The sequence below is a fragment of the Silurus meridionalis genome, chromosome 10, assembly GCF_014805685.1.
Source record: "Silurus meridionalis isolate SWU-2019-XX chromosome 10, ASM1480568v1, whole genome shotgun sequence".
NCBI classification, from domain to species: Eukaryota; Metazoa; Chordata; class Actinopteri; order Siluriformes; family Siluridae; genus Silurus; species Silurus meridionalis.
The window spans coordinates 3,088,314-3,160,402 of NC_060893.1; the positions used below are offsets into that span (position 1 = coordinate 3,088,314).

The 72,089-nt window shown below is 38.9% G+C and overlaps 2 protein-coding genes across 5 annotated transcripts in view; both read left to right on the forward strand.

Annotated features, from left to right (window-relative positions):
• The first annotated feature begins 503 nt into the window (after positions 1 to 503).
• mybpc1 (myosin binding protein C1) lies at positions 504 to 45,336 on the forward strand. 4 transcript variants are annotated; one of them, XM_046859923.1, is made up of 34 exons: positions 504 to 746; positions 4,842 to 4,859; positions 5,715 to 5,768; positions 8,060 to 8,320; positions 12,640 to 12,687; positions 15,141 to 15,182; positions 15,517 to 15,558; positions 17,676 to 17,786; positions 19,370 to 19,518; positions 19,613 to 19,730; positions 19,832 to 19,880; positions 20,601 to 20,657; positions 21,559 to 21,567; positions 23,370 to 23,533; positions 23,616 to 23,748; positions 24,474 to 24,482; positions 25,085 to 25,209; positions 25,305 to 25,410; positions 25,488 to 25,654; positions 25,766 to 25,931; positions 26,027 to 26,133; positions 26,313 to 26,449; positions 28,956 to 29,115; positions 30,862 to 30,966; positions 31,116 to 31,304; positions 32,252 to 32,386; positions 33,173 to 33,340; positions 34,616 to 34,704; positions 34,785 to 34,980; positions 35,092 to 35,231; positions 35,339 to 35,498; positions 36,505 to 36,641; positions 38,378 to 38,564; positions 44,608 to 45,336. In XM_046859923.1, the coding sequence occupies exons 1-34, from the start codon at positions 725 to 727 to the stop codon at positions 44,715 to 44,717; spliced, it is 3,870 nt and encodes a 1,289-aa protein (XP_046715879.1). In that variant the 5' UTR covers positions 504 to 724; the 3' UTR covers positions 44,718 to 45,336. The 4 variants fall into 4 exon arrangements, with proteins under 4 accessions (XP_046715879.1, XP_046715880.1, XP_046715881.1 ...); XM_046859924.1 differs by lacking the exon at positions 8,060 to 8,320 and having other exon boundaries at positions 509 to 746; XM_046859925.1 differs by lacking the exons at positions 5,715 to 5,768; positions 8,060 to 8,320 and having other exon boundaries at positions 509 to 746.
• Positions 45,337 to 62,006: 16,670 nt separating this feature from the next.
• The window catches only part of chpt1 (choline phosphotransferase 1), a 13,527-nt gene continuing 3,444 nt past the window's right edge, over positions 62,007 to 72,089 (forward strand). The window contains exons 1-5 of the mRNA XM_046858989.1: positions 62,007 to 62,438; positions 67,796 to 67,943; positions 69,637 to 69,778; positions 69,873 to 69,957; positions 70,602 to 70,733. Of these exons, the coding sequence (XP_046714945.1) occupies positions 62,199 to 62,438; positions 67,796 to 67,943; positions 69,637 to 69,778; positions 69,873 to 69,957; positions 70,602 to 70,733 (747 nt within the window). The 5' untranslated portion in view covers positions 62,007 to 62,198. The remainder of the gene's footprint in view (positions 62,439 to 67,795; positions 67,944 to 69,636; positions 69,779 to 69,872; positions 69,958 to 70,601; positions 70,734 to 72,089) is intronic.

Consider the following 72,089-nt stretch of genomic DNA (forward strand, 5'->3'; position numbering starts at 1 on the left):
CAATGAAACTGACCTCTGATCTTTGAGCAAATCCTGTGCATGGAATATCCACAGCATTGTTTTTTTTTATTATCAGGAATATTAAGTGTAGAGTATAAAGGACTGAGTGGGTGAACGTAGGGATTCTAGACTGGCATGAATATTTAGTCTGGGCAACAAGAAGCGTTCTAATTCAGCACTGAGCAATTCCAACAAGAGCAACTTGTTAGATTATATTTATAAATATGAGATTTTATTTCTAATGAGTCTCAATTAAAAATGTCACCAAAAATTCCATCTGCTCTTCTTCTTTTTTTATTGCAGTCCAAACCTCAGCTCTGTCATGCTCCTGTCATTCCCCAACAACAGCACGAAGGGAATAGGACTAAAAGCCACCCCTAATCCCCTAAACTGTTGTAAAGAGGGATGGGTGGGGGTAAGAGAGGGGACTCAGATCTTTTGGGCATAATGATCAAACTGATAGAGGAGTGTCCCTGGCTGGTGCTATATAAACCCATTTAGTCTGTCTCCATCAGTTCCTCTGTTTTTGTTACCAAGGGACTTTCATCTCTTCTCATCTTTCTGCTTTCTCCTGAGACATTCTTCTTCTTTTTTTTATTTTCTTTCTTTGTTCCTCATAACAGTCTGCAGGGTGAAGGACGTGGGTGGTATCTCCAAACCTAGACATTAATTTGGGGCAGTAGGGCTCTCATCTGGGGACACATCTAGTGGAACACAGCTCAAGATGCCTGAGCCCACAAAGAAAGGTAATAACACAAACACACACACACACACACACACACACATACGATTATCAAGAAGATATATGAATCAGAGTTTAGTATCACTTTGTCTCTAAAGAGTTCTGGTTTCTGGGTTAGATATAGTAGAAGAGTCAAGAAATATTGTATCAGCGTACGTTACATCGTGTCTGTTTTTTCCTTTTTACCTTTGTTTCAAATGATTAGTTTCAAATAAGCGCCATCCAATCCACAGCTTTTCTGTTCAGCGCTGCAGAATTCAGAAATTAACTTTGTGTGATTGTATCACTCCGAGTAAGAGAGGAGGAGACTCGGAGTGTTCATCATATAAAAACACGCTATTGTTTGCGGTTGATGGATAGACTGCACTCAAGGTTATTATCGGAGGAGAGGAGGGTGCAGGCGGTCCTGGAATGGTGGTGAGTCCCGAGCTCGTGAAAGGAGGCAGGGGGTCTGTCATTTTTCCTCCGTGATGGATGATGCCATGCTGGCAGGTTTACAAAATGGCCAAGCAGGTGTTCTGGAGTAGAATGGATATGTCAAGGGTGATTATGTGGACCGTTGTTGGGGAGAAAGTAAACATCAGGTGAAATAAATCGAGGATTCATACAGAAGCGACTTTTTTTTTTTTTTTTTTTAATCTGTGCACTATTTACACAAGTCTGTGTGACCTCTATGTGTGAAATCTCTCACGAATAAAACAACCATTGGTCCGGATTATTTCATTTGCTCTTGCATCTGTACCAAATGCTTTTCTTACTCTAGTTTGTAATTATCCCTTTTCTGTCTTAGGGATGGAAAAGGATTGACAACACAGGAATCACAGTCAGATATTTTCTTTGATGTATATATACATATAACATGTGACCTCGAATCGGGATTGTGATGAATAAAGGTTTCCAAATCACATGCTCGACATGCTGAGGTTGGATGTCTTTGCAAAATGGCATCCTGCATAAATAGCTGCTGTGGACACTGTGTGAAAGGAAAGGCAAAGGTTGTTTATATATAATAAAATACAAATCTATATATAAAACTTACATACAGTATATATTAGTTTTGGTCTCTCAAATATAGAGGGGAGCTGAAGGAGAGAACATTATTTAAGTGGTGGGATGAGGGTCGAGTTGAGCACAGGACCCTCGGGAACTGGATTCCTAGTCCCGGGAATAGTTCAGAATGGCCAGACTTTTAATCCCTATTCCTCTCTCTCTCTATCTCTTCTCTCTCCATTTCAAACACATACATTATCTCTCTCTCTCTCTCTCTCTCTCTCTCTCTCTCTCTCTCTCGCTCTTGCTCTCGCTCTCTTTAGATCTTTTTACTCTTCTTCAATTACTCTATGCCTGGACCATGCTAGGAATCCTGAGCTCTTGTCTATTTGAAATTTGACTTTCCTGAGATGGATCACAGGTCTGCATCACATGCATATTAGAGACCTAGAAAAAACTTATAGCAAAAGAGTCAATGTTTATGGACAGTCATGGTTATGTGGCCAGGTCTCGTTGTGGCGTTCTGGCACATTGTCTTAACCTCTGAGACCTCGCAGATCAGGAAAAGCCCGTGTCTACACCTCACTTAATTTACAGTCAGCCCTCACTCGCGCTGCCAATGATGGCATCACCCATCCCATGCTGTACTTCAACACGACATAAATCGTACGAGCACAGGCCGCATTTCCACACGTCCGCCTCAGAGGACTCTTTTCGGACCGTTTACCTATAGGATTTGTGCTATCGATGATCCTCACAGATTTGCCCTGGAATATAAACAGTGTGTGGATGGAAATGCTGGTTAGTAAATAGGATCCTGTGGTTGATATAAAAGTGGTGAGACAGGGACAGCAGTTTGGCTCCATGTGCATTAGTATGAGCCTGTCTGTCCACACAACAAGGGGCAGGGACAGCTGAGAATACCTGCCCCATCACTTACATTCTTGGTGTGAAGAGAAGAGACAAGAGCGAGTCTGGGCAGTAAGCCAGATCATAATCAAAGATGAACTTTGAAAAGAGATGTGAGGGGAATATGTTTATCATCATGTGGGAGGAAAAGCTTTCTAGAAATTTGAGAAACACTGAAAAGCTGCAAAAAGTATATATATAAAAATATCCGCCGGCCAAAGGAGGGAACGAAGCACAGGTGTCTCTCCTGGCTCGTTCTCAGCGGTGGTTTTCACATGGCCTTTAAGTCAACAAGGAGACAAAAATGGAACAGCTTGTCTCTATGGTTCCTCCAGGCCCCTGCGATCGCCTGGCATTGTCCCAGTATTCGGGGGGAGTAAAGGGGGAGCAAAGGGAGGGGAGAACTGTATAATGGTGGCTCAGAAGTCAATATTGACATCATGAGATATATATGTTTCATGCATACCGCTTCCTACTGTCTATAAACAAGCACCTGTGCTCACAGATGAGGCCAGAGCTTAGCACAAACACCGGACATGGAAAAATGTTACTCCGAACCATAAATAGTAACATGAATACTATTTAAACCTGCATAAGTAGATTGTTAGTGGAAGTCTCCTGTGGTCCTCAGCACCACCTTCAACATTATGGTGTTTGAGATGTACAATACATGCGTAGTTTTGTGTATCTTAGCAGTTTGGAATGCAAGGTGGCATCAAAACATTTTGTAGCACACCAACAGATGGCAGCACAAGGCTGCACACACAGTCACAGGGAGCACCTACCTTCATAAGTCAGTGTGTCAAAAGACATTGTCCTGTGTACATCGGGAGCTGGAACTATTCTGACCACGTGACCACAGTGTAGTGTAGAACATGGAACGTGAGGATGAACCCTCACCTCATTTTCACCTCATCTTTACCTTTTTTTTTTTACTTTTAAGAAGGTGTGAACTCATTTTAATGTGGAAATAAACACTGTGGTAGCTACAGTCAACCCCCGATAATTCCCAGTTTGGAACTCGAGGCTTGAAAAATTTGCAGGTTCTCATTTGGAACCTCAATAACAGCAAGTTGCGGATTATCCTAAAATTCACGGTAATCCGCATCTGTAACCGAATGTTCAGGAACGTTAGGAATAACTTTTTAAACTATGTTTTCACTAACAAATTCCATAAATTTTTTCAAAATACATTATTGTATTAAAGTGACATAATGTCTAGATTAATTTGTAGGTTGTGTCTGAAGAAAGTTGTGTGAATTACAGTATAAAACCATAGTACATCTCTTTTCCGGTTTAGAAGAAGTCACATGGATTTGCTCGATCGCATGACCCGTTCTGATTTACAAACATCTCGATGGTAAAATTGTGCAAAATTATTGGGACACCTGACATTTTCACCCACACAGATTGGAGGCACACTATTGTATCGGATGTCTCTGTATGTGCTAGCATGACATCTCCCCCTTTTTTGAACTAGGAGATCCAAACCTGTTCCAGATATGGTTTGGAATGGAAGATCTTAAGTCACACAATGTAGAGCTCTGTCCACAAACCTATTGCAAACCTTTGGGATGAATATGAACGCTGGCTGAACCCCGGGCCTCCTCACCTAAACTACATCAGTACCTCACTTTACTAAATCATTGGTGTTAAATAAAATCTAGTGTAACATCTTCCCAGAAGAGTGGAGGTTAAGTATAACAGCAAATGGAGTGTTCTTGCAGGGCAAATTCTCAAATCCATCACCTGGTTTGGAGAAATGCTACTGTAGCTTTACTTTGCAATCAGAACTGGGGTGAAGATAGTATTTAAATGATATGGTTTTGGGAATCTTCTTAAGTAGACCATGTAATTCAGAAAGAATAGAAAGAAAGGTTCTGTATACTTCTCATATGTATTTTACAGCACAGCCAAATTCTTCTTTGCATATCCCAGTGACATTAGGAAGCTGTGGTCAGGTAGAACACAGCACCCCTAGAGCACAAAGGGTTAAGGACCTAGCTCAAGGGCCCCAGAAGAGGCTAAACCAGGGCTTGAAATCTTCTTTTCGAAGCGTTGGTGTTCCCTGTGATTGTGCGTGCAGCTTTGTGCTGCCATCTGTTGGCGTGTTACAAAACTAGTATCATAATAATATAAAATTTAATAGATTTATTTCATAGAAATGAGTCTTCATTAATGTTATTTTTTTCTTTCACAGAAAATGGTCAGCCTGAAGGTGAGTAATAAATGTTTTATGGTGGTTTTAGAGGGTAAAAGACAAAATCTTTTTCAATACTCTTTTGCCACGGGGATTTCAGTTCCTTTTATGGATTTTTAGGGTTTAAGGGTTTGTTTTGCTTCAAGATCTGCTCTGTTTTTATGAATTGAGAGAAAATGTAGTGGTTTTTTTGCAAAATCTTTGATGGTTTCAGTCTGGCATTGCTGTTCTGATTTTAAATATGATGATAATGAGGATGGTGATGATGAGGATGGTGATGATGTCACCCCAGTGCTGGTATCTGGTGGCGAATCCGAAACCCACCAGAGCGTGTGCTGATGCTGAGCAAGTCAGAAGTAGCATCTCAGGACTAGTGTCGGTGAATCCAGTGACTTAACACACTTTGTCCTTCAGCTTGAGGACAGAATACTGGTCAGCTGATGAAATTTCAGATGCTGCAGTCAACAAAATGTTTTAAATCACTTGGTGTGTGTGGGGGCATCGTGACACGAGTGTAGCTGTCTCACAGAAAATCTATCTAGACTTCGACCTTGGTGACCTTTCCATTGAATGTTTTAATGAGGTCATTGCAAATGGAGATCTTACTTGACTGACAGAAAAAAGTGTCTCATTCCTTTACTGTACTGTGTGTGTATGTGTGTGTGTGTATGTGTGTGTGTGTTGTACTGCAAGCCTTTTTGTCTTGCTTATATCTGTATATCCTGTGTATACTCGCGTAAGTGTCAGTATGTCTGAAGTATTGCATTTTGCATCAGTGTGTGTCTATGTTTGTGAGTGTGTGAAATGTTTTGATGCTTCATTGCTGTGAAAGTGGTGCTTGCATTTGCGCTGTGTTTGTCACACACACCGCAGGCACTGGGGAGGCTGTGCTTCCGGCTGAGATTTCCCTCGAGGTGTCTCCACCAGGTAGGTCATGTGTGCCCTTTTTTCCTTTCCTTTCCTTTCCTTTCCTTTCCTTTCCTGTCCTGTCCTGTCCTGTCCTTTCCTTTCCTTTGCTTTCCTTTCCTTTCCTTTCTTTCCTTTCTTTTCCTGTCCTTTCCTTTCCTTTTCTTTCCTTTCCTTTCCTTTCCTTTCCTTTCCTTTCCTTTCCTTTCCTTTCCTTTCCTTTCCTTTCCTTAGTTTTTTCCCGATCTGGTCTTTAATTCTCACCCAGAGCACGTTCACTTTCACGTGTGAGAAAGGGGTGAGTTTTTCACAAATGTCTGATCACTCAAACTGATCATAGAAATGTGGCCCTCCTTTCACAAAGTGCATGCACTCACTACACACGCGCACACACACACACACACACACACACACACACACATTACTGCACACTTTCCCCGGGCACTACACACTAACGCTTGCTTTGCTCCATGAATGTGTCCTTACTTCTGCTTTTGGTCTCAATGTGTGAGACGTTGTACTTTATGATATAAGATGGGATTTTTCTTTAAGCTACACTATAAACCAGTAAGCACAATATTTCCAAACTCACACAAAACACAACAATTATAAAGAAATTAAATGATCACTGGCCAACACTGGGGAAATTCCATATATGCGATATCACCCTTGTGTGAGCGTGTGTTATTTTGCTTATTGGTGGTTTGTCATCGATGCACAGTGGTAAGAATTTGTGATTATTGGAATAATAGTAAAAATTATTTTAATAATTATTATTATTATTATTATTATAAGAATGTGGGAGAATTTGATTTATTCATTTATTTTAAAACAAAAATCCAGAACCATAATTTATATGAATATTCTAAATCTGGAAAAGCTTATTCTTGGAAATTATTCCCTTTTTATTTTTTTTAAATATATTTTATTATAAACTACTTTTGATAATTATCCATACTATATTTTTATCATTATTTTTTAATAATTTAATGATTTACAAATTATATCTTTATATCTATATATTTATAGATATATATTGCATAGTTTCTATGCAACAAACTCAGTGAAGGGCAAAAAAAAAAAAAGAAGAATTGGACAATCATTGACTGGTGAGTCCAAATGGGACAATTCTGACTCTACCAGAAGAACTTGTGTAAGATGAAGAACAGAAGAGAAGATGTGATCAGACTGCCTCACCCCCACAGTCACACATGGAGGTGAAAGCTTAATGCTTTTAGGTTTTTTGGAGCAGGGAAGGTTCCGGAACATGAAAGGAATCCTGAACCAACATGGCTCCCATTCCATACATCAACACTGTTAATTCTATCTGGACTGCGGTTTATTGGATCAGACTTCACCATATAACAACCTGATGATCCTGTAAGCTCTGTAAGCATTATTTAGAGAGCAAACAGTCGTGATATCTATCATGCAGTGACCTGCCCAGTCACCACACCTAAATCCTAATGAACTGCTCTGGGATGAACAAGAAATCTCCAACTAGTGAAGAACATATTTGAGGCATTCCAAAGTCTGGTGAAACTAACTGTCTGGATGCTGAGAGTGTGTAAAGCTGTTCATGCTAAGAAAGGAGTTTCACAGAGAATAAAGAGTAATTACGGAGTAAGAACGGGGGCTTTGAGGATGGATTTGGACTGTAGTTAATGTTTACAATCTGCTACACTGACTCAGGAATACAGTTCACTTCTGAACATCATCACTGTACCCCACAACCACGTTTATCTGTAATAAATGGACATTCGGTGCAACCCAGATGAGGATGGGTTTCCCTCTTGAGTCTGGTTCCTCTTAAGGTTTCTTCCTTATGCCATCTCAGAGAGTTTTTCCTCACCACAGTCGCCACCGGCTCACTCTTCAGGGACAAACTTACACTTATAAAGAACATCTTATTCATTCTTATCACCACATTATCTGTGTAAAGCTGCTTTGAGACAATCTTCATTGTTGAAAGTGCTATACAAATAAAAATGAATTTAATTGAATTAAAGAAAATCTGGACATTTATAGATATGTTTGTTGAAAGGAAATTTTCATACAATTGCATTACCGAGCATAGAAACAAAAGGAACATGCATGCGCCTCTCAAAAACAATGAAAGTCTCGTCACACCACACAAATTCACAATCTAATGAACTGGATAGGTCCAATGAAATCAGTGAGGGGAAAACATTTTCAGACAACAGATTCTAATCAGTGTGCATCTATGCGTAGCATGTTTTATCCAGCTGTATTGCTCGGCTGCAGATGTTTGCTTGCTGCTCCAGCTGGATGTGTTTGCTGTGCCTGTGCAGAGGCTGCAGCAGTGGTCAAAGCCCCAGAGCACGAACTGACTCTACCAGAGCGAGAGCCAATAACACCTGCAGCTGTAGAGCCACAGCCAATATTGGCTGAGGTTGCTGAGCAACAGCCAATAGTGAGTGAGATCTCACAGCCACAGCCAATAGTGACAGAGCCTGTAGTGCATGAACAGGAGAAGCCAGAGTCCACACGACCCGTTAAGACGGTGCAATTATGTGAGCTTGAGGAGGCTTCTGAACTCCCTCCATCCACAGGTGAGGATCGCCGTCTTTAATCTATAAACCCATAACCAGCATGGTGCATTAGAACTGCTGTCACTAATGAAAAAGCACTTTTTTCTGAAAGTTTTTGTGCAATTTCACCTTCTTCAGCATAATATTTAACAGTGTATATCACATGTATGTGTCACACTCTGGGGAAAAACACACACACACACACACACACACACACACACACACACACATATACATATATATATATATATATATATATATATATATATATATATATATATATATATATATATATATATATATATATATATTTATTTATTTATTTATTTATTTCACACACATGGAAAATTTGCATTAGCAGCATTTTACTGCTAAACAAAAAACATAGATGTAAGATGTAATTTTTTAGCACATACGTAATTGTAAGTTTTGACCAGTAGGTGATTTGTCTCATGTCCAAAAATGTCTACCAAATGTTGTGTCAGTCAAAAAAGTTGTTGCTGAGATAATGCCATGCAATTACTAGCAGGGGGGGTGGGGGTTCTGTGGAAGGGTAGCTCAGTGTTTAAAATATTGGAGAAGGTCGTGAGATCAAATCCCAGCACCACTAAGTTGCCACTGCTGGGCTCTTGAGCAAAGCATTAACCTTCAACTGTTCAATTGTATAAAATGACATAAATGTAGGTTGCTGTGGATAAGGGCATCTGCCAAATGCCATAAATGTACAGACAAACCGTTTGGAGTGTTCTTTATCAAATAACTTTTGAACTCGAATTTGGTCAAGATTGAGCCAGATGTGTAGGAGGAGTAACAAAAGAGAACATTTCTTGCCAAAAAATCCAAGATGATGGAAAATCGATTGGATGGCTTTTAAACTTTGGACACAACTTTAAACATAAGTGCTTGCAAATTGGCAGCATTTGGCCCAGATTTGGTCTTTAATGTTCCCCAGACCCTCCTCAATCAGTGTGTGAAATTTAACAACCTTTTACAATCGTTTCTATGGACTGAATTGGACACCCTGAACAGGAGAAGAAGAAGAAAAAATTACAATAGAGTGCCAATGCACAAACCATCGGTGCTTGGCCCCCTTATATTAAGAAAATGTATATTAATAAGTCTCATAAATAGAGTGAAAGAGAGAGTGTGTGTGTGTTGACAGAGCAAAGATGTACTCAATCAGTAACAGGGTGACTAAATATGGGAAAGTATCTGGGTATCATGGGTGTCATCTGAGGCCATAGTGACTGATAGGAGAGCTCTGGGATAACTGGCTTATATGAAAAACCCACTGGTATGGTAGTGCACAATAGTTTACAACTTTAATAACAGTGGTGTGATGACTTTCCCAGACTGCCACACGTATACTGACTGGTTTAATCATCAGACTTGCTCATGAACATGATATTAACCTTGTGTAGTCACTAATCCATGACATCTGAAAGTCCTTCTTATTTATATCACTGTTAATGGATCATGTAAGTACTGTGACTGTGTTTTTAAATCAGAGAATCATAAAGTTATGGTCTTTATAAATGTCGCCATGCTACACGTTCTGTTCCTCTGAAAACTAACTTTGCGCCAGTGGAGAGCTGCTTTTCAACGCATGAGACTTGAGTTTGGTGTCAGTGAGCTGAAGCAGATGCCATTGCCTTTAGGCTCCAAGTCCAGCTTGGGAACGAGCATTTGAATCGGACACATTGCGTTTAGCCTGCAACTAATCCTCCATACATTTTGGGCAACTTCAGCAGAGGTTCATGTGTGGTCAGATCACAGATACATAATACAAAATATAAGAGATAAAAGAGAAAGGAGTGTGCGCTTACACAACATCAAAAGGTTTGTGAACACCTGACACTAGTCCCTGTTTGCTCTTATAATAAGCTCCACTCTTCTGGGAAGATGTTCCACTAAATTTTGTTGAAATCTTTGGAGATTCATTCTGCCACAAGAGTGTTAGTAAAGTCAGGTACTGATGTAGAGAAGGTTATGTTCAATAGGGTTGGAGCTCTATAACGGTGGATTTTCCACATCTTCCAACCCATGGAAAGCAGATCTTCACGGAGCTGGCTTTGTGCACTGTGTATCATGCTGGAACGGGTTTGGGTCTGAAGAGAATTTAAATTTGAGAAAATATTTTGGAGACAAAGTTGGAGACACACAATTGTATTTGAATGCATTTGGCAGCAGGATATTTTCAAAACCTGTTCCAGCATGTGCACAAAGCCAGTGCCATGAAGATTTACATGTGTGATGTGAAATATCTGCTATAGAGGTCCAACCCTATTAAACCTGTGAACGCTGAATGCACCCCAGGCCTCCTCACCTCACCTCCACCAGCACCAGACTTTACAAACACTCTGGTGGATGAATCTAGTGGAACATCTTTCCACACAAGTGAAGCTTAGTATAACAGTAAATGGGACATAAATGTGGAATGGGATGTTGATGCTCAGGTTTCCACAAACCTTTGACTCCATAATGTATATCAGGATCTTGTTTTTTCTAAATGATGTACAAGTGTATGTGTATGTGTGTGAGAGAAAGCGAATTCGAGAACACTAACATGCCCTAGCCTTGTCCCAATCAGCAGCAGCACCTGAGAATGATGCCGTGAAGGCTGCTGCTACGGTGCCGATAGTCACGGTGGTTCCCCCTCCTTCCCCCAACCTCAAAGGTCTGACGCTGCATCGAAACACTTCCACGAGTGTGTTTGTGTGTTTCTACGATTGTATTTTGCAGTTTTCTACATGCTGTCTATATTTATCATATCAGCCAAAGCTACACTGGTTTATGCTGTGAACGTGCTTCAATGCCACCTATTTATCCGCGGTGTGCGTGTGTGTGTGTGTGTGCTGGGGGGCACCTGTAAACATCTGACAAATTGTTGCTATAGCAATGTTTATGTTTGCATGAGAGAAGTGGAGGAAACTATGTTTGATAGAAAATGCACTGCAAAAAAATTACATAACAAAATATAAATATAAAACTATCCAAAACTACAATAACCCAGATATAAGATTCAGTAACCTTTTTCAGGAACTTATCTCATTTTAAGTATCAAGGAAAGTATTTGGACATCTGACTCTTCCACCCATACAGTATGTAGAGAAACATACATTTTCTGGAATGTCTCAGCATTAAATTCTCTCCTTCACTTCAACAAGAAGTTCCAAACCTGTTCCTGCATGACATTGCACAAAACAAGCTCCATAAAGATCTGCTTTCCATGGGTCAAAAGATGTGGAAGATCTCCTGCTATATAAAACTCCAACCCTAGGCACCCCAGGCCTCCTCATCTTCTCACCTACACCTCACTTTGCTAACACCTTTGTGGATGAATGAATTCTCCACAAATCTCCTTAAAATCTAGTGAGACATCTTCCCAGAAGATTGGAGCTTAATTTAAAGGTAAATGGACATTGTTCCAAAGCAGCTTTACAGAGATAAATAGGTTATAAAATGTCAATTTATATGCTAGTGCCTATACCCAATGAGCAAGTGGCTGATATGAGGAAAAGATGGAAGCAGACGTCCTTATCTAGGTGCCACTTTATGTCCATACATTACAGTTTTATCATTGGTTAGATCTGCTGTTCAGTGAATTGTTCCATAATAGATGCTTTATTGCAGAACTGTTTATGCAGATAGTAGTTTTAAGCCATTGTAACAGATTAAATACAGTCCAAATCCATCCTGATTATTCCTGAGTTGCTTTTCAAGAAACCTTAAGCTGCTCACTTATATTCGCTTTAATGTGATCTTAGAGGAAAACGTCAACATTCCAGATATTTCGACTTGCTGAAATGTCGTTTCTTTGCAGTGCAATTAGAAAAGAAAGGACAAATGAGAAAGTAATAACGATATAATGGCTTTGCTTGTTCGTGCTGGACGCAATGCTGCTGCTGCTGTATGAACCCGGCTGCACAATTTTCCGAAAGTTCACGCAAAGTCACGTTTGTATGCGATGGCGCGAAGGTTTTCTCACCGCTTTATTCACACATCCGATGAAATTGTTGGCTTGTTAAAACCTCTGACTTTATTTTTTTTGGCTGCATCACACCATTTCATTCTTTAATCTGAAGTCAAACACACACACACAGACACACATATACACACACACACACACACACGCACACACAAGTACACTCATTTTATTCCATTCCATTTTGTACGGTCATGTCTGTACCTGGGCCGCGCTTTTCCCATTTCACATCATGTTGTCATGTGACCCAGTTCGGCGTCTGGTGAACACACTTTGCCTGCATGCTGTGCTGACATGTGAATGGACGTGGAACTTATTGACAGGTGGGTGTGTGTCGATTTCACTTTCGTTGCAGATAACGATGAAGTGACTGCCAGCAGTCCGTCTCCTCCACCCCCATCAGGTTGGTGGCCATGACAGCACCTTTCCCCATGTTCCCCATTTCCTTTTTTTTCCACTGTAGACATGTTAGTGTAGATCTGACTTGCCACTGCACATCAGCACACAACTTAGATTAAACAGAAAAAAATATACTGTATACTAATAAATGTTAACAATAGATTTATAATGAATAACACACTTCAGAACCAGCAGTTATATGAAAATAATCCATGCTGGAATTGTGTGTTGGAGCATAACTAAGAAGCAGAGTGGATTTTCCATAAACCCATAAACTCTGAAGTCTTATTCCCCCTTATATCACAGCAATTACAATGTTTCAGTTATTAATCAAGGACATTGGATTTAGAGATAAAAAAGATGATATGGTAAATGTCCATGAGAGACAAATAAGGTCCTGTTATGACTTACATAATAATAGTCATGATAAAAAAATCAATCAAACAAACAAAACTGCAGTCAGATCTTGAAGTTGATGTGTTGGAAGCAGAAAAAATGGGCAAGTGTAAAAATCTGAGCAACTTTCAAAAAGCCCAAATCTACAAAACAACAGGTGGGGATTTATCCTGGTATTTATCCAAACGTAGTCCAAGGAAGAACAACCAGTGAGCCAGTGACAGGTATTGACTCAGCCTCGTTAGACTGTTTGGTCTGCATGAAGACTCCCCAAACAAATCTGATCCATGATTGCTTTCTCAAATAAGGCTGATGCATGAAGTCTTCCCCAAACAAGTCTAATGCATGAAGTCTTTCTCAAAAAGGTCTGATGCATCGAAGGCTTCCCCAAACAATTCTGATCCATGAAGGCTCCACCAAACAAATCTTCTCTTTCTTCAAACAAGTGTGATCCATAAAGGCTTCCTCAAACAACTCCGTTCCATGAAGTCCTCCTCAAACAAGTCTGATCCATGGATGCTTCCCCAAACAAGTGTGATCCATAAAGGCTTCCTCAAACAAGTCTGGTCCATGAAGTCCTCCTCAAACAAGTCTGTTCAATGGAGACTTCCTCATAGAAGTCTGATCCATGGAGTCTTCCTTATAGAAGTGTAATTCATGTTGGTTTCCCCAAACAAGTCTGATTATTCCCCAAACATGGCTTTTCCAAGAATTGTAGGATTTGAAGTATCTACTGCTAACATCTTGGTGCCAGATAGCACACTTTTGGATGTCTTGTGGAGTGTGTATATATATATGTATATATTTATATATCGCATCAGTATAGCAAACGAAGAGATTCAGTGGTATTGCTAACATTAGGTATGTTAGCTAGCTGACCTTCAGTGAGAATAAGAACCCCTGATAGTGTGGTTGCTGTTCTCTTTTTAATATGAGAAGTACTCATATTCACTCTAAAGCATCCTGGGCACGATGCAACACTCACAATAAAAACATTCTTTTTATAAGACCTGCCAAAGGTAGATTTAACATTGTTTATCAAGAATTACAACTGAACTAAGTCACTGAATTTATTGTTTAATCACTGACCGGTAATCTTGTGTAAACTTGGTTTGCATTGCTAAATAAACAAAGCTAAATGTCACAATTAGAGTTGCCTACCTAACATTTTAGACAATTGTAGAATGTCTTTATTTAGTGAATAAACTTCACCAAAAAATTATTTTTCATCACTAAACGTTTGCTATACTGATGCGCCCAGTCTTAATTCAATCACCAAAATCCGCCATGATGCACACATCCGGCAATTAAAAACGTCCGTGAGGAAACATAGCAAAAGTTACGTTTGGTGTCCTGATGATTTACTTAATTTAAAACATCATCATTACTTTAAAACATTTACAAGAATATTTTGTCTTCATGCTCTATGTTGAGTTTGGTTTCACTAATAAGAAACATACATTTGCATAAAGCATCCATATTTGTCGGTTGAAAACCTGAAAAACATTTAGAACAGATAAAAATGTGCGATTAAGTTGCGATTAATTAGGAGTTAACTCATGACAATCGTGCGATTTAATCGCAATTAAATATTTTAATCAATTGACAGCCCTAATATATATAAAATCATGTCTGCTTGAATACACAAGATAAAAACTGGTTTACATCCTTTCCTTTTAATGGTTCTTTGGATAAGTCTTTTCCATCTTGGAAAAAACTCAATATAAAACACATCTTAGGTGAACCATTAAAGAACTAGAGAACCCCTATATTGTAAAGCTACAGATGTGATGCTCACTTTGTTGGTCAGTGTCTACAATGTACTTATTTCAATATTCATAACAAACAAATACATGTAACATTCAGTATGTGCCTTCATACATTGTATTTATCCAAAAAAGTGTTCTTTGAATTTTATCATCAAAGAGATATCTCATGTATTTCATGCTGTGTTGATGTCTTTGTCACAATTATAACAATATTGTCCTTTAAACATTTTCAGGTCTATCATTATTACTTTATTTAAATTAGATGTCAATTAATATTGTGTTTTCTTTCCAGAGGACGGCAGTACACACAAGAACCTTTCAGTTGATCTATCTAGTAAGCATCTCATATTTAATGAGTTTAATGTAATTCTAGATATGTTTGATTTACATTTATAGTTTAACCCTATATTTGTAAGCTATGGAACTTACATATACAGTAGCTCCTAAAACCTTTTGGTTTTTGTATGTTGGAAATTAAATTTACCTCAAAATGAGTCTACAAAGCACAAAAGATTGACAATTGACAAAGACTGCATCTTCCCTACTAACAATATCAGTACCTTTCACCACGATTGCATGATCTTCCCATCTTCACACATTCCTGCAACTTGCTTTACAGTAATATTTTCCGTAATATGCTGTAAAACGTTTTTTCTGTCTTTGTTTAGATGATAGCACCCCTGCGTCATCCAGGGAGAGAAAAGACTCAGGTAACCTTTGAGCCATACTAGCATTCATACTTTTTTATTTTACAACTGAAAAACACTCACCAGTGCAGTGATTTATCGGGACATAAGCTTAAATTGCGAGCCAATATTAATAGATTAATTTTCCCAATAAAGGAACATCAGGACGTGTTCATTTTGCTGAAAACCATCATAGCATTACATACTACAACGCTTTCATAAGCCTTTTATGGAAAAATTTATAGAACTGTCTTGTAAGTAAACTACAGCAAATAAAAGAGCATCTACATTCAAGTTTGATAATTGTTGCTTAAAAAGTAACCACAGCTGCAAAATACTACTCTAAACTGCCATACTGAATTTCATACAGACGGTAAGTTAAGTGAATGCCCTCCACCTTGCGACTATACTCTTTGTAGGTGGCAGATATTCTATGGTATTGCTAATATTAGGTATGTTAGCTAGCTGACCTTAAATGAGAATAAGAACCCCTGACAGTCTTGATGCTATTTAGGAGGAGAATCACTCATATTCACCACAAAGCACCTTGGGCACGATGCAACATTTGCATTAAAAACATTCTTTCTGTAAGACCTGCCAAAGGTAGATTTAACATTGTTTATCAAGAATCACCCTGGTACATCAAATTTATAGTATATAATGTATAAAATGCATTTAGGACCAGAAGAGGGCAGTTATCCTCTAGGACATGTGAGCTTATTTCCATAAAGGTCAAACCATGAGGTTTGTTCAGAAACAGTATGGCTGTTTTCATCAGTACTACATCTTCCTGACCATCTTTAGTATACAAAGGATGCGACTGAACTGATATATTTTCAGAATGTGTGTTTACAAGCTTCTATTGCCTTAAAGTCTATAGCCAAATAGAATAGTCTATAGAATGTAGCCAAAGCACTCTTTCAATGGAGGGTATTCCTATCAGAAGGATTCTGGTTGCTACCAGTAACCAACCAGAGATTGATAATCAGTTCCTCAGTGATACTTAGCCAGCTGGAATTGATGAAGCCCATAGCTTGATAGTCCTCAAGCCTGCTTACAATTTTGGAGATGTTACCACATGTCATTGCACTGCATCTCCTCAGCCATCTTCATTAAAGAGCAAAACGTTCACCAGGACTGTACAATAGTACTATGGATGCATAAATGTCTTTGACAGACCAGGGACTGCCAGAATACTGGGACAAATTTGGTCTATTCCTAGCTCACTCTCTATCTGTGTTCCATCTGTTGGAAATAACTATGCAGATCTGTTGTCCCAAATTGATGGAGACATTTGCTTAGCTTGGTCCCTGTAAAATATTTTTATTATTATTATTCCTACTGCACCATAATGTGCATTAGGCGGCAAGGTCCTGATAGCTTACTTGCCGTTTACTTAGCGTTTTTTGTCACAGGGTCCACCCTCCTCCTTTTTTACTCGTGTTAGGGACCATCCATTGTGGAGTACTTTATCCCCATTCCTACAACTGAGCACCCATGGGGTGTTAAGGGCCTTGCTCAAGGGCCCAAGAGTGGCAGCCTGGTATGTTCGGGAGTCCAAGTCCAATGCCTCAAGCTCTAGGCTACCACCTCCCCACCCTTTAGGACAGCAAACAACATCTTGAGGATTTGTGTCTCTACATACATAACCATAAATTTCCAATGCTCTCGGCTATTGTCTGATAAAATATACAAGCGATTATATGCGATGTTGAATAGGTTTTGTTTCCTGGGTTTTGTTAGAATTCAGGTTCACAGCATTTTATTTTATTATAAATGGTATTGTATTAATTGTTTTTATGTCTTTGTGAGCTGTGTTTTTGTTCCACAGAAACGCCCCACCTGGATGTCTTTTCAAGTTATGGCTGACAATAAGGAAATGTTACAGTTTATATCTACACAGGTTTTGCCGGGTATAACCGTTATGTGTTAATAAATATATTTCTTCTCTTTTCCCCACTTTTCGCAGGTGTATCATTGTTGCTAATATATTTATGCTTTCCATGTTGCTAAATGCTGTGTTCTCAGCTGGCAGTTGTGTCTTTGTGTGGGTCTGTATATTGGTGTGAGTCAATGTGTATGATTGAGGAAATATTCTAATTTGATGAACTGGTGAATGTGATTTTCTGCTCTATTCACAGTGTGGTCCCTGGGAGATGGACCACTTCCTGAGGATATTGAGAAACAGGTGGAAAATCCTCCTCTCTCTACCTTACTTATTGAGAAACCACAGGGTGGCTCCATCCAAGTAGGTTAGTACATGCCATAGTTCTAAGCATGATTTTATTAGAGCAAAAGGAGGTGGCCATGAATATACTCTATGAAACCATGAAGCTGTTGTAAGCTCTACTGTCTGATGTTATTCATTCGGTCATTGTGTGCTTTAAAGATTTGAGAAAATCAAGGAGAACATCAACACTTGTGTTCAGCAGTTATGTACCTGACTCTAAAAGCATACATTCTGGAAATAAAACCTAAGAGAAAACTGGTGAAACAGTAAAATGAAAAGGCAGTGGACTATTTAGGAACCACCTTCCTTCGTTCCTTCGTTCCTTCCTTCCTACTTACATTTACATTTACATTTATGTTATTTAGCAGACACCCATGTCCAGAGCGACGTACAAAAGTGCTTTGACTCTCTATCAATTAATAAATCTACACTTGTACGCTAAGTTTCAAAATTAAGAAAAAAACAGTCTATAAGTCTGTTGAGAGGATTTTTTTGAAACAAAGCAAACTTAAAAAGTGTTAGTTTAAGTGTTTCGGGAAAAGGTAGGTCTTCAACGTCACTTGAAGATAGCCAGGGACTCCACTGTTCAGACATCTAGGGGAAGTTTATTACACCACCTTGCTGCCAGAACAATGAAGAGCCTTGAAGTATACTTACTTCACCTAAGCACCTAAAAAATCGACAAGAACAAGCCACATTAGCAACCTATGAGAAGAAGGACAGTAGATTGTCCATGGTCACTCCAATGTTGCGAGCAGTGGCTGAAGGGGAGAGCAGAGAGTTATGAAGAGTTATTTTGATATCCTGACCTGGAGATGAATCACCTGGGATGACCAGCAGTTTGGTTTTGCTGGGGTTGAATTTTAGTTGATCAGCACTCATCCACAAAGATATGTCTGCCAAGCGTGCCAAGACCCAAGCGGCAGCTGTGGTATCTGAGGGAGGAAAAAGATGAGTTGAGTGTATTTAGCATATCAGTGGTAAAAAAAAAACAACGTCAGGATATGACTTCAGCAAGAGAGTGAGTATAGAGAGAGAAAAAGAGGGGACCAAGTGCTGAGCCTTGTAGGACACCAGTGGAGAGTCTGTGTGGGGCAGATGTGGACCCCCTCCATGTTACCTGGTATGAGCGACCTTCTAGGTATTCCCAAGCTGCTCTGTGGATACCAAGGTTCCTGAGGGTAGACAAGAAAGTCTTGTGTTTGAGTGTGCCAAATGCTGCTGAAAGGTCTAGTTCTACTTACCTACTTAGGTCTAGGTCTACTTACCTATTTTCCTTCCTTCCTGCTTACCTACTGTACTTTCTTCCTTCCTTTATTTCTTCCTTTGTACCTTCCTTCTTTCTTTCCTACTTACATACTTTCCTTCCTCTCTTTCTTCCTACCTGGAGATAAAAGCGAAGAGGAAACTTTTAAAACAATAAAATGGCAGTAGACATTTTAGACCAAATTGAAACTGGACTACCTATTGCCTATTTCTTTCTTTCTTTCTTTCTTTCTTTCTTTCTTTCTTTCTTTCTTTCTTTCTTTCTTTCTTTCTTTCTTTCTTTCTTTGAGGAGCTTTTCCTCACGTTTGGATTTAACTCTTATGTCATATGTTTTAAAGGTGGAGACATTACCTTTATTGCAAAGGTAGAGGCCAAGGATTTGCTCCGTAAGCCAACAGTCAAGTGGTTTAAAGGGAAATGGATGGATCTGGCAAGCAAGACTGGAAAACACCTACAGCTGAAGGAAAGTTTCGACCGTATCACGAAGGTAATGTATATATATAAAATATATATATATATATTTAAGACCACAATACAGAAATGTCTTCCTTGCAGTAATTCAGGACCCCTTTCTCCTACAGATTCACACGTTTGAGATGCATATCATTAAGGCCAAAGAGAACTACGGTGGCAATTACAGATGTGAAGTGACTTATAAGGACAAATTTGACAGCTGCTCTTTTGATCTCGAGGTTAAAGGTTTGTCTCGTTCATCATGGTGATTTGCAAAGATATCCTACAACATTTCATCGAGAGCATGGTGTATAAAAACATATAACACTAATGTTTGTTTTGGACAGATGTTCCAGAGACTCAGAGTATTGACATTCGCTCAGCTTTCAAAAGAAGGTAATGAGAAGGTCAACGTGATGCATGATGTTCCAGATTAGCAGTGAACTATATCAGCAAGAATGATTGTTTTATTGTTAGTGTGTTTAATTAGAGATAAGGTGATATCTCTTATGATAATCCAGTCTGATGGTTAAGAACACAATTTCAGACTTTGTATATGGGGAAAAAACTTTCTTGTACTATTTTCTACAGAATTGTTTGTTGGCAAAAGTAATGATTATGTATTGTAACTGTGCTTCTTCTCAGGCAAGGTGATGTGGTTTAATTGTTTAAATTGGACTTCTGTAATCCACTACAAACCAGTGTCAGTACATGGTTTGAATAAACTCTGGATTACTATGTTCACAATTAACCTGAATCCATCAAACCAAAGAAAAAGAATGTAAACATCTTCACTAATGTGTCGATAAGTTCAAGGCCATTGCTTGCGTTTGAACACAACGTGTCCAAACAGCAACGCACACTCATCGTTCTCACACCACGTCTGCATGAAAAGTGATGTGAGAAGGCAGTCATGGGTCTCCTGGGAGACACAATGTACACAGCCTGTGCAAAAACCGATTTGCTCCGAGCGAAAGGCTTTTGTGTTCACCTCAACTATGCATTTGCTCGATGCTCATGCATAGATTGGAGGCAGAGGTTCCCGGGTTGCGTTGGTTTTTTTATTCCAGTGTTTGACTAATTGAATTTCCATTAATCTCTCCTTGTTAACAACAGCAGTGAAGGCCAGGAGGATGCAGGAGAGCTTGACTTTAGTGGGCTTCTTAAACATAGGTGAGAAATATAAACCAACCCTGAGAGGGACATGTGGTTCTCTTCTTTTTTGCTTGCTTTCTTTCTTCCTTTCCTTCTGTCCTTTTTACAGTACATACCTACCTACCCTCTTTCCCTCCCTCTTTCCTCCCTTCCCTTCTTCTTTCCTTCTTTTCTTTCTTCCTACCTACCTTCCTTCCTTCCATCCATCTTTCCTTACTTTCCAACTATCTACATTCTGTCCTTTCTTTCTTCCTTCTTTCATTCCTTTCATCCTTCCTTACTATACATACCTATCTACCTTTCTTTTTCCTGCCTACCTACCTTCTATCTTACTTCCTACCTTCCTTCCTACCTACCTACTTCCTTCCTTCCTTCCTTCCTGCCGCCTACCTTCCTTCCTTACTACTTATATATTTTCTTACTTCCTACTTACTTTTTGTCCTTTTTTCTTCCATCCTTTCTTCATTCCTTCCATACTTTCCCTCCTTCCTTTTATTCTTCCTTACTATTTATCTAATTTTCTTACTTTCTACTGACCTACTTTCTGTACATCCTTCCTTCCTTCCTTCCTTCCTTCCTTCCTTTCTTTCTACCTACCTACCTACCTTCCTACTTTCCTTCCTTCCTTCTCTTCTTTTCTTTCTTAGGCACTGGCTGAAATGTGATCTGAGTTGGTTATTGTTGCACTTCCATCATATTTATACATAGTACATGTGCTATAATGGTTGTATAAGGGTATTTATTTATAATGGTATGAATTTATAATCCCATAATTGTGTATAGGAAATACATCATTAAAAGAAAAAAACTAAAAAAGGGTTTGCTTTTGTTCTCTGCTCATCACGAAATAGCACAAAAGGGACAAAACACAATTCAGCATTTATTTTGGCTTGTCTCTTCTTCTTTCCCACGCATTCAGAAACACCAGGTTAGTACAGACAGTAGGTAATTAAATTAGACCTTACTGCCGGTAAGTACTGCAATCCCGTAGTGTATCTAGCATGGACAAACAACAGAGTGTTGGTGTACTGTAGTCTGGTAACACTTCATTTTAATGCAGCATTCATTCAAGTTCCAGAAATGTGCGGAAATCGTGGAAATTGTCCCTTTGTTTTATTTGTTTCATCATCATTTGCCCAACCAGGAAGTTTACTAGATACAATTATTTACTGAGTGATGAAGATATTGGGCATATAAATAGAACGATTAAATAAAAAGATAAGCAATGATATAATTACTGGACTGACATTGCTTGACGTAGTGCATTGAGAAGAATAGATCGTGACAATAATGCATGAGTACTGTAAGTTTGCTACGTCTCAGAAGTGGTGCTCAAGTATCCAAAGGAGGACATTTATTAAAAAAACAAAACAAAAAACAAAGGGCACAATTTTCCAGGGATTTATGCGAAGTTGGTGGATCGGCTCTAAATGAAGCTGCGAAATAGTGTTATCGCTACATTGGAGCATCTTTGAAATGCAAATGAATACATGATAATATTGCAAATGTGCCTGTCAGTGCTCTGTACTGTGAAACATACATTAGAGGAAACAAAATGAAACAAACAAACAAAAAAAACACTTCATGCTGTTTCCATCAGATCTTCCAGACATTCAGAACAATGTCTGTGAGTGTAAGGCCTGATTACCATCGACTAGTGATGATTAACCCAACTTCTCACTTTTCCTATAAAACATCTCCAATAACCGTTTTATAACAATTCACCGTTAATAAACACTCACCCCTCATTCTGAGTCATGACTTACTAATTGAAGATGCCTGTATAGGAACCGGCCTTTATAACATCATGGCTAAGAAAACTCTCTTTTATGCTAGCTACAATGTTCTAATCATAGCTTTGACCTTCAAAGACTTGCTATGTAAAGAAAATGTAAAAAAAAAAAAAGATATTATTTTTAAATGAATGTTCATTTATTTTGTCTTTACCACTGACAGACTCCATGTGCCAACTTAACTGAGATATGTCATTTTTTTCATTATTTAAAAATCATAAGCTGCATAACAAATCCCTCCCTTGTCATTTCTGCAAAAAGTATATCAATATATCTTTTAGGGATAGTAACATTCAGCGATTCGCATCTGTGCATCGGCATAAAAGTAACCATCGATTTAAAAAACTACACGTTTTTAACATATTTGCATCAGTAAAAAAAAAAGTATTTTATATCTAATTATTAATACATGAACGTTCTATCAGCACCACTGCTGCTACGTGAATATGACGTATCAGAGCACTACAGAGACTGAGGCGTGTTTTGAGAGTCACATAGAGTAGAGATTAACATGGCAGAGGTAGAGCTGCATCTTCCTGGAGACAGAACAGAAAAAGAACGTCTAGTTTTATTTTGCTTTTGTACTTCAAAGGCGTGCATGTGAATTAAAGTAAATTGATTGGCTGTCTGTCTGAACCAAATATATATATATATATATATATATATATATATATATATATATATATATATATATATATATATATATAATGCACAGTAGGATTTCACAGACAAGTAGTTTAAAACTTAGAAGGCTATTTCTCATAGTCTTCTCTTTGTGTATCGTCTAATGAAAATGTAGTAAAACCAAATTGTTATTATTAAGTACCTTCATCACAAAACAGCAGTTTCTCAGTTAGCATCCTTATCAATTAGCATCCTGGTCCTTGAGAACATATTAATAAATGCTGAGACAGATTTCTGTGCTTTGTGCTATCAGAGAGCACAAACAGGAGGAGGTACCTGAGGTGGATGTGTGGGAGATCCTGAAAAACGCCCGACCAGATGAGTACGAGAAGATTGCCTTTATGTACGGGATCACAGACCTCCGCGGTCTGCTGAGAAGGCTGAAGAAGACGAAAAAAGTGGAGAAAAAGAGTGAAGGTGCTCCAAGGATTTCACTAGTGGATTCATTCCTGGAATTTTTCAATTGAATAAAATTTGATAAATTGACTATTCCTTGTAGCGTTTGCCAAGAGGTTGGATCCTGCCTACCAGGTGGACAAAGGAGGGAAGGTACGATTAATCGTGGACCTGGCTGACCCAACAGTTGAGCTGAAATGGTACAAGAATGGCCAAGAGATTCGTCCCACTCCAAAGTAGGTCCAATTTTTTTCAGAGCAAATGAAAGGCATTCTCATTTTTTTTTTTTTTCAGAAATTGTCTTTCATTTGTGTTTAATATTTAGTCACATACTGTATTACCAAACGCTTCAATTGTTCTGTGGTGGGAAATTGTGGTATTGGTATCAGCAATGAGGAGTCATTAAGATTCCAAATCATTACACCAATTCCAATAGAAAACTTCAGATTTAATTCAGAAACATAACTGTAGGTATTTTACACTTTTAGAATTTCAATACCTACTTGACCGTGACCTCATTTTTGTCAAGTAGTTAAAAAGAAGGTTTTATGCTCGTGAAATTGAATAGACATCAATCAGTGTTTAACTCTTTAATATAATTCTATTAATAGATTGGTGTGTTAATAGTAACATTAAAATCTTTTCACATAAGTTGATTAAGCAAAGAGTCTTGTAGCAATAATTATAATAGGCACATTATAGCCACAATAAATCATAGTACTTGGATTACTCTATGAAGTAAATGCATTTTTTTCCTTTTGGACAGTTTCAAGTGTCACAGGATATTTAGCTTTTAACAGCCACCCTATATTTGACATTTCTTTGAAAAATTGTATATTTTTGTCCTTCTATCTTTCCTTTTTCTACCTGTTTTGCTGTGGCCCTTTCTGCAATGCACTATAACCTCCACCTCTTCCCTCCTGTGGTGCAACTCACTTCGGACACCTCATTCGCTCTGAAGTAATAGGAAGTAAGTGTTGAAATAAGCACGTCTACTCAACTGACAGTTTTGATCCTTGTCACACTCATGCCTACTGAACTATATTATTCAAGAAATTTGATTTATTTAACTCATTTAAAAACTAAAAAATGCAATTACCCGTGTGAAAAATATTGTCGTATAACGCATATAAAAAGTTAAAGCACAAAATAAAAGTCTTTTTTCAGATCCTAGGGATCATTACAACACTTAGACAGCGCTGGTTAAAGTGGTAAATGACCATGTTGCCAAATAAAGCTTTTCCATTCCGATGTCATCTCTTGTTCATAATTTAAAAATTCATATATATATATATATATATATATATATATATATATATATATATATATAGATATAGATATAGATATAGATATAGATACTGTATGTTAGGTTTCCTGCTTGGTCACTTTGCCCACAAAAATGGGAATTGAAATAAAGTGCTCATTTTCACCGCATTTTTAAGCCACTGAGACACCAATCAAGCTACTCGAACCCTGTTATTGACATGTTTATGGTTGTTTATTCTAAACTTGTTAAAATGACACGCTTTTTTCGTGTAAGCTCTCCATACATGACTCATATGTTGTGCACAGGTTTATTTTTGAGCACAAGGGCACTCAGAGGATCATGGTGATTAACAACTGTCAGCTGAATGACGATGCTGCCTATTCAGTGGTAGCTGGGGATGAGAAATGTACTACTGAACTGTTTGTGAAAGGTAAACTGTCTTGCATATTAGTTAACAATATGTGTTTGCATATTTTCATGTCGTGAGTGTGTTTACTGATAAAAGATAAACGACTCTTTGCACAGTGTTACCGGTGAACATCGTTAAAAAGCTGGAGCCGGTGAAGACTACGGTTAATGAACGAATCGAGCTCGAGTGTGAAGTGTCAGAAGAAGGAGCACAAGTGAAATGGTGTGTTTCGATGTCTTAGTGTAAAGAAATATTGAGATGTTGAGCATGTCAAAAATTCAAATTTTCCATGGTGGCAGGATGAAGAATGGGGTGGAGGTTCCTACTGGGGTGCGTTCAAGATATCGTGTAAAGAGTGAAGGCACAAAGCATTGGTTGATTATAGATGATGCCACAAAGGAGGACACAGGAACCTATTCCATCATGGCAACTGGGGGCACCAGTGAGGCTCATGTCCAAGTGGACTGTGAGCATATTTATTTATATATTTCTTAATATATATTGGCCCAGTTTAATTGCTATTAAGCCAGTTACAGAAAAAAAATCTCTATCCTGTCTCTTTTCCATGTCGGTACAGTGAAGCCACTGAAGATTCTACAAGATTTACAAGACATGACGATCCGTTTAGGGCAGCCTCTCAAGCTCCAGTGTGAGATCTTACCTATAAATGTTCCTGGGCGCTGGTATAGAAATGGCCAACTTATCCAATCCAGCGATCGCATAAACATCATCCACAGAGCCAAGTAAAGTCCCACACAGAGTTCTACTCTTGCACACAGCAGCATTTACTATTCAAACATTTTCCACACTCACACACATTTGTTTTTTGTTTTGACAGGACCCATAGGCTGGAAGTTGAGAGCAGCACCCTGCACGATGCTGGAGATTATACTTTTGTGCCTGAAGGGTACACACAAAGCCTTTGTGCCAAAGTCCACATAATAGGTAGAAAACTTTTAATGGGAAAATTCTTCAAAATAAAATGTTTTACTTTAAGACTGAGGTTAACTGAGGATCATGTTACTGAGACTTGTTTACTGAAGTTTCTGGCAGATGTTTCTACAAATGATCACTGACAACAACTTAGGAAACATGAACAATGCTGCTGTTGGTTTTTATTCCAGATCCCCCTAAAGTGCATCTGGATGCTCTTAATGCTCCGGATAACACTATCACCATTGTGGCTGGTAACAAGCTGCGTTTGGAGGTCCCTATAAGCGGCGAGCCTGTTCCCAGGGTGGTGTGGATGAAAGGAGAGCGGGTTAGTGCAGGGAACCTGAAGGTGATATTGAGACTATATGGATAAATGTATTGGGACACCTGAGTCACCAGCTATATGTGGTTCTTTCTTAAAATAATTCTGCACAATTGTACAAAAAGTGTTTGGGTGTGGTAGCATAAAGTTTTCCCTTCACTTTAACTAGGAGACCCAAACCTGTTCCAGCATGACAATGCCCCTGTGCACAAAGCCAGCTCCATGAAGATCTGCTTTACATGGGTTGAAAGATGTGAAATCTTTCCTTCTCCAACCCTATAAAATATTATTGAATGTGAATGCTGACTGTAGCCTAGCCCTTTTCATCTCACTCACATCAGTACCTGACTTTACTAACACTCCTGTAGCTGAATAAGCACAAATCTCTACAAAATCTAGTGGAATGTCTTCCCAGAAGAGTGGAGCCCATTATACAGTGGAACCCGGTTATGTCGATGTCCTAGGGGGTCGCCAAAAAGCATCGAGATAACCGATGATCGAGATAAACGAAAATCAAAATGGCGGCAATATATTAACTTGCTTGAAATTTCTTTATGTACATGATGTGCATTAATAAATGAGAATGTGCATGCACGTGTTTTTGAAGGTTTTTTTACACAACAGCGTTGCTGCGATTTGTTTGATGAAGGCATACTATAAAAATACATACAGTAAATGTTTATCTGTCAGGAATCCACCTGCCACGCCCCCTTCGGCCCCCTTCAGCGTGTCAGGTGCTTTCTCGACCGCTTTCTCTGAAGCTCCGCTTCAATCGCGCACATATGGTGCTCGTTTAGCATCATCACCAGCTCCTATTTAAACTTCCACACTTTCACCGTCCGTTATTGTTGGTATATGTTGGTTCACGGCGGTCGTTGTTATCGCTCATGCGTATCCCGGTACGTGCCTTCCCACCGGCACTCTCTTAACGGCTGCGCTTTTCTTCCCAAAGCGCACCACGGATTCCCCCCGATCCTGCCGGTGTTCATTCTATGCTTTTGCTGCTCATCCCACGTTCCGCGCCACCAAGCGCGGCTTTTGCCTCCCGTTCATCGCATAACATTTAACAACAAAAGGCATATGTGCACTAACTAACAGCAGAGATTCACCAGTATACAATACAACACCTGTAGCATCTGTAAGCCTTGATTTTTCCACCACTTCTGCGAGTTCTTCTGCCGCTGCACCGAGATAACCGACGTTAAATGGCAAATTTTTCCCCCCTTGTGCTCGAGATATCAGGGTTCGGCGACATAAAAGAATCGACATAACCGATAAAAAATGCTAAGACAAAGCGAGAATTTGGCGGTTCTACTTCAAAAACGTCGACTTAATAGAGTTGTCGAGTTAACCGAGGTCAAGATAAGCGGGTTCCACTGTAATGGCAAATGGAGATGCCATACTGACCTTATACTCAGGTGTCCACAAACTTTTGTTCATATAGTGTGTCATTGTGATGTGTTTTGAGATTCATTAGCTAAATGAGCTAACTAGCAAGCTAATTCATAGCTCATATGCCACTGACACCATCTTGCTATTCAGCTAATTTAGCTTGTTGCTTTAATAAACTTAGCTTAGCTCACCTTAAATCTATATCAAGAAACGAACTAGCTAACTAGCTAACGCAACATAGCTAGGTTACTGACTAGCTAGCACTGCTTAGTGCACTTAGTTGCATACGAGCTAAGAATTAATTGCTAGTTAGCTCATTTAGCTAATGAATCTCAAAGACTGAAATTTATATTTCATCCACTTAATATTACTCTTATTATCATCATCTTAGTCGTCAGCTAACCTTGTTATCTATTAAACTCCACTGGGAGCTGCCGAATATGATGACGATAATGAGAGCAATATGAAGTGGATGATATAAAGGGGTTGAATTTTTACATGGCGCCAATGAAAAGTGATGGTTTAGCAGGATATTAGAATACCCTTCAATTAGAGTATTATTTTTTTTTATTCTACCTATAGTCAAATATAGTCATGCCATCTTCTTCTGGAACATCATCATAACTTGCCAAACCCTGAAATCCAGCCTAAATTTTGCGAATAGCAATAGCAATAGTGCTCTACTTAAATGAGCACTTCTTGTCCATGTACCATGAGCATTGGCAAACCATGAAATCTTGTCAAAATACGTTATTTCTCCCTTACAATCAATGATAAATCCGTTACACACACAACGCATTTAATTATGAAGATTTATAGGCACAACCTGATACAACCTGAACTCTGATTGGTCATCTGTTTACTGTATCTTTCGTACAAAGGCACCTGTTTGGGTATTTACAAATACTTACTGTAATTATAATTTATATTACCGGTATTATATTATAATTTAATTACTATAATTAATTATTATACAATTTTAAAAGTATATTACTATTATTATTATTATTATTATTATTATTATTATTATATTCATATTCATATTTTATAACTCAATACCTCATCGTGTGTTGCAAAAGACCTATAGTACTAATGTAAATGTCGGCTGATGATCTTACAGGTCATTCTTGAGACAGGGACTCGAGTTCGTGCAGAGACATTTTCTGACCACACCTGCCTCACTATTGAAGTCACTGAGCGAGAGGACAGTGGCAACTACAAGATTGTCCTGCAGAATGAAGCAGGAGAGGACACAGGCAGTGTCAGGATTAAGGTTGTAGGTAAGACTTTTGAAAAAAAAAAAAAAAAAAAAAAAAATATATATATATATATATATATATATATATATATATATATATATATATATATATATCAGCTGATAAGGTTTTGTTACTAGTGATGGGGAAAGAGTGGCAGACAGCCAATTTAGAAGTTTCCTACTAAATACAGGACTGTCAAAGTACTTTATGTATATCTATTGAGCTGCAAAGCCTTCTAAACTTGATCGGAATCACTAGCTTATGTTTTAATATATATTTGTCCTTTATTATGTATTCAATTATTCCCAATAGTCTAGTCTCTTCATTTCATAGCTTTTCTCATGGTTGCACTGCTTCAATTAGAGTTGCTCTCCAATCAGATTTCAGCACCGTGGTGCAGGTGTACAGTAACGTCTTTTAATCGGATGGTCCGAGAGCAAACTAGTCAGAGCTTACAACCAGCATCTTTAACAAACTGCACAAGCTCAAATATATTCATGTGGATAATATTTTTTGACCTACAAGGTCATTTACAAGACGAACAAAAAAAACACAAAATACAAAATAGCTCAGCCAGTAAACCCGATGCAAAGAGACATAAAATAAACAGTAGCAAAATGTAAATAAAATGTTGTGCATAAAAAGGCTGCTTCGTAATGCACAGAAAATAAAATAGTCCATTTACGAGGTTATTAATATCGATGCTTCTGCTAGAGATGATGTATGCGGGCGGTGCTGCTGTGGCTACAATGAAAGGAGACGTGTTGAATTAATAATGACATTCATTTTCACTGTTTGAGATTCCTGTCTGTGATGCAGCGCTCTGTTCTACTGCGTTTCTCTATAATATTGAGGTTTCTATAGACGCTGTGTCATAACAATGGTAAAAAGTGTTGGATACATTTTTTATTTACATTACATTGCATTATTTAAATAAAAGTAATATTTAGTCATTTACAATTACAGCATACAATTAGTTGTAAGCATAATTAGATTAGATTAGATCAGATTAGATTAGATTAGATTAGATTCGCCTTTATTGTGCAAGGTACATGTACAGAGCCAATGAAATGATGTACAATGCCTGAATATTTCTTAAATCTGATTAGTAAAAAAAGGTATACATATTTATAACAGATCTATCAACAGTCCTAATTGTGAATGTTTATTGAATATGGAGGAAATTTTCTGTATCAGAATGTTGTTGATCATATACAAGTGTACAATTAATTTTGAGCCCCATTCTACAATTCTACGAATCTAAAACGTCAGGGAAGATCGAAGTCAGCAGTCAGGTGATGAACAAACAAACAAACTAAGCTAGGCAAGACAATGTCAGGAAATAGGAAGTGGTCACTTCATGGTTAAGACCTCAGACTGTTCAGGTCCTGAGTTTAAATCTCCCCCAAGCTTCTACTTGCACACCTTGAACAAAGCTTTTAATCCTCAACTGTTCGGTTGTATGAACGATATAAAAAGTCGCTCTGGGTAAGGGTGAGCGTATACATCATAAAATTATTATGAATAAGAGTCACTATAAATAGCGTTTGCTGTTGGGGTGGTTCTTGAACACAGTTGTACTCACTCAGTAGCTGGGTCTGTGTAAATGTACGAATGAGTTGAAGTCAACATTGCAAATCTGTGATCTGACAATAAAACTACAAGCAAAAGATCCATCTGTATTCGTTGCCAGGTTGGTCAAAATCACATGCACTTAAGATTAATATAATAAGATTCTATGCTTCTTTTTTTATATCTGTGTTCTAGATATTCCTGATCCTCCTGGACCTCCTTTGGTCCCTGCAGTTGGTGGTGACTGGTGTACAATGACCTGGGATCCTCCTATTTATGATGGTGGTTCTCCAATCCTGGGTAAGGAAATACATTGTAAATTTTTTTCATTGGTGGCCCTTTCACACTATATTTACTGTATCTACAGCCAAATCCCAATCATAACCACTTTTTGGAAAAAAAGCATTTTCCTCAACCCCAGCATTGACCTGTACTGTTCTGTTCTTCAGGATACTTCATTGAGAGGAAGAAGAAGCAGAGCTCCAGATGGATGCGTCTGAACTTCGACCTCTGCAAAGAGACCACGTTCGAGCCTAAGAAGATGATCGAGGGGGTGCCATACGAGGTGCGGATTTTTGCTGTTAACACGATCGGGGTTTCCAAGCCGAGTGATCCCTCCAAACCCTTTATTCCCCTTGGTGAGTACCACACCTTTTACACATTTTAGACCTTTCACAACTTACTGCTCTTCGTTACGTCTCCAGTGCCTCCACCTGTCTATAAGTCCTTCTGCTTGGTTCTGTCACAGCCCTTTTATGTAAGACAATACCTCACAATCCCAGCAGATCCTTTCACATGAGACAGTGACAGATATGCCATGGCACCATCACCATATTTGAGCTTGCCCTTCACACAACCCTTTTGCAGCTGTTGCTTTCCAGAGATATAAACTATTCTCACTCTGTGCATAGCGCAAGCCTGAGATTTACAGGACTTTAAACATGTCATTATTATGGCAGAATTAAAAGTTTAGGAGATCAGGATCCATCCCAAGCCCAAGGAGAGGGCATGCCAGACGGATATACATAACTCCCCCTCATGTGTGTGTTTATGTGTGTATTTGTGTGCAGCAGAGCCAACCAGTAACCAAATCTATTGGTAACAAAAGTATTAGGACACCTGACTTTTCCACCCATATGTGGTTCTCCCTGGAGTTAGAGGCACACAATTGTACAGAACATCTTTGGATTCAATGCATGAAATTTTGCCTTCAGTTGAAGGCTGTTCCAGCATGACAATGCCCCTATTCACAAAGCCAGCTCCATGAAGATCTGCTTTCCATGGGTTGGAGTGGAAGAGGTCCTGCTGTAGAGCTCCAACTCTATTGAACACAATGACGTGAACACCCCAGGCCTCCTCACTTTCTTACCTACATCAGTACCTGACCTCACTAACACCCTTGTGGATGATTGAATCCCCACAAAAATCTAGTGGAACATCTTCCCAGAAGAGTGGAGCTTATTATAACACAGGGATTTGTTTTTAGTAGCAGTTTAGCAGGACTTGGGTTCATGGTGTTTACTATGAGTAATTGCAAAATCATTTGTGTTCACTCTCTGTCTTTCTCACTGTTTTTTATTTCAAGCTGTCACTAGTGAGCCCACCATGCTGGTGGTTGATGAGGTGACAGACACGACCGTGACGATGAAGTGGCGTCCTCCGGAAACCATCGGTGCCGCCGGGTTAGATGGCTACCAAGTGGAGTATTGCATCGAAGGAAGTAAGACGCCCTACCATAACAATCATTAACACTAAATACTAAAAATGTCCAGCACTATACTAGATGATAGTTAATCATATATAAGCTGTTTTAAAAGAATCATCATCATCATCACACACCGATCAGGCATAACATTATGACATTTTAACATTATGAGCGGTGAAGTGAATAAAACTGATTATCTCTTCATCATAGCACCTGGAACATTTTGTCCTCAAAGTTGATGTTAGAAGCAGGAAAAATGGGCGAGTGTATGTATTTGAGCAAATTTGACAAATTGTTACGTCTAGACGACTGGGTCAGAGCATCTCTAATACTGCATCTCATGTGGGATGTTCCTGGTCTGCAGTGGTCAGTATCTATTAAATGTGCTCCAAGGAAGGAACATTGGTGAACCGGCGACAGGGTCACCGGCGGCCGAGGCTCATTGATGCACGTGGGGAACGAAAGCTGGTCCAAATTACTGATGAGGTTAATGTTGTTAATGCTCGACAGGTCAGGATTGTTTTGGCAGTAATAGGGGACCAACACAATATCAGCCAGGTGGTCTTATATGCCTGATTGGTGTATTGAGGACTGATAATTGTAAATAATGAAGTCGGAAAACAGAACTAATGTCATATTTACATTATTACACTTGGCAGTGCTGGGATTTGAACTTCCAATTCAGAGTCCAATGCCACAACCACTAAGCTACTGTAATAATCATACCATGATGTTTTTTTAAGCAAACACTCTCAAAAAAGTGTTTATATATTCACTAAACTGTTTTTTTTATTTCCACAGCTGATGACTGGATCCTTGCCAATAAGGAACTGACTGAGAAAACCAAATACACCCTCACAGGCCTTGTACCAGAATCCAAGATCCTTATCCGAGTGAAGGCGATTAACGCAGCGGGTGCCAGTTTACCACGCACCACTCAGCACTCGATCCTAGTCAAAGAGGTCGTTGGTGAGCTACTTCACCTGCTGCTACTTTTTTGTTTGTTTGATAAAAGCAAAGATTTTTTTTATTTGGTGAATAATTGACCTCAAAAGTCACTGCTGTGAATTAAACATACTGAAATACAAAGAAAAGGACAAACAGGACACATCGGTTCTAGATATTTGATTGGAAGATTTACATCAGGTTTCCTCAAACTACGTCTAGACCCCACATTCACAACGGTCCTCTGAACAATTCCAGAGACATTTTTTGAAAATGTAATTATATATTATGCATTAACCCCTCTGCTTTACCTCGGTTTGAATTTCACGCTCCCAGGTTAATGGCGGAATTGCATTTGCCACATAACTAATTTGTTTGGCTAATTTTCCTGGTATTTCGGATAGAACGATAGACCAAAGAACTTATAGGGAATTGTTTTTATGGAGTTGAAATAATGAAATTTAGCAATAAAAATCTAATTATTTAATATCAAATGAAGTAAAATGTTAATACAGTACAGTACTGTAATCATAAAATAGCATTTTTGGAGTAGCGTCTGTTTACTGCGGTTTTTTAGGTATTGCGGACGGTTTTGGAACGTAACCACCGTGATAAATGAGGGATTACTGTATGTTTTACACATCTAATAATTTGATAATAAAGGTTGGCTTTCAAACTAAAATTTGCCTTAGTTATTAATAGAGGTCTAGGCACCGATTGCTGGAACTATACCTATCGAACTTAGCAAAAATTTATACCGATAGTTTTTCCGGCTTCCGCTTCATGCTGTCATTATAAGAGCGACCTCTGGAGGTGAATCATTGACGCCACATGCTGTTTGTTTGGTTTATTTCTTTTATTCAGTATCCATTTTAAAAACTTTTAGTTGATTAATCGGTTATGAGCAAGTTTGATCCAACCTAGCTTTCAATATCAGTAAAATCGGTTGACCTCGTTATTAACGTAGCCTAATTATTTGTTCGATTCCCCCACCAACCATATGCATAAGTAAATGTTTTGAATTAAATAGCATTGAATATGAAAAAAAATTTCATTGATTGTAATAATGCTTTTTTAATAGACGAAATATCAAAGTAATGCTCATTTGTCTGTACGATGCAGAACAACTTCAACTAATCGACTAATACTTTTAAAATCATAATACAATCTGCTAGTCACTTCGGCCCCCCATAAAAGAAACAACAAATTAAGTAGCCCGAAAGAAAAAAAAGTTCAAGAACCCTGATTTAAATTCATAAAAATTTATTTGAGTTATAAAATTAATCTTTTGTCTTGCAGAGCCCCCAAAGATCCGTGTCCCTCGCCACTTGAAGCAGACGTACATGCGTAAGGTCGGAGAACAAGTTAACATCGTGGTCCCGTTCATGGTAAGCCAATGATCAGTAATGTACAGAAATGACAGTTATAAAAAATAAATTTCTGAATGTAATTTTAATGTTTCTCCCAGGGCAAACCCCGACCAAAGATCACCTGGCTGAAGGACGATGAGGCTATCGAACAAACGCAGGTCAACATCCGCAACTCGGACTGCGACAGCATCATCTTCATCCGCAAAGCTGAACGCAAGCACTCTGGGAAATATAAGATGGCTGTCCAGGTGGAAAAACTTGTCGATACCGCCATCCTGGACATCCAGATCGTGGGTTAGCAATCAGCTTCTGTAATACTCCAAGAGTCTGGAAATATTAGTAATATATTGATTAGAGTTTCTGGATCCATTTTGAAGTGTTCTGTTCTAACTGTCTCTTGTTCAGACCTTCCTGGTCCTCCACAATGTGTTCGAATTGAGGAGGTCTGGGGGGAGAATGTTGCTCTGGACTGGACACCACCCAAGGATAGCGGCAATGCGCCCATAACAGGATACACCATTCAGAAGGCGGATAAAAAGACCATGGTATTGTATATACATTTTTTTATTTTCTATCACAACCCAGTCTCAGTGAATTCTTTCTCCGGTGCTTTGCAGTCTCCTCAAATGAGTTTAAGATCTTGTGTCTACAGGAGTGGTACACCTGTGTGGAGCACTACCACCGCACATGTATCACTATCAGCGAGCTGGTGGTGGGCAACGAGTACTACTTCAGGATCTTTTCGGAGAATATGGTGGGCCTGAGCGAGAACGCCACAATCACGAAAGACACCGCAGTCATCGTGAAGGAGGGTAAGTTCCAACTCACTTGGGTGAACGAATTAATGTTGATTTCCTACACTTTCAGTTTTAGGTGTCTTGGGCCTGCTTACAACTGTGTGGTCAAAAGTATTCGGACACCCGACTCTTCCACCCGTACGTGCTTCTTCACCACAATGTCACACAATTGTATAAAAACACAATTGGATGCAGGAGCATGTAATTTTCCCTTCACTTGAGCTAGGAGACCCACAAACTAAGCCAGCTCGATGAAGATATGGCTTCCATGGGTTTGGAAGATGCGGAAGATCTTCTGAGATAGAGCTCAATCCCTATTGGGATGAATGTAAATGCTGACTGCACCCCAGGCCTCCTTATCTCAACTACATCCGACCTGACTTTACAAGCAGTGTTGTGACTGAAGGAGTGCAAATCTTCACAAAAATCTAGTGGAAGATCTTCCCAGGAGAGTGTGGGTGTCCACAAACTTTTGCCCATATAGAGTATCCAGGTAAACCTTTTCTATAACATGTTATGTGTTTTGTCTTGAAAAAATATTTCTCCTCCTCATTGTTCAAGGAACTTAAATGTGAGTAATATTACATAAAAAAGGTTATTGCTGGGATCCTCTTTCACTCCTCCACCGTATATATAAAAACATTATTTATTTATTTATTTATTTATTTTTAATATTTACATTATAATTTTAGAATAGGAAACACTATAATACACTTATATCGTAGGAAACTTTATTCTCATCATTTCTGCTGCTTATTTGGCCAGAAATGAATATGATATATTTGTAAGAAGGTCAAGAAGCTGTTCTTTTTTTTGCCCCACTAAAAAGTAATGAATAAAATATTGCACACTTGCTTTAAATGGGATAATGAGAACCCAAACCCGTGTTGTCTCTTCATTACATAAGGGAAATTCCCCCATGATACAGTGCTTGGCCTGTATCATGCACACTCCCGTACTCCATATTCCCTCTTTTCTTCCTCCTCCTCTCCCTCTTCTTCCTCCTGTCCCTCTTTCTCAGGCATGAACATGAAGAACCCAGAGTACATCTGCTACGACTTCGCAGAGGCACCCAAGTTCACCCAGCCCCTCATTAACACCTTTGCGGTCGCTGGGTACAACGCGTCTCTGAACTGCAGTGTCCGGGCCAACCCCCGGGTATGTGTGAGATAAATGCAACTCAGTGATTAATATCAGAGTTTCAGCACTAAACAGCTGCACACGAGTCAGTAATGCTACAAACTTCATATTATTTTAATTTAAAGCATCTATTACTCTAAAAAGATGCTTTTTTTATGTGGTAAAATGGACAGGAAATCACTTGAACTTTGGTCATTTTTTTGTTAGGCCACAAGTTTGTGGACACCTGAGAAAAAGATTAGTGTATGCTTTCCAACATGTGGTCAATACTTGCTGTTGTTGAAGATGTTGAATGATGGACACTTAAATAAAGAACTGTGGTCCTGAACACATTGTAGTAGATTGTTGAAATTAATTACAGTCCAAATTCATCCTCAAAGTTCTGAAGTTGCTTAGTAACTTCATGGATCTTTAGTTGATGTGGAACCATCCCCAGTTTTTTGTTGTAGTTCGTGCTTATATAGGTGCATCGGCATAAAAAAGTGTGTATCGGTTATGCATCGAGATGCGAATCGGCCTCAGTTATAGAAATGCACATCATCTATTTTTCATTACAAGTCACATCAGGTGCCTATTAGTCGATGTCAAATTATTGGAACCCTGTGGATAGTTGAATTTATGATCGGTATTATTTTTATACCAAGATGCAGAAGAGGTCAAGAGTTTAATGTTTCACCACATGACTGTCAGCTACATACAGGTTGTTTAGTATATTCTCGTCATAAAAAAGTATAGACCTTTCCTTGGAGATTGTGTTCTTGTCTGATGGGATTATGCAAAGGAATACTTTAGCATTTATATCAGTGGATTCAGATCGGGTAGAGACTCTGTTTACTAGCTAGATAAGTTTGAAATAGACATGATGACCACACAGCTTATTCCTGATGTGTTCTTTTCTCATTTTAAGACTTTTATATGGGTGGTTGAGTAATATTTTCCATAATAATTGAGGTGAAAATCAGCAGAATGACCTAACATACATATCTGGGGGATGCCTGATGTCTGTCATTGAACTCATTAAGGAGATTGTCCCGACTTTCTTTTCTTTTTTCTCAGTTGTATATGAGGAGTTAATATTTTTTGAATTGAGGTTGTTCATGTGATGAAGTTTATGAGTTTTGCAGCTGATAATTGTGTAAAATGATAGTTTCAGTGTTTCAGTCTGAAGCTGAAGAATGACAACGTGACCATTTAAAAAAACTGAACACCAACAATCCTGCATTTTGCTTGATGGCCTTGACCATTTTTCTGTGAAATTTTACATAACCATATAAAAGTAATAGATTAGTGTGATAATCCATATAATACAGCAAAATACAAGCAAAATTATAGCTCCTGAACCACTAAACCAGCAAGATAAGGGGTCTCTGAACTGCTAGAAAAATCCATGTCTTCACATGACCAGAAGAATCCAGGTTTTCCTCACTGAACTACTAAAAGAATCCATGTATTCACATATCCAGCAGAATCAATGCCTTGAATAATTCATGTTTTCACAATGTACACATTAACACCTTTATTAAACTTTTCAAAGATCCGCAAGCAAACCCACATAGACATGAGATGAACAAGCACAGGAACTCTACACAGAGAGTAACCTACACTCCAGAATTCCTGGAGCTCTGAAGCAGCAATTCTACCTAATATTATAACTTGGTTGAGCAAATTATGATGGCATTATCACACAATATGCCTTCACGTATTTTACATATGTTGATGTTTTTGAGACATGTTTCTTCTGTTCTCTCATAAAGCCCAAAGTGATCTGGATGAAGAATAAGATCCCCATCATCGATGACCCACGCTACCGCATGTTCAGCAGCCAAGGTGTGTGCACGTTGGAGATCCGGAAGCCCAGCCCGTTCGACGGAGCCATGTACACCTGCAAGGCTATCAATGACCTCGGCGAGGCCCAGGTGGAGTGCAAACTGGAGGTGAAAGGTCAGTCTGGCTTTCGGTGCAGTTTACATGCATAGAGCAGTCCACTGTATCTTAGCAATTGTGTCTCATCTCATGTTCATTCTGGTTCTTCACATTTGCGTGTGATTATAACAGGAGTACTAAACACAGTCCCCTGTAAAGGTATTGGAAGGCCATTTTATACGTGTTTGCTCATGATAGATGAATATGAGACGAAAAAGACAAGAACCGATCAGAATGTCTGTTTTTTTCCCCTGATATTTACATCTCAATATGTTAAACTACTTAGAACATGGCATCTTTGGTGGCAGACCACCCAATTTATAGGCGAGCAATAGTGTTGAAAATATACTGTTTAGCCATAACATTAAAACCACCTGCCTGATATTAGATCAGATTATATTAAATTAGATTAGATCAGATTACAGTGCATCCGGAAAGTAGGCGCTTCACTTTTTCCACATTTTGTTCCAAAATGGATTAAATTCATTATTTTCCTAAAGATTCTACAAACAATACTTCATTATGACAACGAGAAAGAAGTTTGTTTGAAATCTTTGCTAATTCATTAAAATTAAAAAATTAAAAAACATCACATGTCGAAGCTCCTTCGGCACCAATTACAGCCTCAAGTCTTTTTGAGTTTGATGCTACAAGTTTGTTACACCTATTTTTGTGCAGTTTCTCAGACGGCAGTTGCTAGAATGTCTTTCTTTATAGGAAAAAAAACCTGACAATTCTGCATATCGAGGGAGTGAATAAATGAAGGTTGGAAGGAATGAAAACATTTGTTAAAGTATGCTGAAATAAGTAGTACAGTTACCGTATTTTCCTGACTATAAGCCGATATATTTTTTCCCACGTTTTGAACCCCGCGGCTTAAACAACGAAGCAGCTTATTTATGAATTTTTCCTGGGTTTTTCCCGGTTTCACAAACTTCAAGCCAAAAAACTGAACCGCATAACATTAGACCAAACAAATTTCCGAATGAAAACGAAAAAACGCACCTCACCTGTGTTCTGAGCTGCACGGCATCGGGAGAAAAAACTTTATTTTTTAAACGCATGACGATGCCAAAAGATAAACTCCAGAGAGAAATAGTTGTGAAAGGAAGGAGGAAGACAGTGAACAATGATTTTCTTGGTAGGCTACTGTTTAGATACAAGCCGTTGTAACGCGTTGAGTCTGGGTGAAGGGAGAGCTCACTAACTCCAGTTACAACAGAAATCATATAAGCACAGATAGGTTTCCAAAACTCGTGCTTTTTTATTATTCATGCCAACAGCGTTACGGGTTAGTCAAAGAAACTTAGAAATGAGCATCAGAAGATAATAAGGACATATTCCTCGGTCTCCACACATGCAGTAATAGCGGAAAAATGCTGCGGCAGCCTATTCCCAAAATACCGCTATGCTCTTAAAGGAGCCACAACATATTTCACCCGTTACACCGTGTAACAGACACTGTCTTTCATTAAAGCCTGTGTATAGTTCATTAGTTTCAGTGTAGACAGTGTAGCGGCTTATAGACAGGTGCGGCTTATTTATGTTCAAAATAAAAATATTTGTAAAATTCAGTGGGTGCGGCTTATATATGGGTGCGCATTATAGTCCGGAAATTACAGTTAGTAGAACATACCTTTAGAAAATTAAATATTAAATGTAAAACATACACACACAAAATAACAAACACACACATATACACATCTGTATTACCCAAATGGTGTCTTACAAATGTAAACTATTTAATTGAATGTTTCCATTAATTAAATTTTATTTAATCAGTTTATTCAATATAATAAAAAGTATATTACATTGATTTATTCTCTTTTTTTATATATATTTTATTTTTAATACAATATACAATACAATACAATATTTTAAATATTATATAATCCAAGCAGGCATTTCATTTAACATTGTTTTAAAAATGTAAACTGTTGATATTTACAAATGTTACAAATAATAAACTGCTTTATTAAATAAAATAAATTAAAAAAAAACAGCAAGCAATTATATGTTTTGCATTTCTTCCACCTAACTGTACAGAAAGTGAACCAAACAATAATTTAGAAACGGTGGTACGTAACGAATCATGAACCCCTATTATATATTTATAAATACTAAGTATAGAAAAAATCCCACCCATGTGATTGGTGGCATTATAACAAGATAATTAATGCTATAAATGCCACCTGACAATGGTTGCAATGTTATGGCTAATCGGCGTTTAGGTTTAAAGTGAATAACGCTTATAATGCATTATATCCCTTGCTTCGTCCTTTCCATTACTTTAGTATAGGTTCATCTTGTTTCCCTGAGTTTCTTCGTGAATTTCTGTCTGGTCTAATTGCTGATAAATACTTTGCATCTTGTTGTATGACTTCCATATTTCTGCTCTTGAAGTGTTCTTTGGATGGTGTATTATTATACCTTTACCTCTGCCCTGGAAGAGGTTGGAGTTGACATACCAGATGGTTTTTTTTTTTTGTCTTTTCTTTAGATTTCTATCATGTTTCTGGAATCAATTGCTGTTTTTTCTTGGCTGATCTATTGTAGTTATTACTATACCAGTGATTTATTGTGTACAAATGCTTGTACAATGGATCTGACCGATTTTCCGTCTTTTTTTTTTACTTTTCTCAGAAAGACAGCTCTCTGGTCTTCTTGTTGGTTTATCCTTATTTATGCAATCCTCACAGAGGAAAAAACAGGCCTTAAACTGAAAGTAGGCATTCAGAGCAATTTATTATTTAAAGAAATCCATCTAACAAATAAATAAATATCAGATAACTCGTAGCAGAAATTCTGATCTGGTGTCTCATATATTTATCCTTTAACCCCCAAATGTCCTATATAAAAACAATAGAATTGACTTTGCTATTCCAATACTTTTGGATAAAGGATTGTCGTGTTTTGATGATGATGATGATGATGTTCAGTCTTGGTTCTCATTTACAGTTCTTTTTGTCATCATGGGAAAATAACTGCTGCTTTTTACTTGCAGATTTCCATAGCTGGGCTTCACAGTGTAAATTTTCGAATCAGTTCCCCTGTTAACAAAACATTTCTGCTCTTACGTCAGAGACGAGAGTTGAGTTCTGCTTATAATCAATATTTTTCGAAGCAGAACGCTCTCTGTGTTCACTAGACGAGCGAGAGCATGGCACACTCATAGTTCTCACCCTGCTTTTAGGTTCAGTTTCAGAAAACATCATCAGTTTATAAAATATACAAATAAACGTGTGCCAGACTCTCATAGCGCTTAGTTTTTTTCCCTTTACAGCAAATCACTGTGTGTTAATCCTCCATGTTCAGTCTGTAATGACTAAGTCAGTGATGCAGCCTGACACACACATAACTCCCTCACTTAGGGTTTAACCCCCTCTTCTCTTTTCTCCCCAGTCATCACTCAGGAATAGTGAATGTGTTGTTCTTATGTAAGGTAAGCTTTCATATGGTTTCGGGCATATGAAGCTTATTTATAATATTCATTCTGCATCTCTTACTAATCCTGCTTTTGCTGATTTGGCCACGATCTGCAGACCTAACGTTTCATGTTGTCGTCATGGTGCGAGTGCAATTAGCATTGGTTCTGTTCATCAGTCGTGTTCACTCTGTAACTGAATCTGTTTTCCTGGTTCCTTCCGCATGCATTTCCACCGCCGTGCTAAGCTGTTGTGTGAGCACGCTTTTCTTTGTATCTAAAAACCAGTGCAAGTGTCTCTGATGCCAGTGTGCTGCTTGCATGATCCCTGTTTCATGGTAACTGTGTTTGTGACCACATGTAATATTCCAAACAGAGGGTGAGTAACTTCCTCCTCTCAGTCTGAGTCAGCAGTGGTCAGTTTGTCACCACTTTTTTGCAACCACAGAGTTTTAGGCAGGATTTCTTTTCTGTATATTGCATTTAACTGACTTAACTGATGCATTAGCCATTTTAGAGCAAGCACATGTGGTATACTGCTATAAAATTACTCTAGGAGATGTTACTGTACTCACAGATTTGTGTAGTGCCTGCTTCTGAACTGACGCCTTTCTTTCATTATGTGTCTTTCCCTTTCTTGAATCTATTTCCTTGATAAAAGGTAAAAGGTGCATTTTGGACACTGTCCACACACTACACCACACTACACTACACATAACTACACTACACCACACAATACTACACACCCTACTTTACTACACAATACTACACTTAATTACTTTTCTGCATTATACAGTACTAAACTACACAATTCTTAACTACACAGCACTACACTAAACTATACTTCACTACACTACACTGTACTACACTAAGTTATACTTTACTACACAGTAGTACAATAAACTATACTTCACTACACTACACTTCACTTTACTACACTATACAGTAATACACTAAACTATACTTCACTACACTACACTATACTTTACTACACTATACTACACTACACAGTACTACACTAAACTATACTTTACTACACTACACTTCACTTTACAACACTATACACTAATACACTAAACTATACTTCACTACACTACACTACACCATACTGTACTACACTAAACTATACTTACTACACTACACGGTACTACACTAAACTATACTTACTACACTACACTACACTTCACTACACTACACAGTACTACACTAAACTATACTTTACTACACTACACTTTACTACACTATACAGTAATACACTAAACTATACTTCACTACACTATACTTTACTACACTATACTAAACTACACAGTACTACACTAAACTATACTTTACTACACTACACTACACTTCACTACACCACACAGTACCACACTACACTACACTACATAATACTTCACTATAACACTACACTACACTGTACTACACTACACTACAGTACTACACTATACTACACTACACAGTACTACATTAAACTATACTTCACTACACTACACTATACTTTACTACACTTCACTTTACTACACTATACTGTACTACACTAAACTATACTTTAGTACACTTCACTTTACTACACTATACAGTACTACACTAAACTATACTTTACTACACTACACTGTACTACACTAAACTATACTACACTACACTTTATTTACAACACTATACAGTACTACACTAAATTATACTTTACTAAACTACGCTGTACTGTACTTCACTACAATACACTACACGGCACTATACTTTACTACACTATACTTTGCGACACTATACTTTACTACAATACACTACACTACACCATACTTCACTGTACTACACTACACTTGACTACACTACACAGTACTACACTACACTACACAGTACTACACTACAAAATATTTCACTACACTCCACTTCACTACACAGTACAACACTACACCACTATGCAGCACTGCATAAAGACGATACTTCACTACATTATATAACACTACACTACACTATATTACACTACTTAATTACACAGTACAACACTACACTACATAATACTTCACTATAACACTACACTAGGCAACACTAGTCCTCACTATACACTATACTATACAGTTATACTACACAGCAATTCACCTACACTACATGATACTACACTACACTATGCTGTAATGCACTATTCTAGGTGACACTACCCTTCACTACACAATGCTATACTTCACTACACTATACTACATTATATAATACTATACTACACTAAAATACACTACATAATACAACTTTATACTACACTACATTACACTACACTGTCTAAAAACACCCTACATTATATGATACAGCACTATACTACACTGCACTACACTTCACAACACTGTACCCCACTACACAATAATAAACTACACTCTAAATCACACTACACTACAGTACTACACTACATTACATTACACTACACTATATTACACTACAGTACTACACTACATTACATTACACTACACTACACTAAATTACATTACAGTACTACACTACATTACACTACACTACATTACACTACAGTACTACACTACATTACACTATACTACACTGCATCACACTACACTATGCTACGCTACACAACACAACAGTGTGTCTTTCTTGTCCTCATACACCTGCTACATGATTTTTCTCTATTTCATTCAGGAGGCTTTACATTCTTAGAGCTGATGAAGCGTGGAGTTCCTTTGCATCTTATTGATAATTTCATGAATGAGAGAAAGTCGCCGGAGTCGGAGAAGAAGGGATCTGACTGAAGAGGGATTCATCCAGTGCTTTCCCAGTAATCCCTGTTGCTCAAGCTGTTTTTAATGACATGTGTGACCCGTCTTTGGTAATGGCATGTGCTGTTTGAACATGGACCTGTAGTATTTAAGCAAAGTTTGCTAATGGATAGGTGTATGACAGGCTGCTTTCTCTAAAACCCTGTTCAAGCACAGATGCATGTCTTCAGCGAAATTGGATCGTAGGTTTCAAATGTGTAAGACACAGTAAATGGTAGCAAATATGTCAATGCATTATAGTGTCTCATGATGAAAAATGTGTGCCTCGGGGCTGCCATTGAAATTGGATGTATTATTTTGGTTTTATTTATTCAACACTTCTCCCTCCAGTGTACTCTAGTGAATCTGACAAAGAGAAAAACAAAACAAAAAATACAACAAAAGAATCTCTGTGTAATATTGTACAAGAGCAAAACTAGTCTCTCTGACATGCTAGCTCTTTAACCAGCTATCCATTTGAAGTGTTTGCCTTGTTTGTATATCCGATTTTGGTGAAGATGAAAATATCTAGCGAAAGAAGCAGCAATACTTCATTTAGCACGGTTGAGTTGAATACATGTTACAATAATAAAGACGTGTGTTTGTAACAGTATGAGTCATTTTTGCCTTTTTTTTTGCACACCACATGTTTAATAAGAGATGAGATGTTTTCCATCCTCCCTCATCACTGAAACATCCAGCTCAGTCTGATTGATCAGCTGCCAAGATAATAAATCTTTGCCAAATTACACGGGAGAACCAGAAGGTAACACAGACATGAGGGATCTCTGGGATAAGAGACGACCCACCACACCACCGTTAACAAACCTGAGTAAATGTGTGAGAGTGAGGGGACGACAGCATACAAATATCCCAGTTCACCAAACACTCTATATCCATGATCTCTCCAGATCTGCTCCTTTACCTTCTGATAAAAGGCTTGACTAAATAAATATGTTTTCAACCTCGACTTGAACACTGAGACTGTGTCTGAGTCCTGAACACTGATTGGAAGGCTGTTGCATAACTGTGGGGTTTATAAGAGAAAGATCTGCCCCCTGCTGTAGTCTTCATTATTTGCAGTACCAACAAATAGCCTGCACCTTTTGATCTAAGTAGGCGTGGAGGATCATACTGGTACAGACGTTCACTCAGAAACTGAGACGGCGAGACCGTTAAGTGCTTTATACGTCAATAGTAGTATTTTATAATCAATGCGAGATTTGATTGGGAGCAGTGTAGACGATTAAAACAGGGGTGATGTGGTCATATTTCCTAGATCTAGTGAGGACTTTTGCTGCTGCATTCTGAACTAACTGAAGCTTATTAATGCACTTACTCCAACACCTATACAGTAAAGCATTACAGTAGTCTAATCTAGATGTAACAAAAGCATTAACTAGTTTTTCTATCTAGTTTGTCTATAATGACCATATTTCTAGTTCTAATATTTCTAAGGTGAAAGAAGGCAATCCTGGTAATATTATTCATGTGAGCCTCAAAGGAAACACTAGGGTAAATAATCACACCAACGTTTTTGACTGAAAGTTTGCTTCTAGCTGCATGTGGTCCTAGTAAAAGTACTTCCGTCATATCTGAGTTGAGCAGAAGAAAGTTATCAAGCATCCACTGTCTAATGTCCTTTACACACTCCTCAACATTGTTAAGCTGATCTCTCTAATCTGGCTTTGCTGAAATATACAACTGTGTATCTTCAGCGTAGCAATGGAAGCGAATACCATGTTTATGTATAATTTCACCCAGAGGCAGCGTATATAAAGAAAAAAGCAGTGGGCCTAAGACAGATCATTGCGGAACACCAAAATTTACCTCAGAGAGTGTGGAGAACTTACCATTTGCATCAACAAACTGATAGTGATCAGTCAAATAAGACCTGAGCCAAGAGAGGGCTGTTCCCTTTATTCCAACAACGTTCTCAAGTCTAGCAAGCAGTATAGTGTGATCAATAGTGTCAAAAGCTGCACTAAGGTCGAGCAAAACAAGTAAAGAGACAAAACCCTGATTAGAGGCCAAAACAGGTCATTTACCACCTTAACTAGCGCCGTCTTTGTGCTATGATGAGGCCGAAATCCTGACTGATACATTTAAAAAATTTTATTCCTCAGTAGATGTGAGCATAACTGCTGTGTGTGGCGGGACGTTAATTAGACAGGAACTATAACTCAGCTGACTACGCCACCCTGTTAACAGGGAACACTATTATAGATTAATCATCTACAAAGGACACACAGGTACGTGGTTTCAATAAACAGAGGCAAGAGACGTGGATACCAAAGATACAAACAAATGTTTTATTTCACAATAAATATGGGTATTACTTTTAAAACATGACTATGGGCTGGAATAAAATAGGCATAAAAACAAAAAGGAAACCGAGGCTTACCTAAAGCAGGTAAACTAGCTTAATGAGTATGCGGCTACTATATCGCCAGGAGCATAACGCCAAGTGCACAAAACGCACTACACACACACACACTCACACAAACACGGTAAGACCAAGCGTGAACACACTGCACCCTGTGATAGAGTCCCACCACCGCACGCGAAGGCCAACTAGCCGTCTGCCTGAAGCCTCGGTTCCTAAACAAACAAAGTAAAGTAAAACAAAAGCAAGAAACAAAGCATAAACAGAGCAAACAAGCATAAAGCTAGCAAAGCAAACAAAGCAAGCAAAAGCTAGCAAAGCAGACAAAGTTAAGTAAAACAAAAGCATACAAAGTTAAATAAAGCAAAGCAGAGTAAAACAAAGCAGCAGCATCAAAGCACGTTGCCCGCAGGCCGCACTGAATGACTCCTCTTAAAACTATTCCACCTAAAAAAAGGATTAAGTAGAACATTTATTCATCCCACCAAACACCACAAACCTCAGCAGAGATAGCTACACATACCTTAATATTGTCGTTTGACCACAAGTCCAGCCACACAGGCAAATGGACATCAAACCGGCAAGAAGGCACGGGATTACAGCGGGTTCATGTTTAAAAGCAGTCGCCGAGCCACATGAAATGATTACACGTTGAAACTATAATTCAAATAACGCTAGTTACCACAAACACACACGTTGATACACACTTGCTAGCAAGCACATACCTGTGAGACAGGAAGAGTCTAAACCAGGAAGGGCGGGCCTCGGCAATGACACACAAGCGGTGATCACACAACATGGTGCATTAAAAGTCCCCTTTATATAGTCTTGCATGTATCTGATTGGACAACTGATGCTTTCATGACAATTTAAAGGGACACCCACAGTTCGTCCCACTACAATCTACCCCCCACTGACGGATCGTCGCCCCGACGGTCCTACTACTAGGGTCAGGATTACCTAATCCCATGGCCTAAAAATGCCTGGCACCATGCCATGCATTTGCTGCTGGGAGCCCTCACCTGTCCCACCCACTGAACGGGGAAGATGGTGTACATTTGGATGTTGGCATTTGCACGTTTTGTCCTGTGTAACGCACCCTCATCCACCCTAACCAGGGCTTCAGGCTGTGGCTCCGCAACATAGCTGTATCCCTAGCTGGAGCCTGTAATCCTGGCCAGTTAGCAGGAACGGGTCCCGTAACACTCACCCTCTCCTGTGGATCATGTTCCACCCCAGATGCCAGCCCACCAATTCTTAATTCGACATCAACTTGATCCCGTTCTTGGACCAAAGCTAATAAATCTACCTCATCCTCTTCCTCAGCTAACGATGATGTGCCCACAACTGGGTCAGGTAAAGGACTGCCATGGTTAGTACCAACTGTGTCCTTACAGACTCTTCTCTTTAGCAGTGAACGATGCACGTTCCTTACCTTGGTCAGGTCATCTACAGGCGCAATGGTGTACACTACACCACCTTCCTTGGGTGCCCTTATCACTTGGTAGACCACTGGGCTCCATAGGTCCTGGATTTTATGGCGCCCTTACCCCATAATCACGGAGGTACACCAGTTGACCCTCCACCAATGGTTCATCTCGGACGTGCTGATCATGATTGGCCTTGCGCCTATCAGCCATGACCTGCAACCGTTCCCGTGCACCTGCAAAGGCCACCTGGAGCCTCGTTTGATGTTCCAAGACCCAGTCATGCACACTACCCTCCCTTAGCTGTGGTTCTCTCCCAACAGAAAATCTACAGGCAATCGTGGCTCCTGTCCAAACATCAAGAAGTGTGGCGATTCCCTGTGCTCTGATGAGGGTGCTATTATAACTGAACACTACCTGGGGAAGACACGCTACCCAGTCTCGTTTCCTGGACACTGGCAGAGTACGCAACAGATTATGTAGAGTGCGGTTAAAGCGTTCACACTGGCCGTTACCGGCCGGGTGATAGGGGGTAGTACGAGACTTCACCACACCATAAAGCTCACATAACTGACGTATCAACAAAGACTCAAAATTTCGACCCTGGTCCGAGTGGAGACGGCCCGAACACCGAACCTGTAAAACCATTCGGTCACCAGGGCTTGTGCCACCATCTCCGCCGCTGATCCCTCGTTGGAACAGCAAGGGTATACTTACTGAAAACGTCAGTCATCACCAAAACGTTTTCGATGCCAGAGCTTGTGGGCTCTAACACTGTGAAGTCCACTGCCAAGATGTCATTTGGCCTAGATGACATTAACCGCCCCATAAAAGCCTGAGCCAGTGGCTGGGTGTCTTTGGCTGCCTGGCACCGGTCACACTCGTGACACCAACTTGCCACATCCGAGGACACACCCGCCAATAACACCTCTGTTGCACTAACTCCATGGTGCGCCCCTGCCCTGGTGTCCATGTTGCTGATGCAACTGCCTTAACACCTCTGGTCTCAAGGCAGCAGGCAAAACCAATTGCAACATCTCTTCCTTACCATTAGGGCAGTGAACCCGACGATACAGCATACCATCTAACTCCTCAACCGATCCCACTGGCGGAGCAAGGTTAAGGCTGCCTTAGTCATTTGGCGCGCTCATTAGGTCCTGGGCGATTTCCTTGTCTCCAAAATCGCAACACTTCCCAAATAACTGGATCAGCTGCCTGCAAAGAACGCAAGTCACCAGCAGAATAACCAGGAAGTGTAGAGACCATACACTGGGTCGCTATACCCACAGAATCTACCCCAGCTAATGGCCACAAAGACTCAGGAATTGCAGTGCCGGGGGTCAACCCATCCAACCCACCAGGTTCCAGGGGATCCCTCCGTGACAGCGCATCTGCATTTCTATTACTCTTACCAGAGCGATACTTAATCTCAAAATCGAAAGCCGCCAGCTGAGAAGCCCAACGCTGCTCAGTCGCCCCAACTTTGCAGAGGTCAGATGGCTAAGGGGATTATTATCTGTGAATACCACACACTTATTACCCAACAGATATTCACGGAATTTCTCCGTCATGGCCCACTTGAGCGCAACAAACTCCAACTTCATAGAGCTATAATTTGACATGTTGCGCTCAGTGGGCCTTAAACTGCGACTAGCATATGCCACTGGTCTTACCTTGCCTTCAGTTTCCTGGGAAAGGACTGCCCTAACCCTTGATAACTGGCGCCCACCTCCAGAATAAACGGTTTAGAGAAATCCGCATACGCAAGTACTGGGGCGGTAGTCAGTTTCTCCTTTAACCCCTCAAAGCTCACCTGACAGTTTTCACTCCAGGCACTAGCAAAACTCCTACTTTTCTGCTTACCCTTTACACCAGCAAATTCCCCACCAGCTTATGCAGTGGGCAGCCAACTTGGCAAACCCTCCACAAACCGCCGATAGTAGCTGGAAAACCCAGAAAGGATCTTAACTCTGTAACGCTAGAGGACGAGGCCACTGGGCCACAGCCTCGATCTTACTAGGGTCAGTTGCCACACCCCTGGAAGAGATAACATGACCCAAATATTTCACCTCTTGCTGAAGAAAGGCGCACTTCTCTAGCCTAGCCTTTAACCCTTCCTGCTCCAGACGGCTTAAAACAACCTCCAACCTCTCCAAATGTTGAGTAATTGAGGTGGAGAACACCACGATATCGTCTAGATATAAAAGTAAGGACTGACACTGTTGGTCCCCAAATACCCTCTCCATAAGTCGCTGGAAGGTAGAGGGGCATTGCACAACCCAAAAGGCATACGATTCCATTCAAACAGGCCAAATGGGGTGCAAAAGCGGTCTTTGGCTTATCCCCTCTGTGACAGGGACCTGGTTATAACCACTAGCTAGATCCATAGTGGAAAACCAACAGGCCCCGTCAACGCATCCAGCGACTCCTCAATCCGAGGCAAAGGAAATGCATCCCTCCTGGTCTTGGCGTTTAACTGGCGGTAGTCAACGACAAGCGTAGACTACCATCCTTTTTACCAAGACAATTGGGGAGGCATATGGGCTGCAACTTTCCTAATTACCTGAGACTCCAGCAGCTGATTGATGTGGGCTCGAACAACCTCATACTCAGAGGGAGGTACCGGCGATGTCGCTGCCGCACAGGGATATCATCTAAGAGGGGATATCATGAGATATAAGACTTGTACATCCCAAATCACCATCATGTTCGGAGAATACCGTCTGATATTTTGTAAGCAAGGCCCTCACCTTGCCCTGTTCCAGTTCTGGCAATGCAGTCAGGTCTACTTTTGCAATCTGCTCTAAAACAGGGGCACTAACTGCTAGAGTGGCTTGAGAATACACATTTGCTGTAGTGGATCTAACTTCAGTAACACCTGCCGCAAACTGACAACATGCACTCTACCCAGGGTACCTAATACTCTGCGTGGAAAAGGAGGACATCAGACGTGCCTATGTTGACCACTGGCACATAAACTGAGCCTCCAATCACTCGCACCAAGGCGGGGGATGCCAGCAACCCTTCGGGTAACCCAGACTCAATGGGCTCGAACAGTACAGTACTACCTGCCAACTGTTCTGCACAAGTTGCCGCAACCAACTTAATAGTACCACCTGTGACACGACATGCCCGAGGACCACGCACTCTTACCCTAGTCATACACTCAACGCGAGATTGCTCGCTACCTTGATGGCAGTGTTGTAGGGCTTGAAAAACTGAAAGTGGCGCACTAGAAACCGGAGGAAAATCAAACAAAGCGGGCCATGCTGTCCAAAGAGCTCCTGGTAGCATCGCCCAAGTACATTCATCCCCAACACACCAGGGACTTGAGAGCGCAAGCCACCAGGAGGATCCTGACCACCAGCACCCCACATCGCGGAACTATCCTACCACAGAGCTGTTAAAGAACTGAAAGTATGTAAAATAAATTAATGTACTTACCTTGCAGTCCATTTTGTACTCATGTCCTTCCGTATTGTTAGGCAGTATTCTGTTTTTCTTGCATTGTTTAAAAGTAAATGTTGAAGAAACAGTGTTATTTTCTCAAGCTTGTAAAAATCCAGTTTCTGTGCTCATCTGTGCCAAAATGTTGTTTTATTAGCAAATAAGAAATGTGTGTTTCTAATAAAAATATTGGAGAAACTTTGAATTTTGTGTCCAGAATAAACAATATTCTTTAAGGTGTTTATTAACATTTGAGTTTATGAGACAAATATTTTCTTGTTATGTTTTAAGTAAAAAAACCAAGAAAATATTTGTCCCATAAATTCAAATGTTTCAGTTACTCAATTAATATTGAAAAAATTTGAAAGACTACATTTACACTACACTACATTACACTACACTACACTGTACTATACTACACTACATTACACTACACTACACTACACTACACTACATTACATTACACTACACTACACTACACTGTACTATACTACACTACACTACATTACACTACACTACATTACACTACACTACATTACACTACACTACACTACACTGTACTATACTACACTACACTACACTACACTACACTGTACTATACTACACTACACTACATTACACTACACTACACTACACTGTACTATACTACACTACACTACACTACACTACACTACATTACACTACACTAAATTACACTACACTACACTACATTACACTATACTACACTACACTGTACTATACTACACTACACTACACTACACTACACTACATTACACTACATTACACTACATTACACTACATTACATTACACTACACTACATTACATATTCTACATTGCACTACACTATACTACACTACACTACATTACACTACACTAAATTACACTACACTACACTGTACTATACTACACTACACTACACTACATTACATATTCTACATTGCACTACACTATACTACATTACATTACACTACACTACACTACACTGTACTATACTACACTACACTACACTGTACTACACTACACTACACTACACTACACTGTACTACACTACACTACACTACACTGTACTATACTACACTACACTATACTACACTACATTACATTACACTACATTACATTACACTACATTACATTACACTACATTACACTACATTACATATTCTACATTGCACTACACTATACTACATTACATTACACTACATTACACTACACTAAATTACACTACACTACACTGTACTATACTACACTACATTACACTACACTACACTGTACTATACTACACTACATTACACTATACTACATTACACTATACTACACTACATTACATATTCTACATTGCACTACACTATACTACATTACATTACACTACATTACATATTCTACATTGCACTACACTACATTACATTACACTACACTACACTGTACTATACTACACTACATTACATTACACTACATTACATTACACTACATTACACTACATTACATTACACTACATTACATATTCTACATTGCACTACACTACATTACACTACACTAAATTACACTACACTACATTACACTACACTAAATTACACTACACTACATTACACTATACTACACTACATTACACTATACTACACTACATTACACTACACTACACTACATTACACTACATTACACTACATTACATTACACTACACTACATTACACTACACTACATTACACTACATTACACTACACTACATTACATTACACTACACTACATTACATTACACTACACTACATTACAGTACATTACAGTACACAACATTACACTACACTACATTACACTACACTACAATACACTATACTACATTACACTACACTACATTACATATTCTACATTGCACTACACTATACTACACTACATTACACTATACTACACTACACTGTACTATACTACACTACACTACACTACACTACACTATACTACACTACATTACACTATACTATACTACACTACATTACACTATACTACATTACATTACACTACACTAAATTACACTACACTACATTACACTACATTACACTACACTACATTACACTACATTACACTACACTACATTACACTACATTACACTACACTACATTACACTACACTACATTACACTACACTACATTACTACACTACATTACACTACACTAAATTACACTACACTACATTACTACACTACACTACACTACACTAAATTACACTACACTACATTACATATTCTACATTGCACTACACTATACTACACTACACTGTACTATACCACACCACACCACACTACACTACACTATACTACACTACATTACACTATACTATACCACACTACACTACATTACATTACACTACACTAAATTACACTACACTAAATTACACTACATTACACTACACTACATTACACTACATTACACTACACTAAATTACACTACATTACACTACACTAAATTACACTACACTACAATACACTACACTAAATTACACTACACTACATTACACTACACTAAATTACACTACACTACATTACACTATACTACACTACACACTACACTAAATTACACTACACTACACTACATTACATTACACCACACTATACTACACTACACTAAATTACACACTACACTACATTACACTACACTACATTATACTACACTACATTACACTATACTACATTACATTACACCACACCAAATTACACCACTACATTATACTACACTACATTACACTACACTACATTACATTACACTACACCAAATTACACTACACTACATTACATTACACTACATTACACTACACCACATTACATATTCTACATTGCACTACACTATACTACACTACACTGTACTATACTACACTACACTACACTACATTACACTACACTACACTATACTACACTACATTATACTACACTACATTACACCACATTACACTACACCAAATTACACTACACTACATTACATTACACTACACCACACTACACTACACTACACTAAATTACACTACACTAAATTACACTACACACACTACACTACATTACACTACACTAAATTACACTACACTACAATACACTACACTAAATTACACTACACTACATTACACCACACTACATTACACTATACTACATTACACTACACTATACTACACTACATTACACTACACTACATTACATTACACCACACTAAATTACACCACACCACATTACACTACACTACACTACACCACAATACACTACACTAAATTACACTACACTACACCACATTACACCACACTACACTACATTACACCACACCAAATTACACCACACTACACTATACTACACTACATTACACTACACTATACTACATTACACCACACTAAATTACACTACATTACACTACACCAAATTACACTACACTACACTACACTACATTATACTACACTACATTACACTACACTAAATTACACCACACTACATTACACTACACACACTACAAACGGGCAATATTCTGGGTAAGCTGATTTAATTGCTCTTGTTGTAATTTTAACATTTCTCTAAGCTCCCTATTCCAGACTTCTCAGACGAGCTACAACGGCCCTGAACTTCATACTGAAACCCGTGCGCCAAAGGGACAGAAAGACTTGACCCCTTGCTCGCCCGGCATTCCCTCCCGCTCCCAACGAATAGCCGCCACGCACCTCCAAGAGTGTAGAATGGGGCTGTCGACGAACCAATTGTTTCAATTCACGGCGAAGAGAAGGGTCACAAACATATTCGACAAACTGGTCCCTTAATAAAATCTCTGCATTTGGCATGGCATTTGGGGACTTCTGCCTCACTTTCTCCAAGAGGCTCAATAAGGCCAAAGAGAACTCCAGCAAGGTCTCGCCTCCTGTTGCTTCCTAGAAAAAGGCTTCCTGCAGGGCAACATAAGACTGGGAGCATCCATATAACTCTTGCAAAATGGAAAAATTCTCTGGGTCTCCAAGCTCAATAACAGGGCGATGTCTAACCTCCTCACGTGCGTTCCTCCTAAATGATCAAATAGGAAAATGCCTGGTCTGCCACTGACAAATGACGAGTTCTTATACAAGCTTTTGCTTCCTCGATCCACTCATTAATGCCAATGCCCGATCTACCATCGAATATTGGACATTTTCTATCCCTTGGAATAAACACAAGGCGTTCGGTTAACGTGGCACCAGCACTAACTGGTTGATCAATAGGTGGCACCACAGATTCTCGAGAGGGGCCAGCTATGGGACTGGATGGAGCAGCATGACTCTGCTCCTGGCGCAATTTGTCATTATCCGCCCTTAATTGAGCAACAAGCTCCCTTAATTCCTGCAATTCCGCTTCCATTTGTTTACGGGAAACTTAACGAACAAAGTCAGTAAAAGCTATGGAAACCCACTGCTGGAACGCTCCAAGTCCACTGGAATGACACTGCTGCTTTGTTCCACACACTCTAAACACAAAAAAACAAAAGAAGCTCACTCGACCCGGAGTGTGGCAGCCTCTAAGGGTTGGTTCTCTGGAGTGTCCCTGCAAGACCTCTTTGACACTGCGGGGTGGTCCACCCCGCTCATCATTGCCAGGTTTTACAACCTTGATCTGTGCCACTCCTGGCACCTCTGTCCTTAGACTCAGTTGGTTTCATTTACACACTGGTCGGTGTGGTGTTATTGGACTCTCGTTCCCAAAGTGTTCTGACGCAGCTCGAGTTCCTGAAAGGTAACGTTTTTAGGTTACGTATGTAACCCTAGTTCCCTGAGGAAACGAGACGCTGCATCGTTAGCCACACTTCAGCCCCTTCAGCGCTTTCTTCACGGTTACAGAAGCTGAAGCCGTCTTCTCTCCAGGTGCGCTTTATACTCCCTGGTCGTGACGTCACCCCGCCTGTGACAGCCTGTCTTCAATTTTGACTGATTAGACTCATTACTCAAAGCATGGACATTGCAGTCTCATTCCCAAAGCATTCCCGACACAGCGTCTCATTCCCTCAGGGAACTAGGATTACATACGCAACCTAAAAACGTTACCTTTCAGGAACTCGAGCTGCGTCAGAACGCTTTGGGAACATTTGTCAACATTGTGCTTTTGTCACATTCCCAACAGAAGCTGCACTGCTTAACACGTCTCAGATAGCAGAGAATTTGTGATTCGAGGGTTAACACTGAAAATCTCACTAGGCATTATGAGTTGGAATGCTTTTATTTTATTTAAAGATCTTAATGGGGACGTATACCAGCAGGAACTGCCACAGCATGCCTTTAGGATCATCACAAAAGGTGGCTCCAGAAATGACCCCTTAGAGAATGTGATAGTGCCGGAAGGTATTGAGGTCGTGACAGGGTTATCACGTGTTGCAAAGGCCTGTGTTTTGCTACTAGGCCTAATATATGCAATTAGTCTAAGTTTCCCAAAAGAACTCGGCTACATATCTGAATTTTTTCCAGAAGATTCTACTGGAGCTAGACAGTAGCCAACTTTCTCCAAAAATGATTTCTCTGAAGAACACGCTGCATCGTTGACATGGTTAAAAGATGTTGCTATTTTGCTTTCAGTTCGACAGAAATGAAAGAGGCACATCTTTGTTCTATGTTGTTAGTTTGCACTAAAAGGTGGTTGCCAAAGAAAAATAGAAATGACATATTGTGATCCTGTATTGTAATCTTTTTTGAGAGGAGTTCTTTTTATTAGTAGCAATGTTTTACAATTACAGGTTCAACAGTGTTACTGTTAAAGAACTGAAAGTATGTAAAATAAATTAATGTACTTACCTTGCAGTCCATTTTGTACTCATGTCCTTCCGTATTGTTAGGCAGTATTCTGTTTTTCTTGCATTGTTTAAAAGTAAATGTTGAAGAAACAGTGTTATTTTCTCAAGCTTGTAAAAAAAATCCAGTTTCTGTGCTCATCTGTGCCAAAATGTTGTTTTATTAGCAAATAAGAAATGTGTGTTTCTAATAAAAATATTGGAGAAACTTTGAATTTTTGTGTCCAGAATAAACAATATTCTTTAAGGTGTTTATTAACATTTGAGTTTATGAGACAAATATTTTCTTGTTATGTTTTAAGTAAAAAAACCAAGAAAATATTTGTCCCATAAATTCAAATGTTTCAGTTTACTCAATTAATATTAAAAAATTTGAAAGACTAATATTTGACAATTAATTACATGGTGTTAAAATTAAAACTTTAAGCTTCTATTTAGCTCATTTACATTAAAGCAACATAATGAATTAGTAACATTACATTACACTATACTACACTGCACATTACATTACACTACAGTATACTACATTACACTACACTACAATACACTATAATACATTGCACTACACTACATTACATATTCTACATTGCACTACACTATACTACACTACACTGTACTATACTACACTACACTACACTACACTACACTATACTACACTACATTACACTATACTATACCACACTACATTACACTATACTACATTACATTACACTACACTAAATTACACTACACTAAATTACACTACATTACACTACACTACATTACACTACATTACACTACACTAAATTACACTACATTACACTACACTAAATTACACCACACTACAATACACTACACTAAATTACACTACACTACATTACACTAAACTAAATTACACTACACTACATTACACTACACTACACTACACTACACTAAATTACACTACACTACATTACATATTCTACATTGCACTACACTATACTACACTACACTGTACTATACTACACTACACTACAATACACTATACTATACTACACTACATTACACTATACTACATTACATTACACTACACTAAATTACACTACACTACATTATACTACACTACATTACACTATACTACATTACATTACACTACACTAAATTACACTACACTACATTATACTACACTACATTACACTACACTACATTACATATTCTACATTGCACTACACTATACTACACTACACTGTACTATACTACACTACACTACACTACAATACACTATACTATACTACACTACATTACACTATACTACACTACATTACATTACACTACACTAAATTACACTACACTAAATTACACTACACTACAATACGCTACACTACATTACACTACACTAAATTACACTACACTAAATTATACTACATTACACTACACTACATTACACTACAATAAATTACACTACACTACAATACACTACACTAAATTACACTACACTACATTACACTACACTAAATTACACTACACTACATAACACTACACTATACTACACTACATTACACTACACTAAATTACACTACACTAAATTACACTACACTACATTACACTACACTATACTACACTACACACTACACTAAATTACACTGCACTACACTACATACACTACACTACATTACACTACACTAAATTACACTACACTACACTATACTACACTACATTACACTACACTACACTACACTACACTACATTACACTACACTAAATTACAATACACTACATTACACTACACTAAATTACACTACACTACATTACACTACACTATACTACACTACATTACACTACACTAAATTACACTACACTACATTACACTACACTACACTACATTACACTACACTACATTACACTACACTACACTACTACACTACATTACACTGCACTACATTACACTACATTACACTACACTAAATTACACTACACATTACACTACACATTACACTACATTACACTAAATTACACTACATTACACTACATTACACTACATTACACTACACTACATTACACTACACTAAATTACACTACACTACATTACACTACACTAAATTACACTACACTACATTACACTACACTAAATTACACTACACATTACACTACACTACATTACACTACACTACATTACACTACATTACACTACACTAAATTACACACTACACTACACTACACTACATTACACTACACACTAAATTACACTACACTACAATACACTACACTAAATTACACTACACTACATTACACTACACTATACTACACTACATAACACTACACTAAATTACACTACACTACACTACATAACACTACACTACACTACATTACACTACACTAAATTACACTACACTACACTATACTACACTACATTACACTACACTACACTACATTACACTACACTAAATTACAATACACTACATTACACTACACTAAATTACACTACACTACATTACACTACACTAAATTACACTACACTACATTACACTACACTAAATTACACTACACTACACATTACACTACACTACATTACACTACACTAAATTACACTACACTACATTACACTACACTACATTACACTACTACATTACACTACACTACATACACTACACTACATTACACCACATTACACCACACTAAATTACACTACACCACATTACACTACACTAAATTACACCACACTACATTACACCACATTACACTACACTAAATTACACACTACACTACACTACACTAAATTACACCACACTACATTACACTACACTAAATTACACTACACCACATTACACTACACTACATTACACTACACTACATTACACTACATTACACTACACTAAATTACACTACACTACTTTACACTACACTAAATTACACTACACTACATTACACTACACTACATTACACTACACTAAATGACACTACACTACATAACACTACACTACATTACACTACACTAAATTACACTACACTACATAACACTACACTACATTACACTACACTAAATTACATTACACTACATAACACTACACTATACTACACTAAATTACACTACACTACATAACACTACACTACATTACACTACACTACATTACACTACACTAAATTACACTACACTACATAACACTACACTAAATTACACTACACTACACTACACTATACTACACCAAATTACACTACACTACATTGCACTACACTATACTACATTACATTACACTACACTATACTACACTACATTATACTACACTACATTACACTACACTATACTACACGACATTACACTACACTACATAACATCACACTAAATTACACTACATTACATTACACTATACTACACTACATTATACTACACTAGATTACACTACACTATACTACACTACATTACACTACATTACACTATACTACACTACATTGTGTGTTTGTGTGTGTGTGTGTGTCTGTGTGCATAGTGCAAGCATAAAACATGTTCATAATTTGTATACATGTATGAATGTACATGTTTTTGTGTGTCTGTATATGCATATGTGTGTAGAATAGATGTGTGTTTGTGTGTATGCGTGTGTATAGGAGTATGCTTATGTATGTATTTACAGTAGGTGAATGTGTGTGTTTTATAAATGTATACATAAATGGATGTGCTTAGACATCTGAATGTGTGTTTATATTTGTATACATGTGTTTTGTGTATACATTGAATGTATAGAATGTGTGTACTTTGTGTGTGCATAGTAAGTGTGTACAATAGGTGAATATGTGTATTTTGTGTGTGTCTATATGGTCTATGGAAATATTTGCAGAATGTGTGTGCATTGTGTGTGTACAGTAGGTGAACGTGTGTGTGTGTGTGTGTACAGTAGGTGAATGTGTGTGTGTGTGTGTGTGTACAGTAGGTGAATGTGTGTGTATGTGTGTACAGTAGGTGAACGTGTGTGTGTGTGTGTGTGTGTGTGTGTACAGTAGGTAAGTGTGTGTGTGTGTGTGTGTGTGTGTGTGAACAGTAAGTGAATGTGTTTGTGTGTGAACAGTAGGCGAATGCGTGTGTGTGTACAGTAGGTGAATGTGTGTGTGTGTGTGTGTGTGTGTGTGTGTGTGTGTGTGTGTAGTAAGTGAATGTGTATGTGAATGTACATATGTGAATGTATGTGTTGAACGCGCGTGCACTGTGTATATATGTGGATGTGTGTGTGTACAGTAGGTGTGTGTGTGTGTGTGTGTGTGTGTGTGTGCGTGTTTGTATGAATTTAATTTTCCCGGTTGATTCCACTTCCGCTCAGTGATTTCCTGCTCCCTGTAATGTTCTCCGGATGTTCTGACGGATTGACTTTTGGTTCCGCGCAAGAAAATGCTTGTTTACATCTAATCTCCGCGCGCGTCTTACTCACGAATCGCGGGTGGAGATAAACCGCAGAACCGGTGGTTTTCCGGTGTGTGTGTGTGTGTGTGTGTGTGTGAGGCTCGGCGATGCCCCGCTGCCTGTGCTCGGAGCCGCTGTCCCCGGCGCAGTTGAAGCGGCTGGAGGAGCACCGCTACAGCTCTGAGGGTCGCTCGATACTCGAACCTGCGTGTCAAATCTACTGGAACTGGTTAGTGCAGCAGATCCCCACGTGGCTCGCGCCCAACACCCTGACCATCACTGGCCTCATCATCAACGTGTTTACCACCATCATCCTGGTCATCTACTGCCCTACTGCCACCGAGGAGGTGAGATCCACCACCGGGCACCTACAGGCCGCCTCTCTCTCTCTCTCTCTCTCTCTCTCTCTCTCTCTCTCTATATATATATATATCTCTATCTACCTGTCTCTCTTTGTTTATCTCTCTCTGTCTCTGTCTGTCTCTTTTTGTCTTTCTGTAACACACACACACACACACACACACACACACACACATGAAACACACCAGCATTATAACGCCATTATAACACCTGGTGGGCAATAACCATTGTGTATTACACACATTTTGTGTTGGTTTTTTTTTTTGCATTGTGTGTGTGTGTGTGTGTGTGTGTGTGTGTGTGTGTGTGTTGTTTTGAGCAGGATACTGCTGTGCTGAAGGTTTTTTCGTCATCATCACAAAGTGTGTATTACATAGGTATGTGTATGTACGTGTCTGTCGACGTTTATAATCCCAGAACACTGTGCTATAAAAACTTCGACCTGTCCCAGAGGTGACGAGGCGTTGTGGCCCTTATTCCGTGATCTGAGCAAAAAGTCCAGATTCCACTGATTTTATTGCTACAGACATCAGCAGCTTTCCTATCACCAGCTCACCCACCTGGTAGGAGCGTCCACAGATAAAGGCCGACCTTTGTCCTTGTTGGCTGAGCGATCTGCGCAGCGTGCCGTGGCGTTCCAAACAAACGACTGGGATCAGCTCTCGGCCGTGTAACAATAGGACATTTATTAGTCTGTTCCTGAATGGATAAAGACCTGAATTAAACGAGAAGCTGTGGCGAGTGTTATACCATGGTTCTCATGGGTCTGCATGTAGAGTGAAGGTTCTCTCAGTGTGTGTGTGTGTGTGTGTGTGTGTGTGTGTGTGTGTGTGTGTGTTTGAGACTATAGAAAGCCCTCCGCTATAAAGGCTTAATATGCAGTAGAATGCAACACAGAACTGCATCCATTATTGACATCGTGTTCCTCAACTTTTACTCGACTTTTCCGTTCTGAAGCGAGAACTCGAGTGGAAATGTAAAAGGAGGCAAAAGGTAAACATTGACCGATATCGATAGTTAGGTTCGATTGTACTATCAACTGATAGTTTATTAAATGGAGACTGGATAAAAACATAACACTCCATGTAAAATATTAATGAATTTTATTACCAAAAAAAAAAAAAAGACTAAATAATTAAAATTTGCTAAATGAAATATTAAATATTATATAATATAATTAAAAATGATAAATAATGAATCTAATATAGCGCTCTCCGTGCAGCGTGCAGTCTCGTGAAAACAAACAGCACGTTGTGTCAGTGTTTTGCCACTAGAGGCCACTCATGTAATGACACGGAACTGGAAGCCGGAAAAACTATCTGTATAGGTATTTGCAGATAGTCGATAGTTCCAGCAGTACAGTACAGTACAGTTTTTCGGATGATTCTGCCAAAATCTAGTTACAGGAACGTTGTGTTCTTCATCCTTTCCTGCGAATAGGTTGAAAAGCGTTCATTGTGTATTGTGTCACATTTAGTCCTCATTTGCTGGTATAATTAGCTCCATTCTTCTGGTAAGATGTTCCACACAGTTTTTGTAGATTTGTGCTCATTTAGCTACAAGGGTTCTAGTAGTTTTTTGTTTGCAGGTTGCTGGAACAGGAAGTTCAAGTGAAGTGAAAAATGTCATGCAACGTCATCCAAAAACGTTCTGCACAATTGCGTGCCTTTTCATTTGGTTTTCTGAATATTTTGGTACAGCGTGATATTAAATGTAATTAACATGTAAGAAAGGGCAGGGCTCACAGGACCAGAGAAACCAGTTGAAGATCTCAAAAAGGGGAACTGTGGCTGCGATGTGACAGAGACATGCGAAAGGTTCAACTGGTTCAAGAGAATTAGGAAAAAACAATAATTAAGTTATATTAGCATTAAATAATCATCTAACTCAGTCTATGAGACCTAGCCCAAGCATTTAACTGTAGATAAAAGCTTAAAAGTGCGGGGAAAACAGTGGAGCTGTGAGGAACTTTACTTCCTCCTGCTTCAGGGTCAATGCTCAGTGGATTGTGGGTTGGGTTGTCCGATATATCATAATCTCCATATAGCTTATGTAGATGAAGTAGCCTAGCATCGTTTGAGGAGTTGGATGATTTTTTACAAACTAATCGGAATAAAGTGTTCTGATTATTATGGTGTTATGACAATGCTTCTTACGGAGCACGTCATACTTGGAGTCTCAACAAAAAAGCTAGCAAGTCACTGATGATGGGTCCAGCTATGCATGTTCTGCACTTACTACATAAAGGTACATTGGATCAAGTCATTTAAGTTGAAACATACAGTTTTAGAATCACTGAATTTAATCATTTTTTTTCTCCACGAATCTGCATTAAATTATTTCCAATAGTCTATTTTCTTCATTTCATAGTGGTTGTGTTGCTTCAACTAGAGTTTCTATCCAATCAGATTTTATCCCAAACATCATAAGCAATCACATCACAAGCAGGCCTTCAGAATCAGCAGTGTGGCGCTTGTAGCTTCAAGTACGCGAGAATGAAGCTGTCGCTTTAACCAGATTTCAAGTCGCCGACACCGAGGCCCCCTACAGGCATACAATGACATCGCCATTTTCATGTCCTTCTATTGGCTGGTCAGAGAGCGCACCAATCAGAGCTCACCAACCGCATCTGTAGCAAACCGCACAAGCTCTAATATATCTGTGGGGATTTAATAATGATTATATTTAAAGTGTTCGTTTAGTGATACTTGGCTTAAAAGAAAATTAATTTAGGGCTCAGTAAAGGCTAACAACGTATTTGTGTGTATTTTCAAAACAGTTGTTAAGCATTTTCATGAGGCGTTCATACTTTTGCATTTCCTGTAGAATTTGCACAAAACCACACAATTTGCCTGAATTTCAATTCCCCAGGAAAACCGTCATGTGCTGAAACAATGCACAGAAATGCAGGGAAACCCGGGGTCATTTTATGAGGTGAATATCGATGCTTCTGCTGTGGCTCCAGTGAAAGGAGACGTTTTGAATTGTGTTCATTGGGTTTCTTGCTTTAGTATTGACATTCATTGTCACTGTATGAGATTCCTGTCTGTGATGCAGCGCTCTGTTCTACTTTCTCTATAATATTGATGAATTCTCTGGACGTGGCATCATAGAGTGGATTAGGTGGATTGATTCAGGAAGTACACCACTGAAGGGATTGGGAGGGAAATGCTTTTTCCATGAGCAACAGCCAATCAACATATTCCCACCATCCTCCTAGTCTTCAACAAGCAGGACTTAATGACATCCTGTCGCTCTGAAGTCATTAAGACCGTTAAGCATCTGTTGTCATGGAGACCGTTAAGCAGCTGGAAGAAAGCCCACCTAAAGCAAGTAACTGAACAGCTGCTACACAAACATGCTCAAAACTGTGGAGATGATAGTCACAATATCCAACAGCCCAGTGTCATCTGTCATCTGTGGAGACCAACTACCATTTCCCAAGACCTGAAATGACCGTCCAACATAAACTCCTTTGTCAAAAAGGCCCAGCAGAGGATGTACTTTTTACGAACTTATGCTGAGATGTTTTGGGGGTTATGACTGTTCAGATATATTTTGATCAAAATAAACATAAACAACTGACAATGTAGGAAACAAGCAGACACTTGTACACATTTGATTAAATAAACATACCAAAGCGTTCGCAATTTGATCAAAGTAGAAATGTTTGATGATGTGCACAAGTGAATAAATGACGAAATGACGTTGAGGTTGAACAAGTAGTTTTGAGAAATTCTGAGTAAATGAGAAACGCTCCAAAGCACCTGAGAAAAACTTTTATATTGAAGGCAATGCTTTAAAATCTATTGGAAAGACTTTGCAGAAGAGTGGAGATTGTTTTAACAGGAACAGGGCAATAAATCTGTTTGTCTTGAATGTGATAGTCACACACTTTTGTGGTGTATATAGCAGATGAAAAGATCTGGTTTGCCAAATCTGTCAAAAATGTTAAAAATGGTGTAATTTAAAGGTAAAAAGAGCTTGTGTGTAAAAAAAAAAAAAGAAAAGAAAAGAGCAGCCACATTGATATGGTTTGATGTTGCATCTAGTCGAATGTCGCATTACAGTTTTTCTCAGTTGCTTGGAGCGTTTCTCAGATGATTTCAGAGAAATGAAATTCTCAAAACTTCTTGTTCAACCTCCACATAAATTAGTCACTGCTCATAATAATAACATTTCTCGTCGCTTTGATCAAATTGCAAATGCTTTCATTTTCATTGAATCAATCGTGTATAAGTGTCTGCTGCTTCCTATATTATCAGTTGTTTATGTCGTGTTGATCAAAATATGTTATACTGGTTTTACCTGAATTGGTATTGTATGAGGAAGTCAGGTGTGTCAGAGAAGTATGTGAGGGTGGTGCAGGACATGCATGAGGACAGTGTGCAGTAGGAATGAAAAACTGGTTTAAAGTGGTGTTTAGACTGCATCAAGGATCGGCTCTAAGCCCTTTTCTGTTTGCAGTGGTGATCGACAGGTTGACGAGGTCAGACAGGAGTCTTTGTGGACTATGATGACTATGAGCAGGTTGAAAAGAGCCTGGAGAGGTGGAGGTACACGCTGGAGAGAAGGGAAATGAAAGTCAATAGGAGTAAGACAGAGTACATGTGTGTGAATTAGAGGGAGGGCAGTATAGTATGGAGATGGATAATCCGCTGTGGCGACCCCTAATGGGAGCAGCCGAAAGAAGAAGAAGAAGAAGGTTTCACCTGAATAGTTTTAACCCCAAAACATCTCTGCATCAATTCTTTGCATATGTTATTGAATGCAAAATGGTTCAAGCAGTTGTCAGAATCTGTCAAGCTTCTATTAAATGTTGGTAAATGTTTCCTGAATTGATTAATTATGCAGATGAATCTTAAATTTTACTAATGAAGGCGAGTGAACGGCATCAGATCAACCAATGAACAACTAGTTCTCTAAAACAGGTCAATGGTGAATCTCGTGAACCTCCAATTGGTGACTGACAGCAAAACACAGTTACAATTTCTGAAAATGAATGAACAACCAAAAAACAAACAAACACTAATACAGTACAGTAAAAGTGTGAATCCTGTTCAGTCTGAAATTCATAGATGACAAACAGAAGAAATTCGGCCTCCTGCATTTTCAATCACTGGAATTCAAACCGTAGTTTATATCAGGAAACTGTGTAGCGTCATACTGACAACATGAATAAACATTTTGACGATCTTGTCTGTGAACAATGACAAAGGGACTGTAAAAACTGTACAAGCAAACACAGAACTATAGATCAACCAATCAGACAGTTTGGGCACTGTGCATTAGAAATGGCACCCATTTACGCTGAATCGTATTCCACTTGTGTCTCTTTCTCCAGGCTCCGCCATGGGTTTTTATTCTAAGCGCTTTGGGTCTGTTTATCTACCAGTCACTAGACGCTATCGATGGGAAACAAGCCCGGCGGACCAACAGCAGCTCAGCACTAGGAGAACTCTTTGACCATGGCTGTGATGCAGTCTCTACAGGTATTCGTTCATGCACTCATCATCAGCATGATCATGTTCAGCATTTCGCTATTTGTTCCCACTAAGGAATCATTCGCTTTGCACACGAAAGAATTTGGGCTAAGAATTTAAAAAGGAGTGTCAGGTTTATACCAAAAGACTACACTTCCCATCAGCCACTGCACCAGGTCACGTGTTTGTTCCTGGTTTGCAAATATTAAGTTAAATATCATGTTAAATAAATCTGGAAGTTGAGTCATGTCGACTAGACTTCTATCTGTTTGGATCAAAACGTTTCGCTACTCAACCAAGCAGCTTCTTCAGTCTGAGGGAAGTCTGGCAGGATTCCACACACCTCCCACTTATTCCCTTATCGAGGCTATACAGGGAGAGCAAGAGTCTCTCCAGATTTGTAGAATCCTGCCAGATTGCCTCAGGACAAAGAAGCTACATTGATGAGTAGTGAAAAGTTCTGATGAACGACTCAACTCTAAGTAATCGCACCTGGATAGCTGAAAATCTTCCGGACACATGCTAAATAAAGACATCTTCGTTTAACCAGCGTATTAGAGGCAGAACTGCGGAAATAGATTTATAGAGGTACCTGTTTGTTTTTCTGGAAAAAAAGAATCAATATAGTATAATTGAAATACTCATGATGAGCACTGAAACTGACGCGTACCGAGCAAGTAGGTGGTAGCATTTTCACTTTAGGATCCGTGATTTAGACATAAAATGCACAGACAGCACAAAAGAGGATGCTATGGCACTGTTCGTGAGGTAACACGAGACTCTTCAGGCGTCTGTTTTACCACAAACGAATTACAAGTTTGCAACAAGTGACGAAACATTTTACAGGCGTCATAACGTGACGAGTACCGAATTCATCAAGTCTATACAATAAAATCTATTATAAAAAAGTGTTGTGTCAACTGTTCACTAGTGGGTGCTAGGGCATCTGAAGTTTGCCGCTAGCAACGTTAATATACAAAATTAAAGTATGAAGGTCACACGTTCCGTGTAAACATTCCAAGTTGTGTGTTAGGGGTGTAGAAAAATAAAAATACACGTGAGTATTGTGATATTTTGTTTTGTGGAACTGTATCGATTTAAAAAAATAATTTTAACAAATAAACATATCCGAAAACAACTGAACAAATCAAAAAGAAATAAACAGATTAAAAAAACAAATAAACAAATCCAAACACAAATTCAAAAACAAATTAATATAAGAGACACCTTTATTCGTCCCACAGTGGGGAAATTTCTCTGTTACAGCAGCAAAGAAAATGAAATGCAAATATATAAAAGAATAGAGACATACTATAGTATACAGTATATACACACAACACAATGTATAAATACAAATAAGAAAAAAGAAAATTCAAATAAAAACAAATCTATTTAACAAATCAGAAAACAAATAAACAGATTAAAAAAACTAATTCACAAATGCAAAAACCAATTAATAAATAAAAAAACTAATGAATAAATCTTAAAACAAATAAACAAATCCATAAACAAATTAATAAATCAGAAAACAAACGAACAAATTTGAAAATCCTAAAATAATATCCTATTCCTAAAATAAGAAATATTCCATTATATATCGCCTTGTATCACAGTGTATCGCAAAATATCGTATCACCAGATTCTTGCTGATACACATGCCTAGTGCGTTTGCCACCCTGACCTTTGACCTCTGCGTGTGCAGTTTTTGTCGCTGTGGGATCGTGTATATGCGCCGGCATCGGCACCGACCCCAACTGGATGTTCTTCTGCGGCTTTGTGGGAATGTTCATATTCTTCTGTGCGCACTGGCAGACGTACGTGTCCGGGACACTCCGCTTTGGCATGTGAGTACTTACGCATGTCCGGTAAGAAACCATACAGTATTATAATAACTTTTTTGATCTGTAAATTTATAGACAAATTTCTCTCTTCATTCAGTGTTGATGTGACTGAGGTCCAGATCGCGATTATAATCATGTACCTGATGTCTGCTTTTGGAGGAGTGAGCCTTTGGCAGACTACGGTATGCTGCTACCACATACGCAATGAGAAGCTATAGCCTTGTTAACACACTCTCACTCTCTCTCTCTCTCTCTCTCTCTCTCTCTCACACACACACACACACACACACTTACACATACACACAGTGTTGGAATTAATGAAAATCTGGTGGACATTTAGGGTACGCCTGCGCAAATCTGAAATTGTTTAAAAAACGATCTTGAATAGATGTTCATCAACATTGTAACATTTGAAAACATCACATCCCTGCACTGCACACGAGCAAAAACGTAAGACGCTTCCACGTGTCATTTTCCGTCCAATGATTATTTGCGGAACATCGTGGAAACGACGTATGGTAGGAAAATGCGTTTTCTAAAGCCTCCATTTTTACACGCAGAAAACATCCAATGTATCCACTTTTGGAAATGTACTCGTTTGGACAAATCCTAAGTTCTTACCCCAAATTTACCATCGGTTACCCCCCTCTCTCTCTTCTGTTCTGTGCCTCCCCATGGAAGACGGGACACAAATCTAAATATGGTTAATATGAAGAAATCATCTGTAGTCATGAGTCAAAGTGTTGGGGTAATTAAATCGTCGTTCCTGTGACGAGTGTGATGTGATTGTATGTTTGTTCATTTGTTGTGTTATATGTTACACCAGGTGCCGGTGCTTGGCTTGAAATTGCAAGTGTTCCCCATCGTGGGCATCATCGGGGGATTTCTGTTGTCAACCTACAACTACTTCTTGGTCATCCTGAGCGGCGGCGTGGGCAAAAACGGCTCCACGGTGGCAGTAAGTGGTTCTTCATTCCATTTCTATTTAATATCTCAGTCGGCTCTTCCGCAAATGTCAAACTTTCTCATATCAAAAACTTAATCCTCGAAACTACTTGTTCATCCTTCTCATTATGTCGTTCCCATGCGTTCCGACGCAGAAGTAAGAGTGTCAACGAACTTCTCATTGCCGTCAGAATTACACGTCCTTTTGTCATTGTTCACAAACTAGATCGTCGCTAATGAAGGCGAGTGAACGGCATCGGATCAACCAATGATCGACTAGTTCTCTAAAAGAGGTCAAAGGTGAATCTCACGAACCTTCGTTTGAAGACATACAGAATGACAATGTCTGAAAACAACCAGAAAATTAACGAACACTATTACAATACAGTACAATTGTGAATGATGTTTCAGTCTCTTGCGATCAATATCCCGCATACGGTAATGTGTACATTTGCGCTGTCGAAATTTATAGATTCCAAACAGAAGAAATTCAGCCTTTTGCATTTTCAGTCATCGGAATCCAAAACCGTAGTTTACCTCAGGAAATCCTGAAACCGTGCGCCATCACACTGACAACATAAATAAACATATTGGTGATCTTGTTTGTGAACAATGAGGAAAGGACTTCTGGTGGGAATGAGATGTTCATTGACACAAATACTTTTGACAGATGAACTGAGGATTTTGAGAAAAGTACAGGCTTTGGCAGGAATGTGTTGTGCTGTTTGTACAAATTGTTACGAGAAATGCACTTACTGGTTTGCGAATATCAGGAATGATTTGAGAAATGCTCCCAAGCAACTGTAATTTCATTCAAGTTTTTAGGGGCCAATCACTGAAGGTGTGTAGGCTTCATAATGGTGTTTCTACCTTTTCTTTCTTTGGTTAGTCTTTTGCAGCCCATAGATCTGTCTGGGCCACTTTTCCATCATTGAGAAGGGTCTAAAGAACATTCAGACCAAATTTGGGCCAAGTCCTGCCAGCGTTCTAGCGTTCAACCCACCATGGAGTTAAATTTAGGCGTAATTTGTTAGGTTTATGCGAAAGGGTTGTGAGTTCAGAGCCAAAGATGTCCAATTAAATTAGATTAGATTAGATGCCATTAAGCATTCAATTTTTACAAAATTAGGCATGCGTCATCTTCAGACCAAAGTTATCCACAAGATTTTCCAAGCAGTTTGCCCATGCAAACGATCTAACCTAATTTTAGGCAAAACTCGCCAAACAGGAAGTAAAGCTGCTCAGTAAACATGTTCAGGACCACACTCTTTCATGATCTGAAGATACTTTCACTTCACTCGAAATCAGAGCACAAAATCAAAGAATGCAGATTCCTCATTCCTCACTCTAAAATGCAAGGACACACCTC

Bases quoted from the DNA above. Each gene is read 5' to 3' on its own strand.
- mybpc1 (XM_046859923.1), top strand. From the start codon at position 725: ATGCCTGAGCCCACAAAGAAAG. The intron at 17,787-19,369 runs GTTAGTACATGC...TATGTTTTAAAG, and splicing joins GGGTGGCTCCATCCAAGTAG to GTGGAGACATTACCTTTATT. The intron at 34,705-34,784 runs GTAAGCCAATGA...TGTTTCTCCCAG, and splicing joins ACATCGTGGTCCCGTTCATG to GGCAAACCCCGACCAAAGAT.